Here is a 72,089-nt window from a genome sequence, read left to right as displayed (position 1 = left end):
CATTATATACGCAGTACTGATGGTGCTATGATCTAGCCTGACTCTGACTCTGTCTCATTCTTTGCAACTGTTTCCATTCTTTGAATGAGTCTGAGGTACCAGGAAGTGTGGCCCTACTTAGCATTGCAGAAAGCGTAGGAGGGGAAAAAATTAGCGGGTGCTTAGCACCCACTGGCAGCCAAGCTCCCTCCTCCCTCCAGCGCCTCTTGCCCACCAGCGATCCTGCTGATCAACTCTTCCCCCTTCCCTCCCAGTGCTTCCCATCCTCCATAATCAGCTGTTTCGTGGCATGCAGGAGGATCTGGGAGGGAGGGGGAGGAGCGGGGATGGGGCATGCTCTGGGGAGGGGGCAGAAAGAGGCAGGGACAGGGTGGAGTGGGGATGGGGATAGGGGCGGGGGGGGTGGGGAGGGTAGACAGGAAGTCGGTGCTTATGGCAGAAAGTATAGAGCTTTAACCTTCCTGAAGAAATTTAAGCCTGTGTAACACAAAAACCAGACGAGGTGGAGAAAATCACAATCATCATCATCATCATCATGATGTTCCCATTACGCCTCTGGCATTTAGGGCAGCGACGAAGCTCCCCCACTCCTGTCCGTTTCTGGCAAGTCTTTCAATGGTTCCCCAGCTGTGCCCCAGGTTTTTCAGCTTGGCTTCCACAGCTCTTCACCATGTTGTTTTCGGGCGGCCTCGTTTTCGCTTGCCTTGAGGTGTCCATCTTATTGCTAGTCTGGTGATGTAATCAGTTTCCATCCGAAGCACATGGCCAATCCATCTGCAATGCCTCCTGGCAATGATGGTGCTCAGATCCTCTTGGCTGCACTTTGTCAATAGATCTTGTTTTGAGATTGTTCTGGGCCCAAAGATACTGAGGGTTTTTCTGAGGCAGGTTATATGGAATGAAGACAGTCTGGACATGTCATACTTTCTCATTCCCCAGCATTCTGCACTATAAAGTAGTGTTGAAAGTACGCAGCTCTGATAAATTATGAGTTTGGTTTTGATGTTGTATTTTGATGATTTCCAGGCTGTATTTAAGCTCCTGAAGGTGTTCCTGGCTTTACTGATTTTGTTCCGGATGTCACAATCAGCTTGCACATATTCTGCAGACCACAAAAAAGGGTTCATTTCTCAAATTATTTGTATGGCTTTAGGTTTTCTGTGAGACAATGCTAATTTCCTTAAAGGCAACGGGGGAGGGAGGGTTCTTAGTGTCCCTCTCTTGACACCTGCAGTCACTTCTGTGCCCAATTCATCCAGCTTCCCAACCAATGAGAGAGATCTATTTCTCGGCTTTCTTTTTATTGTGTTAAAAAGGTGATTTTGACTTAGTGAAATCACTTAGGAAAGAGTAAATGATATATATGAATGAAGACATCCCACTCCAAAACACAGTGAGAATGCAGATCACACTTACTGTTCTAATGCATTATCTGTGTGCTAATAGACACACTAGTTAGACAATTTGACATAGTAAAAAGAAACCTTTTCAGAGATAGTGTCTAAAGCTGTGCTGTTGAAGTGCTTCAGCATAAGCTTGGCAGGGCCCACCAGCGGGCAGGAGGCACTGGGGGTAGGGGGAGGTGCTGATAGGGGGCTGCCGGTGGGTGCTCAAAACCCACCATTTTTTCCCAGTGGGTGCTCCAGCCCCGGAGCACCCACGGAGTCGACGCCTATGCCATCCCTCACCCGATTCCCTCCCCGCATGCCAGCAGCCCAACCACCCCTCAATCTTATCCACCTCCCTTCCCCCCTACACCACAAGCCCTCCACTTCTATCTCACACAATTTACAATATTTTTCAAGTGTAGTTTTCTTACATCTGACTCTTCTCAGAAATCTCATCATTGCAGTTATAAGATTTTTTGCATACGATCGTGTATACCCTCATCTTCTTAGTGAATGCGCAACATGCCTCAGTTGGCACATGACCAGGATTCATCACCGAATTTGATCCACTGGTTGGATCATTAGCTTTCCTGGCCCAGGCCAAGTACTGACGGGAACTGCGACATGAATGCTGATCCATGCCCCCATGTTTCCCCATGAATCCTGTAAAATGAATTCTGTGCCATCATAGTGCAAGGGAACCTTCCATAAAAAAAAACCAATAGCTCCCCCCACTTCAAGTCTTTCAAAGTGCCATGAAAACAAATGGACTAAAACTTCCATTTGCTATGGACTTGAACTTGATATTGCTATCTCACAGTTAGAAACAAAACTAAAATGACTCCTAGCAGTGCTGGGAAGTCAGAGAAATCATCTGACAAAGAGAATGGTTTCTCAGGAAAGTAAAAGTTTTAATTTATAGTAATTTAATCTCCTCTAGTGCTGGCTTGAATAATGTAATAAACTGATTTGCCTCCAAAAATGTGCTCTGTATGTAGGACAGAGAGAGCATATCAGCGCCTCCTTTTTCTTCCTGAGTCTGTCTTAGCTTTCCTGTCTGCTTCCATCTGTTCAAAAAAGACATCTGCTGATGAAAATAGCTAGGGAAAGCAACCCTTGGCTTGATAAAGTACATACTGTGTGGTATTACTTAAGCCAGACTGGTATAGAACCAGTCAAAAATATGTAAACCTAAAGTAATGAAATATTTGATATTCACAGGGCACTTTTCATTCCATAGTGTTATTTACGTGCCCAAAGTAGTAAGTATTAACAACCGTCAATTCACCCACCATCGAAACAGTCAAATTTTGAAAACGAACCAGCTACACACCCTAGCAGAATGAGGTCAGGAAGAATGTCATCTGATTCTACTGTGGAATTTGCTTAGGATGATGAAGTTAATACCTCATCTCCTGGAAATGTGCCAAGTGATCAGGTCTAGAGCTAGACAAAATATTTTCAATGAACAATTTAGTCAAGAAATTTAGCCCCTTTTTCAGTTTGTGAATAATCCATCCACAAACTGATTTCTAATTATTTGTTAAAATTATTCCACAAATGTTTTCTGCCAATATATTCAAGCTTATCAATTACTTGCAAACTATCCACCATGAATATTGCTCTGAGCATTCACTCTTTGAAATTCTTGCTGTGTAGTTGGTCATGATATTGTTTATACTCCTTAACGGGATCATTTTCAAATATTTTCAAAGTTTTTGAAGATGGTCACATTGCCAGAGTCATAGCTCTTTCACCTTCCATGAATATTTAAGTTGTCAGTAGAAATGATACTAAAAAGCCAACAATGAGGGGTTCAAATTGCATCAGAATTCATTTACAGGATTATTCAAACAAAATGTTTATTAATGTGTTTTGCAATTTTTACCCAGCTCCAGTTGGGGCCATGGTTTTATATATGCAAATCAGCACTTCTAGCAGCACAAGGACACTTCAAAGCATGCTGGGAGATTGGTTCAGTACTGATTCAAAGGCACGAACTCCACTAGATGAATGACCAACATCACTCCTAGGTGTGCCATGAAGAGCTTCCATCTAAGCCAGGCTAATCTGTTAAGGCTGTGAGATCTGATGATGGTAGAACAAAGTGGTATGACAGAAATTGTAACAGTTAAACAAAGAAGTGAAAACAAATTGGGATCTCTCACTACAAAAAAAAATGATTAAAGGCCTAGAAAACATGACCTATGAGGAAAGATTGAAAAAATTGGGTTTGTTTAGTCTGGAGAAGAGAAGACTGAGTGGGGCCATGATATCAGTTTTCAAGTACATGAAAGGTTATTACAAGGAGGAGTATGAAATTTTTTTCTCCTTAACCTCTGAGGATAGGACAAGAAGCAATGAGCTTTAACTGCAGCAAACAAGGTTTAGGTTGGACTTTAGGAAAAACTTCCTGTCAGGATAGTTAAGCACTGGAACAAATTACTTAGGGAGGTTGTGGAATCTCCATCATTGGAAGTTTTTAAGAACAGGTTGGTCTAATTATTACTTAGTCCTGCCTTGAGTGCTGGGGACTGGACTAGATGACCTATTGAGGTCCCTTCCAGTCCTACACTTCTATGATTCTATGATTATTCCAATAGCCAGACATGCTGGCAATGAGTGAGTAAATGTTATAAAATTCTCTCTCTCTCTCACTTTAAGGATCTTCATCATTTAAAGATCTCAAGGTCTATAAACTAGTTTGTTCCATCACCCATTGACTTCAATGGGGCCAGAAGTTCACCCAAAGATGCCTCACTTGCATGAATTAGGGCAGGTACTACACATCTCCCACACATAATTGACATATTTGCAATGCTAGGACGCATAAACAGAGGAATCTTGAGTAGGAACAGAAAGGTTATTTTACCTCTATGTTTAGTGACCACTTCTGGCATACTGTGTCCAGTTCTAGCTTCCACAAGTCAAGAAGGATGTTGGTAAATTGGAGAGGGTTCAGAGAAGAGGGTTCATTCAGAAGAATGATTAAAGAGTTAGAAAACATGCCTTAGAGTGATAGACTCAAAGAGCTCAGTCTATTTAGCTTAACAAAGAGGAGGTTATGGAGTGACTTTATTAGCGGTATCTGCATGAGGAAAAATATTTATTAATGGGCTCTTCAATCTATCAGAGAAAGGTATAACAGGATCCACTGGCTGGAAGTTGAAGCTAGACAAATTCAGACTGGAAATAAGGCATACATGTTTAACTGTGAGAACAATTATCATTGGAGCAATTTACCAAGGGTCATGGTGGATTCTTCATCACTGACAATTTTTAAATCAAGTTTGGATGTTTTTCTAAAAGATCTGATCTAGGAATTTTTTTTAACAGTTGCATGGCCTGTGTTATATAAGAGATCTGACTAGATGATCACAATGGTCCCTCTGGCACTGGAATCTAAGATTCTACATTTGGTCAGCACAATACCTGAAAATAAAGTGCAGCAAAACCATAATCTTCCACAATACAAGCAAATTCATTGCCAGTGTGCACAGTTTTTATACTAGATGAGCAGCGAAGAACTGCAGTTGTGAAGGTTGCAATGATGCTTCTAAGTCCATTAAGCATCCATCCTAAGGTGCATCTGTGCCTATGTCATATACATAGGCATTACTTTACTATCTGGCTTACATATATTTTAACTGAGCAAGGGAACATACAGTAAATATAGTAGATAAAGGCCCAAGTGAACACAGATGGTAGGTCCACAATCTTAATTAGCATTGTGGGCCCACCATCTGTGTGTACTTAGGCTTTATTTCTTCTCTGCATTATTGAAATAACAGTAATTTAAATAAACAAAAAGCATCAGGTTAGCGAATTCCTCAGACATTAGCTATGTAATAATGAACGTATATAAAAAACTTAGAAGGCCAGAAATGTTAATAAAGTGGATATGACATGTCAATCATATTCTTTATAGGTAAACCTGCGGATAAATAAAACAAATACTGGGATCTGAAATGGATGGGATGGCACCAGTAGATGGCTGAGAATGGAGGCAATGTATTCCCATTTCCATGTCTGGGTGAAAGGATGAGCTACTGCATTTTGGATAGCTTGAAGTACTGCCTTGGGAAGATCATGGAAAAGGAAATGACAGTGGAAAAGGAAGGCATGAAAAGTAGTTAGAATTGTGTATTAAGGAAACTGTTTCAATAGCAAATAACAAAAAGCAAGCAGGTTTACAAACCTGAGAGGTGTGGGAAAAGCAAACATGAAACAAATCAATGAGTGAGGTGGAGGTATCAGAATGCGGACAGAAGTATAAGATCAGTTTTAATGGATTGAGTTGAAGGCATTTACTGCAGGGTCATGAGTTGACTAGGCTGAGGAATCCTAAAAGATTGTAAGGAGAAAAGGAAGTAGAAATGTGGGTATAATCCACACAGAGTGATACTTAAGGTTGAATTAACAGAAGGTGGCCAAGAAGGAAGAGATAAATAAAAAGTAAGGTTGATCTCCTGAGGAACATTATGAAGCAGAATATTAGTGGTAGAGGAGTGTCCATTGCCAGGTACAAAAAAGGAAAAATAATATAGAAGGAAAAGAAGTAATCTATGCTGAATGAAAATCCAAGTAGTAGAGAAGGAGATCATGGTGCATATTATTAAATAGACCTGATTGATTAATATTAATCAAATTCTTTATACAACAAATACACATCTACACAGAAATTATTCTGGGTGAAATTCATGTGGGTTTGGACAATGGATATCTAGATGTATATGCCTTTATACAGTAGGATAAATCACAGTGGAAGACATATAAGCCCTCATACTTCAGAGCACAAGCCATCTTTTAACTAATGGAGTTTAGGAAGAAACGTTTTCTATGGAGAGGTTATTCCATAAATTCCGACTGCAAGATTTCTTGTAACTTTTGTTTGAAGCAACAGGCATGGGCTAGCCGGAAACAAATAGACTAGATGGGCCATTGGTGTGATCCATTATGGCTAAAATTTGGATATTTCCTCATTTTTTATTTGCATTTCTAGCTTTTATTTTATATAATGACAGCTATTTTAATAGCAGGTAATATAAAGATTGAGTGAACAGGTGAGTGAATAAGGAAAACACATGCAGACCTAGGGTATGTCTACACTGCACCTGGGAGGTGTGATACCTAGCACAGGTAGACAGACACACCATCTCAGCTTGAGCTAACATGCTAAAAATAGCAGTGTGGACATTGCAGCACAGGCAGCATTTCAGGCTAGTTGCCAGACTCCAAGTCTGCTCTGGTTCAAGTTCGGGTGGCTAATTTGTCTACCTGTGCTGGGAATCACACGTCCTAGCTGCAGTGTGGACATAAGCTAAATCTGCAACTTGGGGTTTCTTCCAATGTATGGCAAAATTTCCCAAATGATTGTTAATCTGACAACTAAACAGTACATGTGCAGGCTTTGCTGACTTCTCTCTCTCTCTCTGTGCTTGGCTATGCAAGCCTATTTTGTACATGTACACTTTTCCTCTGGTGGGATCTGGGTCAAGTCAAATTTGCTCAAATCTTTTCCACATGTTTCTCTAGCATGCCAGCTTTCCCAAGTGGATATCTGGACACACTTTAAAGTGTAGTCTCCAAGAAAAAAAATAGTTGCAGTGTTACTATTGGTTTTTCATTCAGACCAAATGAATACATGATGTGTGAGCTGCTTTTCAATCCTGCTGGGAAATTCACTGGGATAATGCAGTGCTGTGAATCTGCCACCACACGTCCCAATTCTGGGTCAATTCTTTCTTAGTGAACCAGAGCCCAGGTTGTAAAGGACAAAAGAGTACTCAAATAGTATCTACCCTTCCTCTAAACCCTTTCAAGGAAAATTCTAGTAGGAAATTTTAATACTAGGTTCCCTGATTCTCCAATACCTATGCATTATGAAGTAGTCTATTGCAGTCAGTGGAATTACTCATAGTGCATGGAGTGAAACATGCATAAATCTTTGCAGAATCAGGGCTTTAGATAGTAAAATAAAAGTTTCCAATTATGGTACATATCTGGGGTTATTAGCACCACTCATTATTAGGGTTGCCCGACATGTCTCATTGGACCCTGTTTTCAGTTACTTATAACTTTGCCAAACTTTAACCATTTGGGATGCAATTCCCCCTATCTGCCTCCAGCTGATTTTTCTGGAAATTTTCAGCCAAAATGAAACATTTCTGGCAACAAAAATATGTGTGTTTTTCAATATTAAAAAATTCTGGTGAACTTTTATTTGAGAAGGTGTAGCATCCTCATCCTTTGGAGTAGGTACTTGAAATTTGGCAGGGGGTGGCTTTTGAATCAGGCATGTACCTTTTGCTGTTCCTGTAAAAATCCACTCCAATTTGGCCAAGTAGTAAGCCTGAAAAGTCACAGTCTGCGCATGCTCAGACGTCTTAGATTTTAGCAGCTAAAAGCTCTGAAAATTCTAGATGGCGCATGCATAGAGTGGGAGCATGTAGGAGCATGCTGGAGCCTCTTATAGCTTCTAGTACTGACCAGGCTACATGTGCACAATCCCTACAGAGCAAATGAGCAAGCTACAGCTCAGGGCTCTTGGGGTGAAGCTGGATTTACCCTATAATGGCTGCTCCAGGTCAGGGTCCGGCTGGGCACTGGAACTGAGAGTAGGGAGCTTGTCTCTCCTCCACACTCAGTAGCCCCCCGATGGTGCCCACACAATGTAGAAGAGGAAACCCCCTGACTCAGATGGAGGGAGGGAGAGAGAAACTGGGACTGGAACTTGGACGGATGAAAGACTGGAACTGTCAAGGCAATGGGTTTGAATAGCCAAGCAGGGTTTGAATAGTGTGCAGTAAATAAGGCACAGGACCACACATTGAACAATGAGAAGAAAACAAAATACTGAATACTGCTCATGAAGTGAGCACAGTCCATCCTGTGCACTGAATGAGGCAAGGGTCCTGTGAAAAGAATAATATGTGATCACATAAGGAAAGATTGTATCCTAATGCATACACCCATGGTCCCCAAACTTTTCAGGGTCACACTCCCTCCTAAACCCCCGAAGCAGGGAGCGGGGCTGTGGCTCCCGTGACAGGGAGGAGGATGTGGACAGGGGTTAGGGGGGCCAAGGCTGGGACCAGGAGCGGGGCTGGGAATGGAGTCACACCTGGGCCCGCAACCAGGTGCGGCTCTGCTCCTGGCCCCACCCCAGCGTCGGCCCCGGGCCGGGAACAGAGCTGCAGCCAGGGACCGAAGCTGGGGTCAGGGGCAGGGATGGGAGCAAAGCTGCAGCCAGGGCCGGCTCCAGGCACCAGCCCACCAAGCTGGTGCTTGGGGCGGCACCTGGAGGGGGGCGGCGCGGCGCTCCGGCCCGAGAGCGGGGCCGCGACCGGGCTCGCCGCCCTCCCCCCGGCACTGCCTCTGGCCGCCGGGGAGAGCGGAGCCCCGGCGGGGCTCTCCGCCCTCCCCCCGGTGCAGCCTCTGATCCCCGGGGAGAGCGGAGCCCCGGCGGGGCTCGCCGCCCTCCCCCCGGCGCTCTGGCCACCGGGGCTCCGCTCTCCTCGGCGGGGCTCGCCGCCCTCCCCTGCCGGGGGGGGGGCGGCAGGAGGCTTTTTTGCCTGGGGCGGCAAAAAAGCCAGAGCTGGCCCTGGCTGCAGCCAGGCCACAGTTGGGGCTGGCAGCCAGGCCTGCAGCTGGGTACATAGCCACAGCTAGGCCAGGTGTAGGGCCAGGAGCTGGGGGGATGTGGCTGGGGCCAGAGCAGAACTGGGGGCACAGTGGAGCTGGGTGGTGCTCCGTCCCTGCCCCCCGTGCAAGCTGGCCCAGGCCCTACTGTGCCCCCCCCCAAAATGTTCCTCCGTGCCCCTGGGGTTTGGGGGAGTGAATTAACATTGCATCAGGTAACCTTAATTCTGTCATTTCCTAACTTTTGAGTGCTTGAATTTACAACCTGAATGTTCTTTTTAACATGTTTTTTATGTATAATATATGTTTTGGAAGGAATTTAGAAGGATTTTAGAAATACCTGACACTTTTAAAATATAGTATCTCCATTAACTGAAAAGAGCTATTGCCAAGAACCAGCAGGGCTAGTCTGGTTCCTACATACTAAGGTAATGGATGTATTAGAGAGCGACGGACATATAGCCAAATTGATTTTTCAAACTAAGTCTAAAAGGATAGATTTTCCTAGGGGAAAATGTAATAATTGCTGTAAATTCAATATAAGTATTTTAAACATTAGTTTGGTTCATTTACCATTTGTTACACCAGCTGTTCAATAGACCAAACAGATTTTTAAACAAAACAAAAAACAAACAAAACTATAGAACTTAATTGCAGTAACTTGGAAACAATCTGATTTCCAAAGATTTCAAATGGGGGAAAGCCAATTTTTTTAGTCCTGCAATATCAGGCTGTCAAGAGGTCAGTTTTCTGTTTGATTGTTAATCATTTCAATTATTATATTTAAGATATTTTAACAAAATCTTTTTAGTGACTCACTCTTCTTTGCAATTAGATCTGGTAGGCAAGACATCTCTTGTATTACACTTGACAATTCTATCTAGAAGGGAACATGAAGATCAAAGGATGCCTTATTAGAGAGACAGACAAATAACCACACGCATTTGCTTGATAAGAGCTGGAGTATTGGATCTCACCACAATGCTCTGCACAATCTATTGATTTCCTGGCAATCAAAGATAGTTCGTACAGTATATGGAAAGCTATTTTCCATCTTTCCATCAGATTTCTATAGTTTCAATGGCTAAAGTCTGGCTTTTTTTTTGCCTCGGTAGAAGAGTGTCCTTGCTGATTCTTTTAGAACTGTCAGCAGCCTTTGATACCTTTGAACATGAGATTTTGTGGATACACCTGCAGACTCTAGCTGGGGTAAATAGGATTGTTTTAAGTGATTCCACACATTCCTTCTAGTTAGATCTCAGTAGGTGGTATTGGTGAATTACACGCCTGCCTCCAGTGCCCTCTGGTACAGGATGTTCCACAGGGATCCTTTCCAGTTCAATGTGTATGTGAGGCTGTTGGAAGAGACAGTGAAGGAATTGGATCCTGATGCCATTAATAATGTCACACAGTTCTAAGTCTCTTATTTGGTAAACTCAGATGGTAGAGTGACTTTACTTTCCAAGTGCCTGACTGAGATCAGGATGTGGATGAGAGTGAGTTGGCCTATGAAGAACATGTTTTGGGGCTGGGGGAGCTTCTAGAGTAGTTGTTTTCAAACTGGGGTATGCATACCCTTACGGGTACACAAGCTCTCATCAGGGAGCACATGAGAAAAATCCTGTTATGTCAGACAATGCATTTTATTTAGTACCAAGGTTTTAAAATTGTGGGGTGCACCCCCATAGCAGGGGCTGCAGAGGAACATTCAAAGGGGCAAGCAGTGACACCAGGCGGCTTGGGCCAGCCCAGCATGGCGAGGCTCAAGGAGGGAGTGCCACCTCCACCCCCGACTCACCTCAATGGACCACCCACACCCCACAGTTTGAAAATCTCTAGAAGCTATTGCTGCCTAGAAATCTGGGGTGGGACCTGTGACCGTGCATGCCCTCCCCCCAGGCATCACCTCTGCCTATCTCAGATGGGGGTACATGGTAGACTACATTATTTGGAAAAGGTTATGCAGCCTAAGCAGTTTAAAAATCACTGATCTAGAAGATATGGAAGGGATGGTGTCTCTTTACTGAAAGGTTCCCTTTTTCCAAGAAGTCCATAGTCCAAAATAACTTGTGTTATGATCACTTCTACCTTGTTTTGAACCATTCTGTAAACATGTTTGTGGCATCTGAGGTATGTCAGAGAGTGGATCTTAGGCAATGGCTTACTTCACTGTTTCTGCTCCTTCCTTCTTTACCTTTTCCCCTTCTAAGCTTTTTATCCTCTGCTTATATCTGTGCCTCTCTGAAAGTAAGCTGGCCAGTGATAATCAAAGAACAATCCCTTTTAGAAAAAATATATGGGCTCAGATTATCTCCTGCACTGTGTTCCCCTTTGTGCAGGAGGGAATAGGGGGACTTCCAGGAGCATGTCACACTTTCCTGATATGCATGGTGAATAAGTGGTGGCGGTCTAGAATTTCTACAGGACGTACAGTGGGTGCCATTCAGAAATGGAATTTTACTGTACCCCACAATATTTGCCTTCAACATAGTGTTGTACTATTTTTCAGGCTTAGTATAAGAAATACTCCCAATATTGAGCTAAATGTAGCTACTGCAGATGGAAAAGGACATGTTTTGGAGGCACAATTCCCTCTCTGCTTCTCCTTTACTCCACAAGGTAGCAATTTGTTGCGGGTCTATACTTTGAGCCAATTCCTACCCTCCTGGCTGATGCTCAGCAATTTTGGCCAGTATTTGGGCAGAAGAAAGGGGAGCAGGAGAAAAGGCTTAGCCCAGTCCTCATTGTTCCCCACCCATGTCCTGCCCCCACTCAGACCCAAATTCCAACTAGCCTCCTCAGGGGTGGATGCAAGAAGGGCTCTCACTTCCCCATACTCCTCTGCACAATTCTTTAACGCAAGTTACAATCTAACCTTGTTAAAATCCTGTTCCTAAGCCTTGTTATTTTCAAATCCACTTTTCCCAGGCCCAAAGAGTGTTCCAAGCTTTACATGCATATTTAAGGCTGCCCACAGCAGTTTGGATAAAATACAAACTGATCCAGCATATTTCCCAAAGTCAGAACGAACCATTTATGGAGGTTTGAAATATCCAGATAGTGTTTGTGTCATTTGGGGGCACCTCTGAATTTCTTCATTCCAGCTGTGATTGAAAGCAGAACTGACAAAAATATCACAAACAAATAAAGAAACAAATAAGTCCATCTTGCAGTATTTCTGGCCTAGCTAGATGGAAGTCCTAGAAACGTCACAAGAAAAGTCTGTTCTCATGAGATTTCAGGCTGATTTGAACAAAAAAAGAGCATGGAATAGTTTGGGTTAGGTTTAGATAAGCATCTGAACTTCTGGGTGCTTAGCTCACCTGAACCACTGAACCTTTGAGGTTCATCCATGATTAGTTCTTTCCTGCCATGAGTTTTGTGGTTCTGCCATTTTTATTTGTGACTATTGTTCTACATGGTTTAAGCAGCAAGTATGCTTTAGGGATACAAATCCATTTATATCCCTCATCACCATACAATCTGAGTACTGTCCAAATGTTAAAGAAATAATAGCAAAAACCTTTCTCTCTCTTCCTTCCCACTTTGTGGGAGAATATAAAATAGCAGGCCAGTGAATGAAAGAATTATAGTACAACTTTCTTGAACAACATGCAGAGCACCTAAATCTTCTTATGAATGCTCATCCAACAACTGACTTTTCATGGTAGGTTGGGATATATGTTCCTTATCCAGCCGTTTGCAGATGGTTCTAATATGCATCAATTCAGAAGGCATCTTAAATTGTGAGACAATGCAGCCAGCTCATAGGAAGTTAAGATTATTTAAGCATAGAATTTATAAACATCTGACTTAGCCTTGAAGAGCTGGAATGTGATAAATGTGGTCTGATGCAGATAAATAGATGGGATAATAAGTCAGTGCAAAAAGCTCTAAAAGTCAGAGTGTGAAAGGCCGGGGAAGGTGTTGTATAAATGGGAAATGTATCAAATGCAGAGGCATAAACAAACAAACCAGAGATTAGAAAAATAAAAGATATAGATCTGATTATTAGGAAGGCTTTTTTAAAATTCCCTTAAAAAAGTTAGCTTAGCGCTTATACAAAATGCTGGATTGTCAGGCCGGGGGTATAAATTCCTTTATTCAGCCACTGCAGTCACAGTGGCAATGTGAGCTTCTGCCCAACAGCCTTAATCCTGTTCCAGTGGGTTTTCAGTCTCTATCCCAATTCATTCCATGCCTGTTTTATGAGAGTACCATAAATGTGCTAGTTGGTGGTGTGAACATCCAATCATTCAGAACTTGGTGATGATCTATGTGGTGAGACCTTTATTGATATAGTCACACAGGGATCATTTCTTTTTAGCCGGAGAAAAAATCACTTCCTATTTCCCGAAGATGACCTGGGAGCAGAATCCAGATAAAAAAAAATAATGTGTGTAAATACAGAGATCTGACAGATTACCCAGGGTTTTTTTTTGTAAAACAACACTTCACCCCCCAAAGAGGATACATTTATACTGAAAAAAATATTACAGTGCTTAACATCACTTGTGAGTGCCACAGTACTTTATATTTTTGGCAAGAAAAATCTGATGATTCCACTCTTGAAATTGACAAGTGTTTTCCTTCTGCCATAGTTGTATAATTATGTTTATATTTTGCTAGAGGAAAAACTACACTATTACTAGTTAGCAGCATTAATGCTATAACTCCCACATACAGATTAAACATGGAAAACTGAGCGTTTGAGCAGCCTGATTTTTGTTTCTTTGTCATATTTCTCTGTTCTCCTAATTCTCTTGTGCAGCTCTGATTTAAAAACCGGATTGGGATTTGTTCCCTTGTAATTAGCATAATTATATAGCCACACAACTTTGAGTAGACATTGTTTCCACCAAGTGATTAAATATATATGTATAAGTCTGCTTATATGGATCCAGTTGCAGTTTGTATTCTGCAACTATATGGGGGGAAGGTGAATCTTCCAACAGAAACTCCAACAAGGAAGGAAAAGTTGTAATTCAGTGGTTTATAAAGGAAATACACCAAGGAGAGAAGTAGAAGATACCTCTAATTGTGTGTGTGTGTGTGTTTGTGTATGTGTTATATTTTATGTTATCTACTGTACAACAAATCATCTGTGGCATTTCTAGTGTGTTCTGTACTATGGAACCTATTAGGGCCTTGATTGTGCAATGAGCTCTGTGCAGAGCGGCAGACCCCTGTGTATACACAAAGCCCGATTAAAGCAAAAAGAGCTCAGGGTGTACGTTATTTAAACATTATTATTTATGTGCATTACAGTAACCGCTAGAGGCCCCAGTCCTATTTGCTAGGCTCTGTGCAAACACATACAAAAAATAGTCTCTGCCCTAAAAAGCTTACAGTCTAAGATGAGACAACAGTGGATACAACTCTGACTCAAAGTTTTCAGATGTCCGGATTTGACCTAGTCTTGTTTTCTTGCCCTGAACTTTCTTCCCTGATTCTCCCAAAAGAGAATTCTTGTGTTGAAAACAATATCATGTTTGGCAGGTTTGCTTCTGCTCCCTCAACCATAAAAAGTATTGTTTGTTTGTCTGTTTTGTGTGTGTCTTTCCACATCACAGAACTCAAATCCAGGTACATACAAATTCTACCATACCATGTGTAGAATAGTGGGTTTTCTTTAATCAGTCCCAAAACTTTAGCCAAAAGTATTTCAAAATGTAACCAATCCAAGGATTCTTTCCCAGCCAGGACTCGAATTACCCTTGTGAGTGTGCATCTCATTTCTGAGAAGTTCCAGATGGCACTCTAAAATATTCCTTTTAAATGAAGCTGGGTGAATTTATTCATAACTTATTTAACAAATATTGCATCCTTTCTCTTTTATGAGTTATCTGAGAACAGATTGTGATTTTCTCAAATGTATTTGCTATTTGAAATACTCACCCAATAATTACTATAAATAATTCTTAGTTTGTATTTGCTCATGAGGAACTCATTGAGGATATTCAGCATTTTTAATTAGAGCTGTTTTAATTGGACATGTAAGTCATATGGCATGATTTTGTTCTGTGATTGGATGAGCAGATCTCTTAGAATCAAGTTGCAAAAGTAACCATGAATGGGGTACAAACACAGAAAATAATGCATTCAAATGTACATGGAAAAAATGGCTTGCTGTTTTCACCCAGCTTTGCTTACAACCCATACTGTCCTTATAGTTTTAGTGCACAGAAAAGTTAGCCAATAGTTAAGCACAGAACTTAATTTAAGCTCTAGTGGTGGAGTATCCACCAGATGTTACTGTCAGTATCTTTCGCTCACTCATTATAGTCACTCTTTTGGACAAAACACTTCAGTTTTTCCAGCAAAAAAAATGATGTAAATTGTATTTTGTCACAAGGATTTGCTTGGACGTATATTTGTTGTTTCATACACCTCCAAAACCTTCACTCCTAAAGTAAAGAAGCTGGCAATGGCAGCAGATTTGTCTGGAACTCTGTTCGCTAAAACTTTTAATTTTTTTTAAAAATCTGCTTTGAATTTTTTAGGCATTATGAAATTAACTTACTAGTGATTAATTCTGAGCATGTAAGTGACTTCAGTGAGACTACTCACAAACCTGATGTAAAGCAGGAGTGTAAATGTTTGCTGGATTGAATACAAAGTAGTATTGTTTTCTCATGCTTACAACTTTCTATTTTTTTTCTTTTTTGCTACCTCTTGATATTTTATATTTCAAGCCAAAAAATAAATTGTCAGAAGGTTACAAAAGGTAAAATGAAAAGTATATCCACCAGCTAAAATAAAACAATGTATTTTTAAAGGAAATAGTTCTATTCAAGGGCTTACACTTCTTTGGGGGGTGGGGGAGGGGGCTGAGTTGCTGCATTTTTGTCATTGTGTTTCCATCAGTGCTATTTTCTCTGGTAATTTACTTGTCAGAAAGATCAGAGGAAACTGGTAATTTATTTTGTGCAAAAGGCATTGTGCTGCTGCCTTTTCTTATAACTCTGTAATCTCTCATTTGTCTAAATGGAATGATGGATGAGCAGATATCATCACTTGGCATGCCTAGGCTGCTATTCATACAACGCCTCTTCTGACTTGCTTGGTACGTTATATCAAGAAAAGATAACACTCAACCATATTGTGATATTGACAAGACACACTCTAAAATGAGGAGCTCTTGAACAGGTTTAGGGCAAACATATTTTGATGCCAATTGCAGGAGACTTTTTGAAATCTCATTTCCAACCAAAAAACAAGTAGAGTCAGCCCCTGCCACCCACTCTCCAAAAACACATTATTCATGGTCCCATTGAACATTATACACAAACTCAGCAGTGGAGGGATAGCTCAGTGGTGTCAGCACTAGCTTACTAAAGCCAGGGTTGTGAGTTCAATCCTTGAGGGGGCCACTTAGGGATCTAGGGTAAAATTAGTAGTTGGTCCTGCTAGTGAAGGCAGGGGGCTGGACTCAATGACCTTTCAGGATCCCTTCCAGTGCACACACTCTCTATATATTTATTATTAAGAAATCAAATAATTCATTTTAGTAAAATGAAGTTGTTAGTTTGAGAGATTCATTAGTGATCAGTGTGCATGGTGCACTTGAAGACACAACTCTAATCCCAAGAACCTTACTGTCTGCAACAGCTGTATCCAGTACAATGGAATGCAAGTTCAAATGTGAAATGGTCTTTGGAGAGATCAACACTGAGAGGCTTTGAAAAAGAATTTTATTTTCAGAAGAGAATGAGTGAATCAAAGAGCTGTTGTTTGGGGCATGAGAAGAGTGAAGCAGTTCCAACTAAAGAAGGTGGGATGGAAGGTGGCTACAGAGTAAGGGCCTAAGGCCTTGATCTTGCAAGATGCTGTACACTCTGGTCCTAGTCCATACAAAGTACTTAAGCTAAAAGACAATCTAGGGACAGGGAGGGGTAGAAGTAGGAAAGCAAGCAGAGATATTGGAAAGGATGCAAAATACTGATGTAAATCAGAGCTCTTGCTCAATACATCTTCATCACTTAAACCAGACCTCATCACTAACTAACAACTGAGAATATTGCTGTAAACACTTTCCCATCTTCTATTAATCACAAACCACTGTGAGCGTCCATCCTTTTAATATAATATGGAGTCCTGATCCACGGCTGAGACTCTTAGACACTATGATGATGACAATACGTTAAAAATCACTTAGGAACTATTTAAATGTGTTGATCTATCTAGCAGGTAGCCTGAACATTTAGATACAGCTTGTAAAAAATAACTTTTCATTTCATCATCTATATTTTTCTTAATATAGTTTTGTGATTTTTAAAAGCACACTGATGCATTTACCATATTTTTTTCAAAGTATTAAATAGCATAATGAAGTAGTAAGCCAGTATTGCACTGGGAGAGCAATACTAGATTTATTCCACACAACATTTTACACATTTTCTTGAAGATTTTATTGCTTTATCATAGCTAAACTTGTAGAGAAAATGTTCTCTCAGTGTTCATTTTTCTTAACTAATTATGTCATAGTGCCATTTTCCTGAAATCCATGAAGTATAATCTTCACTCAACATGCATATGCAATTCTCATTACTATTAGTGAGAATTACTCTGTACACAAAAAATAAAACGATTTTTTTATATATACTGAATGTATCATGGTAGTACCTAGAGGCCTGAGCCATATTGCGTTAGTTAGGCACTGTACAAACATGAAATCATATTTTTAGGAATAAAAACTAAATACACTGAAAAATGAGACAATGTATCAGTCCAGTTCAAGACAAAACTCAACCCTGTGTTCCTTTTATCCTCCTCCCGACCTACAAATAAATAAATAAATAAATCCCATTTTTAGTTAAAAAAAATCAATGATAAATGAGCTTATCACATCATGTGCCATGATGGCGGGTATCATTTGGCAGCTGGTGTGAATGGTCAGGAAATGCAGGATCAGGCCTCAAATCTAAGCAGTTCATTTACTTTTTCTGTAATAATGTTTGTAGAGGAAATGGCACTAAAAGTGTCTGTCAAGTGTCAACTTTATTTCTTTTTAAATTGACTAATTTCAAGAAAAATCCATTTTCTGATACAAGACCCTTTAAACATTATGTCCTGATTTGGTTTTTCTTTAATTCCATAAAATTTTTTATAAGGGTTTTCTTTCTCCTCGTTGATGTTTTTAAGATGCTTTTAAATTAGTTCTTTCTTTGTTAATTGACTACCAACAATAACAACAAAAGTTGAGTTCAAGAGCTTCTTCATGATGCAGAGGCTAAGTGGCCACAGTTACATTGTTTCATTGTGTATACAGTGTGAAGTCAAGTACGCAAAGTAAATTAATGAAAACAACTTTTTTTTTCTGCTAACTCCTTTTATTCTCAAACAAGTAGGTACAACATTTTCAGATAAATCTCTCCATTTCAAATCAACAGTGTCCCTTTAGTGACCATTAATGCACCAAGGGTTATGGTGTTAGCTTTCAAACCAGTTTGCTTTGCTCAAGAAGGGTCCAGATTCTGTTAAGATATTGAACTCCCCCATTCTACCCTGTAGACCAAGAGAGTTGGGGTCACAGAAGTCCCAGTCCTGTCCCCACTGTAGTCGATGTTGCAGGATCAGACTCTATGGAGGCGCTGAGCCCTTCGACCCGGTGTGGGTAAAAGGAATGCAACTACATATGTGAATTTGAAGGTTGCTTTTAAAATCCCTGACAACTTTCTGCAGACCAAAATACCCTCATGGAGTGCATTGGACTTGGATTTTAGCTATTAAAGAATCTCTGGATGGTCTCAAACACCTTTTTTATCTCCAGCCTCTGGTAAGATGGGCTAGGCACTGCCACTAATCTTTTGTCAGAATAGACGCCCTAGATAAGTGAAGTTATTTCTCACAGATACACTGGGCAGACACTGTCATTAATCATTGTAACGTTGGAGGTGAGATTTGTGGATTGTGAAGAACTAAAATATTATAATTGATAGGCCTTTTCTAAGCAACAAAACCAAACATAAAAATGTTGTCTGAAAGCTATTAACTACTTACCTTTCCATTTGTAGGGGGGGATCAGAGTGTCATGCTTGTGAGGATGTACTTGAGGATGAGCTGCTGTTCCATTATTAGCCCCATATTTCATATTATTCTACAATGTGTTAAGCCAGTTGTCAGCCTCATCTATTCTTTGTAATTGTTTAAATGAGGGGAAATTTTTCTTTCTACATTGAAAATTTGCTGGGGATGTTTTGTGGTGACATGATGTAGCTAGAGCTGTTTCCAGAAAGTGTCCATTTATTGCTCGTACCTAATGTAGGGTGCTCCGATGCACAGCTTGGTGTCATTGTTTTCAAATCACTTTGTATCTTTGTTTTAAAATCAACTTCACCCATTTTACAAATAAATTAAGTGAGGGGTTGCGCAAAGTCACTTCAGCAAGAGGTGGGACTAGAAACCAGGTCTCTACTCTGGCAGGTCTCTACTCTGGCAGGTCTCTACTCTGGCAAGTCTCATACATTTAGCCACACTACTTTTCAGAGCAAATGTGCCCAGTTCATGTGCTTGGCTGGTCTGTCTTTAACTACTAGACCACACTCCACTCCAGCAGAGGTGACACATAACTATTCTTAGGGGGGCACAATTTAAAGGTTCAAGTCAGGGACATAACCGCCCCTCAGAGGTTTTCAAACTCTGGGGCGTCCCCCCCACAACCAGGAGGGTGCGGAGGGACATTTAGGAGGGTGAGCAGCGACACTAGGTGGCTTGGGCCAGCAATGTTGTGGGCCTTGGGGAGGGAGCGCCACCTCCACACCCTGACTAACCTCAGTGGGCCACCCAGCCTGTCTGGTTTGGGGGGTGCAACCAAAAACTCAGTGGGGGCACATGACCCCATGTGCCCCCCACCATGCCTTTGCCCCCCCAGAGCTAAGAAAAAAAAAGACATTTATGGAAAAAAAATGTTTGGTAATAAAAGGCAAATCATAAAGGACTCTAATGGTCAAGGAGGAGAGAATGTGATCTAGTATTAAAGCAAGAAACTGGTAGCCAGCCCAGGACCTTTATGCATCAGTTTACGTCTTTCCAAAAATATGTGTATGGTGATAGCAGCCTTTCACAAGCATGCTATAGGCTCAGATTAATTAATGTTTGAAAAAAGCACAGAGACGCTTGGGATGCAATATACTAAATGCAAAATAGAATTATGCCATATCCGTATCTGTTTGTGCAGATCTGTTTCTCTAGGCGTCTGTTTATGCATTTCAAGCATGCCATGCACAATAATGTCTTAGGCTCTGCGAAGACTTGAGCACACGCTTCTCTTTAAGCACATAAGTAGTTTTACTGGATTAATAGAACCACTCGTGTTAAAGTCAAACACATGCATAACTATTTTTTTAGCATTGGGCTCTAAGGGCTCATTCCTGCAAGGTGTTTAGCACTCTGGCCCTGATCCAGGCAGGCACTTCAGTCAGTGGGACTATTCCAGTGCTTAACTTTAAGCATGTGCTTCACTGGATCAGGGCCAGAGTGGATAAGTCCTATAGCAATTCTGTTTGACCTTGGGCAAGTTCCTTAGGGCTGAGTTGAGCATGTCTCACTGACATAGCGGGAATTGAGGGTGCTCAGCACCTCACAGGGGTGCTTAACAGCTTGCAGGATTGAGCACTTCACCACTCTATGACTCAGTTTCCTTGAATGGGGAAAATAATATTTGTCTAACTCACAAGGTGCTGAAAGACTTAAACAGTTCGGGGTTCACAAGATAAAGTTGAAACATGCGTGCACATCTTTACCATAGCAACCAGTAATAAAACAAAAATTTAGTGTCAATGATGTGTTTGAGCTATTGCCAAGTGTATAATCACTGATATGTCTTTCAAACCAGTCACTGGAATCCTGGCATCTACGTCAGTTTATATTGACTGAGGATCTGGCCCCCCATATCGAACGCATTACCGTAAAGTGCTTGGTGATACTTTCAGTGTGCACTGTGCTATATATAGTAAGACCAAACTCTATATTATCCTAAAATCTCTGTTCTCAGACAGTACCTTTTCACTGAGACTTAAGATATAGGAGAATATAATAAGTAATAGACAAGGGCTGTGAAACCTGTCTAGAAACTGACACTTATCCAGTCAATCAAATGATAGTGCTAAGCAATTTTTATAGAAGGGAGCAGGGCACTGTAATAAAACCAAAGGTGGATTCCCCCCCTCCCCTTTCCATGAGTATGTCTTAAACTGTCAGAGAGTAAAGTCATAATTATGTTTTTATTTAGCTGCTTCTTTGGGTACGTCTTCACTACCTGCCGTATCGGCGGGTAGCAATCGATTTATCCGGGATTGATATATCGCATCTCGTTAAGATGCGATATATCGATCCCCGAACGCGCTCACCGTCGACTCTGGAACTCCACCAGAGCGAGCGGCTGTAGCGCAGTCGACGGGGGAGCCGTGGCCATCGATCCCCGCCGTCTGGACCCCAGGTAATTCAATCCAAGATACTTCGACTTCAGCTACGCTATTCGCGTAGCTGAAGTGGCGTATCTTGGATCGATTCCCCCCCCCCCCCGAGTGTAGACCAGCCCTTTGAAACATTTAACACTATGAAACTGATATTATGTGAAAAAACCCAAGTTTCAACAAAAGAAATGCATGTATGTTTAGTCCATTATTTATTTTTCATATCTGCATGTATCCCATATGTCATTGTATGGATTTGTTTTCCATTCCATGTTTCCATAATTGACCACTTGGCTCTTGTTTCAACGTGTAGAATTATAACAGATCTCCCTGTTTGTCATTGTCTTCAAATTTTCCGCATTGTCCATGTCACAGTTCAGGGCAATTGCACCTGGGTTTCCCCTCCATGGTCCACCAAAGGCTCCCAGATCCTCAGCCACCACCTCACTTAGGTGGAGACCAGTGTCTCTCTCCCTCCTGACTGGGGTTTTTTCAGGCTGCACAGTTCCTGGCCTATACTGTGATGCTCCCAACAAACCAGACTGCTTTGTGCTTTGCTTGTTCTTCGAAGGCTATGAACAACATAATTGCCAGATGTTATGAGTTATCATGCAGCTCTTTATAAGAAAGTGCATTTATTCTAATGGTGTAAGCATTACAGAGAAAACATAAAAACAGCAAAAGTTCCTATATTCACGCTAAAAGCTTACAAGAGATCACCCATTGGTCTTATGAGGCCTCATTAGGCAAAGCCCTTCCAGCTCTTCCCAGTAAGAATTGAGGCCCCCTTGGATAAAAGGTCCTGTCCATTTGCTGGATGACAAAGAAGACCCTCAGTCAGTGTAAACTCAGGCTATTTATTCAGAAGACCTTTCTTGTCTTTTGATCTCTGGAGAATTCAGTTTGAACTAGAATATGCAAACCTCTCCAGGTGGTTGTACTTCTCTGGAGTACATTCTCTGAGTGAATATGCGTAATATCCCACACTGTTCTTAGTTCCTGGAGGAACTCTGGTCTTCCTCCCCCACAGAATTACATACAATTCCTGGCCCACAATGATACATAAACTTAATACAGTAAGCTCTCCCAAAGCTATTGCAAAAAATTGCCATATCTGTCACAGTTCAGAGCTAACATCAGATTGTTATGTGATTTTTAAAGTAATAAAAACTGATCCAAAACCTATTGAACATCAGTGGACAGAGTCCCATTCATGTCAAAGGACTTTGGAACATGTCCGTTATGTTCTGTTAATATAATGTAATTTTCTAGTAGTGGCACAAAGGTTAAAGCAAGTCTATATAAAATCTTGGAAGGGTGGTAGAGCCCTCCATATTAAAAAGCATGCCCCCTCAAATGGGGAGGAGCCCACAGAGCCAGGAATCAATTAAACACAAGGGATAACAAATGATAAAACCAGCACGGGAGTGCAGGTCATAGGTTGAAAACAAGATAATCTGATGAGGACGTCAAGCAGAGAACACTGGACAGTGCCCACTGCTCTGTGAAGGAGCCCAAGGAGTCAGCAGACACTGCCCAGGGGAACTCTGCCCAGATATGTCCGACATATAGGGACTGAAAATAGCCCCCTCCCCCTCCCCAGTTACAGAGAACCTCCTACTCCTGGATTAATGGATAGCCACCTGGCTAGTGCCAGGAAGAGGTTGATGAGGAGGTGCTGTGACTTTATGAGGCCATGGACAAGGCATGAATAAAGGAAAAAATGTGGGGAAAAGAGGTTCAGCCAGAGGTTCTGGAGGAGCTGAAAGAGGGACTGCAACCTGGCTCACTGGAGGTAGGCATTCACCAGGAACAACCTCTTGCTGAGGAAAGGGAAAACATCAGGAGCTTCCATTAACCACATCAGCCATTTTTCCAGTGGGCTTAGGGCCCTGGGTGGAATAAAGGGTGGCCCACTGTGATTCCTCACCTTTGCAAGGTGGTCGAACACACTGCCATATGGTGTCAAAGTAGAACAAAAGGACAAGGAAAGGCACCATACGGTGCATGAGCACATAGAGATGGTTTGGTGACAGACTGGCTGGATATCAATCAGCCTTGTCTGGTGGAATATTGGGGTGGTTGGGAAGGAGGGGCTTGCAGTACAGGGACCTGATTTTGATCTCTGAAGGGCTGAGGAAATAGGCAGATGGGGAGCAGGGGCAAGGCATCCTTCACCTCTTGGAGCCCATGCTGGAGGGATATAAGAGGTGGGCAGCCCCATGAACTGGGTGAGCACCAATCTCCATGTCTGTAGTCTATGAGGTCTGAGATTGGTGACACAAACCAGGACCAGCCTCTGGCACACTGAGGAGGATGGCTAAGGCTGTTATGACATAGGCAGGGTTTAAGTCTCCCCTCATTTCAACTTGGACTGGGTAGACATTTGATATGCAAGTTTCAATGCAGAGGTCCTTTGCTCAGAGGCAGGGAAAGTATACGTTTTTTCTGGGATGACATGCCTTCTCAGCACAGCTATTTCCTGTGGGAATATACCGTCCAAACACAGCATGAGTTTGACTTGGAAATTTTGCTTCATTTAGACGAACAGACTTCTGAATTAAAAGGTGACTCCATTTTTTTTCTTGTGAGGACTGCAAAACTCTCACAGAGGGGATTGGTTATTCTAAAATATTAAATAAATAAATAACACCCCTTCCTCTGTGCTGGTTGTTGAACATGAATGTTATAGGACAGCCAATGCTTGTTCTCCTATCCTAAACGGGCCTATGGACATGGTGCCCCTCCCCCTCAAGCCTGTGCAGCGGCCCAGGCATGTAATCGTGGTAAAACTAATACGGAGAGGTTACACTCTCTGTGCCTCAGTTTTACCAGCAGAAACCATCTCACATCAATACTTCAATGCTTCCAAAGAGCTTTGAGTTCCTCAGATGGCAGAGCTGAGTGGAGAGTATTTTGATCTGCTGTACAAAGTTGAAGCCAGAAATGATCGTGTCAGAATACCAGATGGAAAGGAAGTTCCCACTAATTTGTAGAGGGGTTGTTTAAACAAATTACTTTCACAAAATTATATGCAGTATAGTGAATGGGATTTGACTTTAATTATTTCCTTATGTGACCAGCTAGAGTTAAGTTCAACCTGTCACCCTGCTTTTGAAAACATTTAATGTTCAGATAAGAATGTGAAGTAGATCATAGTAGTAAAGGGTGCTTTTAAGCTTTTTCAGTATGCACAAGTGGATAAGAGTTTCCATGTGTAAAAAAAAAATCTTATTTTTGTATTTACACTATCCAAAGTTTATCCAAATTGTTTATACAGTCCAGCCATGGGGGAATCCTTTTACACCACACATTAAATCATTCAAATAATAAGATGCGAACTCATTAAATAATGACTCATTCAATAAACATTTCTGTTGGTGACTATTGGGTTTTATAATCGTGCTAGTAAGGAAATGAAAAGAAAGAACTGATTCCCCCCCCCCTTGATATTATCCTTAAAAACTGGGTGCTGTGAATGAGTTTTCTTCATAACCTGACCTAATGGCTTAAAGACAACACCTTAAACTGAGGAAGACCTGGTGGGAGTAACCTTTATTACCTTGTACTCTAAGCTAGTGACAAACAAGCCTTTAACAGAGGTGATGCACTTTGACTGTGGTCATGTATCCTTCCCATATCCTCCTGCAGCCTACCACAGAATAGTCTTGAAAGAGGCCTCTTTGATGGGAGAAGATGTGATGTGACTATTTAACCTCCTCCGATCTACACTGAGCTAAAAAAAACCTTCCTCGTCGTTGCACTAGCACAACTGCAGCTTCCGTTAGTCCTAAGCAATAGTGGAAGTGAGAATAGTTTTATCATCTTCTGGCAAATGCTGTTCAGAGCAGGTCTAGACAATACACCAGTAAAATTGCAGTTTGCCAGTCTAGCGCAAGCACTACTCCTACATACAACACAGTGAGATACTTTAAAGAAAAGCTCAGTGTAGATATGGTCAGACAGAAGAGATTATTCATAGAGAAAAAATAAGGAGGAGTCCTTGTGGTACCTTAGAGACTAACACATTTATTTGGGCATAAGCTTTCATGGGCTAAAACCCACTTCATCAGATGCATGGAGTGAAACATACAGTAAGAAGAATATACATTATAGCACATGAAAAGATGGGAATTGCCTTACCAAGTGGGGGGTCACTGCTAACAAGCCAATTAAATTAAGGTAGAAGTGGCCTATTCTCAACAGTTGACAAGAAAGGGTGAATACCAAGGGAGGGGAAATTACTTTTGTAGTGCTAACGAGGCCAATGCAATCCAGGTAGCCCATTTCCAGCAGTTGACAAGAAGGTGTGAGTATCTTTTTAAGTAATTTTCCCTCTGCTGATACTCAGACCTTCTTGTCAACTGCTGGAAATGGGCCACCTGGATTGCATTGGCCTCATTAGCACTACAAAAGTAAGGTAGGTGATTTTACCTACATTGATAGCAGGGCCGGCTTTAGGCCAATTCAACCAATTCCCCTGAATTGGGCCCCGTGCCCAAGCCCCGGTATGGCGTACCAGCAAGAGCCGGTGCGCCGTACCGGGGTGGCCCGGCTTCCCCAGGGGGCAATTTAAAGGGCCCAAGCCCTTTAAATTGCCACCAGAGCCCCACGGCTGGAGCCCTGGGGTAGGGCTGTGGGGCTCTGGAGGCTATTTAAAAATAGCTTCCCAGGGCTCCCGTGGCTATTTAAAGGGCCGGGGCGGTAGAAGCAGGGGAGCCCCGTGCCCTTTAAAGCCCCCAGAGCCCTGGGATAGTGGGGGGTTCAGGGGCTATTTAAAGGGCTGGGGCTCCAGGTGCCTCTGCTGCACCCCCTGCCCGCACCAGCCCCACACCCCCTGCCCTGCCTGCAGCCAGCCCCTGCTGCACCCCCGCTCTATCTCCAGCCCTGCACCCCCTGTCCTGCCCCCCCTGCCCTGCCTGCAGCCAACCCCGCACCCCCTGCCCTGTCTCCAGCCAACCCCTGCCACACACCCCTGCCTGAAGCCAGCCAGTCCTGCACTCCTCTGTCTCCAGCCCGGCCAACCCCTGCCACACACCCCTGCGGCCCTGCCTGAAGCCAGCCAGCCCACCTCACACACCCCGTCTCCAGCCAGCCCCGCACCCCTTGCCCTCCCTGCAGCCAGACCCTACCTCCAGTCAGCCCCTGCCCTGCCTCCAGCCAGCCCCATGTCCACTGGTGCCCTGCAGTTCCCAGGGCAGTAACCCTGCACACCTGCTTCAATGAGGGGGGCAGGGAACAGCTGGGACCCACACATGTGCACACACACACCCAGGGAGTGGCGGGGACCCGCACATGTGAAACGGAGCTCATTAATAACCGATCAACAGCATATATGACACAATGTACATAATATATAATTTTATTATTTATATAGTTATGGAAAGTAAATAATACATGGAAGAAATGAAAGGGCTTTTTTTACAGGGTTTTTTTTTTTTTGGTTAGTCATCCCTGCCGGGGCCCTGCCGAAAATGTTCGAATTGGGCCCCGCACTTCCTAAAGCCGGCCCTGATTGATAGATGGGAAACTGAAGCACGGAAAGATCAAGTGACTTGCTCAAGGTTCTCCAAAAAGTCTGAGGTGAAGCCAGGAACTGAACACAGAACCTCTGAGTCCCAGACCACTATTCCTCTTCTACCAGTGCCCCCACGCCACATATTTGAATTAGGCAGTTTAATATGCCAGAGATGGGAGCAATCTTATTTTAGAAGCACATGGGTATTCAGGTAGATAGCTTTGTGCAGTTAGTACTATTCTTTTCAGGATTAACTTCTACTCTACACCTGCCTCTCCCCTCTAATGGAGAGGGTATTGGGCACTCCTCAAAGATGCTGGTTTCCTGCTGGAGACACTGCCTCTCACAGCTCAAGCTGGAGTCAATTTTGGGCATTGCCTAAAAGGTCATAATTGAGCCAATAGTGTTTCTGGTACATCAGTATTATCTATCCTTTAAAAAGATCCACACTGCTCCATTATCACAGCTGTTTTTTGTTTGTTTGTTTTTTCCATTTTTACGATTTATATTGTTTCCTCCACTGATTAGTTTAACCAAATCAACCTAAGTGTTTTTTTTCTGCCAACATTTGCATATGTTCCTTTGAGATACAATTATTAAAATACCCACCAGGGTTTTCATTTTTTTTCTTCTTCTTTTCACTTGTAAGTGGTATATCAGGGAGTGCCACAGGATGTGATCAGGTATCAGTGCTATATTCAGATTTTAAAAAATCATTTCTAAAATGAACCATGTCCAAACCCAACATGGTCTAGCTGCATCCATCACTAACCCAACTAGATGCATATTAGATTATTTTCCTGATCTGAAAATCAATTAATTGTGAAGGGCAGTCTGGACACAGAGGAGATTAACGATGGCAAGGAAAACAATGGAAGGCATTAGAGAAAGAGAGATCTCTTCCACCAGAGTAAATGGATGGTGAACGGATGGCTAATCTCACTCAGATGGCCTCTCTTGAAAAAGCAATTGATAAAATTCAGGGCAGGAGAGGTTTATTTGGAAATGAATGGAAAACATTTATTTATGGATTACATTGATGGGTGTGGGATTAATATACAAGGATATAGATATTATTGCCATGTTTGTTGGAAGTTTGCTTTATAGTAAAAGTTTAATCTTTAAAGCCTGTTCTTCCAATGTACTGAGCAGCCCCTGAGAAGTTTTGGGCAGCCCCAGCTTTTATTAATTCCAGGAGCTATTGAGAGAATTCAGTACCTTGCAAGATTGGATGCTGAATTCCACATAGTTTAGTTTGTTTTGTCTTTTTTTTAATTTACTCATTTGCGGAAGGTTGTTTTGTTTGGTTCTTTGGGTGGCTACAGTGGTTAGTTAATAACTGGGCTGTGAACATGTTTTTATGGCTAATGCTTATCTTCCATGTAGACAACATGAGTAGGCTACAGTCTCATAGTAGAGTACTCACCTTTAAAAAATGTCAGTCATCTCATCTCTACTCATGATCCCTGATCATCAACATGACTGACCATGGCCCAAAATGTCAGTCCAGATGGGGTACTGAGGTTGTCCACTAATCTTTATTATCCCTCCACCTCCAAAGTTATCGCCCTACAGGAGATGCCTGCCACTACTCTTTTCATCCATCAATGTTACAGTTTGCTCTACTAGACTGCAGATTGGGCTGAAGTCAGGAAGGAACTTGAGTTCTATCCTCAGCTCCCATACTGTGTGGACTTCAGCAACTCACTTAACCCTTTTTGTATGTCAGTGTGTCCAGTTATATATAGAAACCTACCTCAAAGGGGTATTGTGAGGATGAGTTAGCTAAAGATTGTACAACACTTTTATGATGAAGGTTGAGATTTTTAAAACCACCAAAGGGATCTGGATGCCCAAATCCCTTAGGCAGCTTGAGCTGAATCTCAGTCATTAAGTGCTAAGTATTATTATCATTATTAAAAATACTTTTGGGAAGAGTATGAAATGTCTCCTCCATGATAGAATACAGTACTGCTACACGAAGAGACCAAGAGAAAGGCTGTATTGATTTTATCCCTATTAAATTCTTTAGGGTTTCTTATTAAGGGAATATTAATAAGATAATAGCAACCCATGTCGGCAGTAAGCCAATCAGACCTTTGATTACTTTGATGTCACAATTTATTTGAGTGAATTGTATCTGTGTTTTTATGGATTAGGCTCATGATCTATCCTCCTCTGTAGCAAAGTTAAAGCCATTAAAAATTAGATGAAAAGTAATTAAATAATACACTTTTCTGTAGATAGATTACTTCTTTATGTCATGCCATTTTAAAAACTCTTTGTTTAAAATCCTCTGCCGATGACTTTGGCATTTCCCCATGAATCATCTTCTGAAAGATTAAATATTAGCTGCTAGAAGGTACAGTTCAAACACAAACAGATGCAAAGACAAGTCATTGTTTAATGTTCCTGACACAGGACATTACATCATAAGTTTCAGTTTAAAAGAAGAACTGTAACAAAGGGGGAAAAGAGTGATTGGATAAAGTTTGTTATTATAATTGCATGGTGCAGTATGTTGCATTCGTGTTCTGAGTTGAAACAGATTTTATTGGGACCCTTTTGCACTATAATTGCAATGAGCTGTACCTTAAATATTTTAAAAAAATATTCTGTACAGATTAGAGCTGTGCAAGTGTTATACTCTGATGGAAAGTTTATGAAACAAGTCATATAGGTCCTGATCCAAAACCCATTGAGAAGACAATGGGAGCATTTCCACTAACTTCAATGGACTTTGGATCAGCCCCATAATCCTCTAAGTAGATATATGTGTCTAAAATTATTGGTCTTCTGTTTCATTTCCTTCTGTACAAACACTACAGAGAATTTGAGTGAGTTGGGCCTCTTTATACATATACATCCTGAGGCTGAGAAATGAGAAATTCCCAGTTACACTCAGAGGAAAACAGGTACAGTGAATAATGAAAGTGGGTGTTTTCTGTAGGGATAAAAAGGTATGGACGCCAGACAAATATTGGGTCAGATCCTCAGCTGGTAGCTCCATTGAATTCACAAGAGCTAAAGATCTGGCCTATTTTCTTCAGTTCATTTTAAAATCAACCTGTGGTATTTTTTTCCCCATTAGAGCCTGATTCTGCAGCAGCCCTTGCTCATGTGAGTAGCCCCCACTAGTGCGTGTAGTCCCAGTAAGGTCAACTGGTCACCCAAGTATCCATGTGAGTTTGAAGGATGAAGACCTTAGTGAGTCATGTTCTATATGACTTGCAAAGACTGGTGAAAGTAATATTGCCATAGTGTTGTGTGGACAATTTTTTATGCAATCAAGTTGCAGGGATCTGCCTTCTAAAAAAGTATGCTTTGCTTAGTTTGATTGAAATAGAAAATAGGCTGCTAGCAGATGGAAGGAAATTAGAACAATTTGGCTGACATGCCTGTTGAGGCTGTCATAATACATAAACCAAGAAATGGGAGGGGAATGGAGTTCCAAGCCCAGCAGCTGTTATCTGAAAATTCTTTATCCCCAGGAAATGTTGGAACTGGGCACAATAAACTGAAATTTGCATATATTTAGCATTCCTGAGGGCCAGCCTAAGCCCTGACATATTCTTTATTCTGTCCTTAGGCATTTAACTTCATTGGCAGCTATACCTGAGTGAATCCTCAAATTAGCAACTAATACTTAAGCATATGCTTGACTTTAAGCGTGTGAATAGGCGCACTGCAATTAAGCCCATGGTATTTTAATATGTCATTGAGATCCAATGGGTCTATCATGGGAAAGCACAGTACAAAGCCAGTAGTGAAAAGCCAGGACTTTGCCTCTTGGGCAAGAGGTAGAGTACAAGAATTTTAAATGCCTGGCTTCACATGCAAAAAAATGAAATATGACAGTGTATTTTAACAGACATTTGAGCTATAGTAGTTACATAATGAAAAATAATATAATAATGAAAACACTTCTCTAAAAAGTCCCTCTTATTGGTGAAAGCTATAGATGTCCAAGTTGATCTGCAACAGGCTTTGTTGACTTGTATGACACAGACATCTTAAAACTGAGTCAGAGATACCAGTTAGACTCTAGTACATCATTTGGTTTGTAAAGAATCCTTGAAGGACTTTGGGCCAATGAACCAATAACTGGATTCTATTGCATTATTCATGCAGGATTTCCATTTGTGGATTATACCTTTCATCTTGATTTTATTCTGTTCACTTTCCATCCATTCCGAAGAACCCAATGCATGAAGACCACATCAGAATGGAAATTGCTTATAGAATATGTTGCAATAAATACATGCCAAGTGTAGCACATAGCTGGAGTATATTTAATATTCTATTGCATTTCACAGTGATATATACGTTAGCTCCCATTTCGGTCCTGGAAGTGAAATGTTATTTGAAAGGGCAGTTATTTCTACCACCAGTAGCATTGCCTTTCTTACAAACTATGAATAGCATTATCCAATGAATAATCAATGGCTGTATGAAACTCGGTGGTCTCGACACCTTATCGTAAATCATACATTATTTGACAGAGACTGATGGACTAGATTTACATGACCTTTGAACACATCCTTCTGGCATATTAATATAGAAATGGCTTCTTAATCATTTCTTTCCCTGCAGTAGCAATGATAACCTTACTAATGTTAATTACATTATCTGAAGAATAATCAGTTTTCAGCTGATTCTCTTGGGGTCAGATTCCACGCTCAGTTACACCAGCTGATGGGTTATTCTGGATTTACACCAGTGTAACAGAGCCACTAGATCTCAAAAACAAACTGTAAATAATAGTAATCTATGGAGAATTCCAAACAATAGTTAGAACAAATGCCACATTGTTTTCAAAACCAGATGTAGTTCCTTGTTTCCTCTCCCTTTACATTCCCTCTGCCTCCCTTTATTTGAACCTCACTAGTTTCCTGATCTCTCAATTTTCTCATTCCTGATCCCAAATAGGGCCTCTGATCCCCATCTCCCTCTCCTCAACTATTACCAGGCTTCTGATTCCCCAGTAAATCCTCCCTACACCCAACCTAATAGTCCTTTGCTATACGTTTGGTAATATGAGTCGATTGTGTGAGTGGGCAAGAGGGAGGGTTGTGGCTTTCAGGCATGGTCCTCTTTCTCCTGAGCTAATTCCTTGTTGTCCTAGGTCAGAGGTATCCCAGAATGCCCCCCACTCCCCACAATCTGACTCTGGAAAAGTTTTTACTTTTATAAATAATAATACTTAACATTTATACAACATTTACAAGCATTAACCTATCTTCACTACACTTCTGTAGGATAGGTAAGTATTACTATTCCCAGAGTACACAGGTGGCAGAGAAGTTAAGTGACTAAACTAAGCAGTAGAAAATAGAATCCTTTAAAGGAAAACTTGGCTTTTGTCCACCTTATTCTTGTCTTGTATGCCTAGATAATTGTGGATGCAAGGGATAGGTAGATAGATAGATAGATAGTCTATGCAAACAGCTTTGTAGTCGATTTTAGTAAGCCAGTGGCTACAAATGCAGATGCAAAGTCAGAGATTCAGCTTGGCTCTACAACTCTAAACACAAGCCAAGACATTGGATTTGAAAGCATACACATGAAAGAGGAAATACGCAAGTTGATATAAAATGTCACTGTCAGCATGGCTAGAATTTTCACACTGGCTTGGATTTTCCATGGTTAAATCTCATCCTTGGACCCAGCGCAAGAATTCTCATTTTAAATAAACTTTTAATCTTAACGGGATTGCCAGTATCCTCCTCTGGATTTTACATCCCCTGTCTACTGGCCTGGTGTTTATCGGCCCTGCTTGGTTTCTGTGTTTAAAAAAGGTAGGATGGTACGAATGCAGAGTGAGAGTCAGAGTGGGAACGTGACCTGTTATTTGGGAAACTTAAGGTCAGATGTTATACATCTTATAGAAATAATAAATTATTATTAGGAGTTGTAGCTGAGGCATTTACTACACAACTTTTCATCAGTAGATATCATAGAGATTAAGGCCAGAAAGGACCACCAGATCATCTAATTTTACCTTTTTTATACCACAGGCCACTAGACACCATCCAGCCACCTCCACAACAAGCCATCAACCAAAATTAGACCAAAGCATTACAGCCCTCAGGAGACTAGACTCTTACTAAGTACAAAGTCTTTTATAAATGGACAGCAGCTGGCTGAGGTTTTGGAAAATGATTGATCCTTAGGAGGTAGAAAAGCTCGATGTCCAACTGTTAAAAGATTGCTCTGTGGACATGGCTGAGATTACTTCATATGAGCATTGTATTTATAAGATGACAAAATGGAAACATGTCACATAATATGGGAGGAATTCCTCTCTTATGTAAATGAAAGCACAGATGTGCAAGTGAGAAGCACATGAGATGGCCAGGGACTAGCTGTGGTGCAGAAATCCAGAGCTTTGTGTTTGGGAAGTGTCCTCTCCAGGTTGCCCAGAGTTTGTTATTCTTGTACCTAGTTTTTGCTGTTGCTTTAAAATCTGTAAAGAAACATTTTTTTTAAAAAATGTACCCCATGGGATCACTCAGGGGAATAAAACTTATATACAGCTTTTCACATCTAGGTGGTTAGTTCAAATTCATCCCAGTCATCATCAGCCTAATTATTGTGGGGACCTGTCAATCTTCAACTAGTGAGGGGCATAGACAACACAGTCTCTCTGCCACTGACACCTGGATGTTCTTTGTTTTACATTCTCAATGGCTTCTTCCTATCAACCGTGATTGGTCTCATGCCCTTGCTGGGCCAGCCATAGATTAGTCCGGTGGCACCTTAAAGACTAACAGATTTATTTAGGCATAAGCTTTCGTGGGTAAAAAACCCTTAGAACACTTAGAAGAAGTGGGTTTTTTACCCACGAAAGTTTATGCCCAAATAAATCTGTTAGTCTTTAAGGTGCCACCGGACTCCTCATTATTTCTGTGGATACAGACTAACACGGCTACGCCTTTGATACTCTGCCCTCTTGGCACTAAGCAGGCTCCCTTGTTAGTCATGCCCCCACCTCCTTCCCTTATTGCAGAACTGAAGCAGACATAGGAGAAGGGATGGGCAGGGAAGGAGCTGAGCTGTTTGGGGAAGCCACTAGCCCAGCAACAGCCATCCCAGCCCCATCCCAGTCAGAGCCTTAGGGAAAGAGGGGTGGGGAATGAAGAGTAATAGCAAGTAAAAAGATGAACCTTTGGGGAAGGGGACACAGGAGGAGGATGCCAAAGAGAGTGGGGTAGAAGTATCATTGAGGAAGGGGGATCTAGAACGAATAATGGGATACCAGGAGAAAGAAAGGATGGGAGCCGTGGGAGGTGGGGCAAAATAAGGGACATGTCCAGAGGGAGGGGACCAGAAATTCATGGAAATGGCAGGGACAAGTGAAGTACAGGAACTCCAGGGAAAGGGATTAGCCAATGGAGTATGACATGGGACACTGGGGGTAGAGAGGAATGGAGAGCTACAAGAGGATCCCAAGCAAAGATTGAGCTGTTTGCAAGCTCACTAGACATTAGGAATGAGGCATACCAGTAATGCATGAAGGGAAGCTTCCACTGATGCTTCCCCTGTTTTATTTGTTTTGTGGATAAAGCTGTCAGTCTGGCACATTTCATGTGCATATTTACAGAAAAAAACAGATAAAAGAAAAATCAAAAAGGTAAATAAACAATAAGGTATAAACACATGGTTTGCATCTCCTGAGACATGGAGATCTCTGGATGACTGAATATAAAAGACTTGAATCAAAAGAGTTTACAGAAAGCGAAATAGCATTTGTTGTTATTTTTAAGCATGTTTTGTAAGACTTCATTGAGGTTCTTTCTGATTGTTGTTTTACATCAGGCTGTGATGGCTGGAATGTCTTTTTCACTGGTGCTTTGCCAATTATGGTGGTTTCAGAGCTGGCGTACATCTGCCTTTTAAAAAGTGCATAGCAAAACTAGCTGCTGGTAGATTGTGGTGTGTAGCAATTGAAGAGGCACTGAAGTGAAAGAAAAAAAATCTCATTGCTTTTTATATACCTTTAAAGAAACGGGTAACCAAAGTAGAGATCTATCACTGATGCATGCACAACAAGAAACTGCAGACCATCTGCACACAAGTATTCCATGTTTATTGGGAAACAGAGTCATCATAAAACTCCTTCTGAATGTGGGACTCTCCCTCATAGGGACTCTACCCACTCTAGGCAAAGCTTCTATCTCCTGGGCAGAAGTTCTCAGGTTGTAAGCAGGAGACCTGTGTCTACTGCAACACTTTTGGGGATCCTCTCTAGGAAGATAAACTCATATGATAAAACAGTCTGCACACCTTGGGTTCAGGTTTTAGAAAAACCTCACAATACAAGAGGAATACATGTACACTAAGGAACTGATAAATCACACAAGAGGACAGTAAAAACATAGAAATTGGGCAATCTACCCCAAATGGCTCTATTTACTCTTACTAGGGGTAAGAAAGTGAAAAGTTTGAATCAATAACTCTATTGCAGATAGACTAATATTAAATACCACAATCCAAACTTGTCCCCAAGCACTTTCACCAAACGGATCCCCCTTATGCAAAGATGTAGTATGTGTTAGCAAGAGCTAACTCATTTAACTGTGAAGAAACTCAGTCATAAAGGCAGACAAGCTGACCAGAGGGTAGACAGTGGGACATATTTTCACAGGTAAGGGACTGTAATCTTGGGATAGGAGAAAGAGTACACTAAACCATAAGAGAGTAGAGTTAGGGCAGAGGCATAGCTCAGTGGTTTGAGCATTGGCCTACTAAACCCAGAGTTGTGAGTTCAATCCTTGAGGGGGCCACTTAGGGATCTGAGGCAAAATCAGTACTTGGTCCTGCTAGTGAAGGCAGGGGGCTGGATTTGATGACTTTTCAAGGTCCCTTCCAGTTCTAGGAGATATAAATTAATGGAGATATCCTATTTTATTTATTTTCTCTAAAACCTCAGTGACCCTCTGTCGGTAAGGGTAAAGCTGTTCTTGGACATTGTTCAGATTGACTCATTGTTTTCTTCCTCTGGGCCTTGGCAGGAGATAAGGTGCCTCTCAGGAGGGCAGAATCAGGTAGCTCCTCTGTCCCGCAAGTCTCATCTTTTGGGTCAGCCAACCCTGTTCAGTTAGCTCTGTTCAGCTACACCTGCACTGGCAGTGGGGCTTAAAAAGAGGACAGCCCAACAGTGGAAGGCTGAGGCTAGCTGCGCACCTGGGGAAAGAAATGAAATCCTCAATAACGTGTAAAGTGGTTTTAGGAGGGGATGATGCACAATTGATCATACTGTAAGATTAGAAACAGAAATACAAAAAAGTATGAGGAACAAAGAGTATATGATAACTGTTGTTTTGGACATTGAAAAAGCAGATGATATATTATGGAGGGAGGGTTTGCTCACAAACAGGGAAGAATTGGTAGGGGAAGTAGAAGTGGCTGGCCACCTGGGCAGCAGTGACCGTGAGATGGTTAAGTTCAGGATCCTGACAAAAGGAAGAAAGGAGAGCAGCAGAATACGGACCCTAGACTTCAGAAAAGCAGACTTTGACTCCCTCAGGGAACTGATGGGCAGGATCCTCTGGGAGGCTAATATGAGGGGGAAAGGAGTCCAGGAGAGCTGGCTGTATTTTAAAGAAGTATTATTGAGGGCACAGGAACAAACCATCCCGATGTGCAGAAAGAATAGGAAATATGGCAGGTGACCAGCTTGGCTTAACCGAGAAATCTTCTGTGAGCTTAAACACAAAAAGGAAGCTTACAAGAAGTGGAAACTTGGACAGATGACTAGGGAGGAGTACAAAAATATTGCTCGAGCATGCAGGGATGTAATCAGGATGGCCAAAGCACAACTGGGGGTGCAGCTAACAGGGGATGTGAAGGGTAACAAGAAGGGTTTCTACAGGTATGTTAGCAACAAGAAGGTGGTCAGGGAAGGTGTGGGACCCTTACTGAATGGGGGAGGCAACCTAGTGACAGATGATGTGGAAAAAGCTGAAGTACTCAATACTTTTTTTGCCTCGATCTTCACAGACAAGGTCAGCTCCCAGACTGCTGCACTGGGCAGCAGAGTATGGGGAGGAGGTGAGCAGCCCTCAGTGGTAAATGAACAGGTTAAGGACTATTTAGAAAAGCTAGATATGCACAAGTCTATGGGTCCAGATCTAATGCATCTGAGGGTGCTGAGGGAGTTGGCTGCTGTGATTGCAGAGCCATTGGCCATTATCTTTGAAAACACGTGGTGATCGGGGGAGGTCCCAGACGATTGGAAAAAGGCAAATATAGTGCTCATCTTTAAAAAAGGGAAGAAGGAGAATCTGGGGAACTACAGATTGGTCAGCCTCACCTCAGTCCCTTGAAAAATCATGGAGCAGGTCCTCAAGGAATCCATTTTGAAGCACTTGGAGGAGAGGAAGGTGATCAGGAACGGTCAACATGGATTCACCAAGGGCAAGTCATGCCTTTCCAACCTGATTGCCTTCTATGATGAGATAATTGGCTCTGCAGATATGGGGAAAGTGGTGGATGTGATATATCTTGACTTTAGCAACGCTAAATAGGTGCAGAACAGGTGTATGCAGTTAACAGTTTTACATTTCTGGGTATACTGCTTGATAATAAACTTACTTGGAAGGACCATATAGAAAGTATTACAAACAAATGTAAAGGTGGGATTAATCTATTTAAAAGTACTGCTGGGATTAACTGGGAAGCAGATAAAGTGCTTATGATGCTATATAGAGCATTAATAAAATCAGTCATAGATTATGGGTGTCAAGCTTTTAGTTCTGCATCTGGACTGGAGCTTAAAAAGATAGAGTCAGTTCAAGTTGAAATGCTACAAACTGCATGTGGTGCATTTCTTCTAACACCACAGTGTGTAATGCTACTGAAGAAATGCCTATCAATTTAAGAATGAATATGCTAGATCTGACATTTTGGGCTAAAGTCAAGGGAGGTAGCACAGATAAGAATACTGAACCTATATACAAGGAATGTTGGGAATTAAGGGGATGAAATGTAGCCCGACACAGTAAACTCACTCATGGTCTTAAGGTTAAAAGGTTGGTAAAAGAGTTAAGTGAAAAAGAAGAAGGACTAGAAGAGATTAAAATCTATAGTTGTGTGGCAGTAAATTATACCTGCAAAATTGTATCTCTGGGTGTGGATTTAGAATAATATAATAAAACAAAGGGAAAGTAAGAGACGTCCTATATGACAGATAACGTTTATGAGTTTATATATGGTAAATGGAGTCAACATTGCTGAGTATATGCTGACAGATCTAAAGCTGAAAGAACAGGTAGTGTGGGAGCTGCCTTTTGCATCCCTGAGACTGGAGTTCAGAGGACTGAAAGCATATCTAATTTTGTAGCCATTATGATAGATGAATTGGTGGAAATAATGTTAACATTAAACTGGATAAGGTATGTACGGCTGTTATCTTTTCAGTTTCATTATTAGATATACTGGCAATTAAAAGGGGTACATCAGAAAGCAGGAGTTGAACTAATAAACGAAATATTGCTTTTGACAATGCAATTAGTATGTTTGAGTGTGAACATAGTAGCAGCATGGATTCCATCATGTAGCAATGCAATGAAATGGCTAATAAATATGTGAAAAATGCTTTAAAACATAGAGAAATCGATATAAAGACTCCTTTGAATAAACAAGAATTTAAAAGTTTAGTTAAAAAAGGATTTTAAAAGGAATGGCAAAACTTGTGGACCGAGGAGAAAAGAGGAAGAAGATCCTATGGAGTATGCTCCAAAGTAGAGGATAATGCTCTACTCCAAAGTTATGAAAGGATCAGGGAAGTACTCATATTAAGACTGTTGGTTTGAATAATAATGTATAGTTATTGGATAGACACCAAGATGGATTATGTAACACACGTGAGGTTAAAGAAACAGTTGATCACCTGATATGGGAATGCAGGGAGTGTTCCCAGGAAAGAAAAGTTCTTGATTAAAATTTTTGATGCTTTAAAGTGACAGAATGTACTATCAGGCTATTGGGAAAGTGGGTTTAACATTTAAAACAGATCTACTATGTTTTTTAAGGCTAAAGAGCAGGCTAAGAGAGTATAGTGGAATGAATGTACAAGGAATATAGTAGGTGGCAGCTACTACTGACTCAGTAGATGAGCATGCTTCACCATAAAGCAGAAGAAGAAAAAGAAGAAGAAGAAGAAGAAGAAGGTGAAGGTTGGCTGGGGAAGACAGTCCCTGAGACACAGGGAAGAGGAGAAGAGGTCCTTCCCAAGCTTGAGATCTCAGGTAGGAGGTCCTGGGAATTGCTGCTTGACAGAAAGCAAGAGGGCAGCTGCAAGAGAGTAGCAGTGAACAGGAGGCACCTGCAGGAGACCTTAAGACATCAGGCGATGAAAAGACTCCAGGCAGGTGGGATTAGGAGTGTCCTGCCAAAGCAGGAAAGACTCCAGACAGAAAGGCCTGGGAATGAGTTGAAGACTAGCCCAAGTGGGGTGGAAGAACTTTTGTTACCCAAAAAAGGTGAATGAACACTGAGAGTGACCCAGCTGGAGGGCTGAGCCATGTGAATGCCCAGGAGAGATAAAAACCTCTGGTGAAGAGAAACTGAGGTAGAGTACTGCAGAATGACCCCGGCTATGAGGCAGCAGTGCGTGGTGACGGTTACAGACTGTATACGGGATCTGAGCTCCCTTTTATCAGCAGCAGGGAGAGGATTTTGCAGAGAATAAGGTAAACGTTTTGTTTGTTTGTTTTTTCAGATTTCTAAGCCAGAAGGGAACACTGTAGTAATTTAGTCTGACCCCCTGCATAGCACAGGTCAAAGAACTGCACCAAAATAATTCCTAGAGCACATCTCTTTGGAAAACATCCAGTCTTGATTTAAAAATTGCCAGTGATGGAGAATTGAGCCCTCCCTTTCTGTTGGAGCACCCCATTAACTTCAGGCTTGCTTTTTCCTCAGCCTTTTAGTCCTGAGTCCTGTTCCTTAGATCGAAAGGTCACTGGGGACTTTCCCCACCTCTACTGGATACTTTTTGAAGAAGTGAGTTCTTATTGCTATGACAATTGGAGCCAAAAACCACAGCTCTAATCAGAAAACTTTGAGAGCAGTCTGCTCCTGGAGTCATTGTTGCAGGTGGGACTACATGTACAGGAAGTGCTGCTTCTTCCTTTTCTTACTGCTATTATATACATAATCATACTGCTGCCCTGTTCTTCTACAGTCTAAAAGAAAGACACATAGAATACAGGTTGCACTGGGAAATCCAGAGGTAGGTGGGGAGAATGTAGGAGTGAGGGTGAATCTGTATTTACTTGTTAATTATAAGGTGCCTCACAGAATACGAGAATGGGATTTTTTTAAGAAGAACTTGAAATGAAGAGAGGATAGTGGCTTGGTAACCTGGGGCAGTGTGGGCATCCCACGCATAGGGCAAACATGGTAAGAGGATACACATGGGCAATACAACTATCATCACTGACAGAGCAGAAAGGTCATAGTGAAACCTATTTGAATAATCTGACCATTGTAAATAGGATTCTATTCATCTTGATTTTGCAGCTGTCATGTACCATGTCTGGGTTCATTACAGTGCACAGGAATGTAGATTCATAGATTCATAGATTCTAGGACTGGAAGGGACCTCGAGAGGTCATAGAGTCCAGTCCCCTGCCCGCATGGCAGGACCAAATACTGTCTAGACCATCCCTGATAGACATTTATCTAACCTACTCTTAAATATCTCCAGAGATGGAGATTCCACAACCTCCCTAGGCAATTTATTCCAGTGTTTAACCACCCTGACAGTTAGGAACTTTTTCCTAATGTCCAACCTAGACCTCCCTTGCTGCAGTTTAAGCCCATTGCTTCTTGTTCTATCCTCAGAGGCTAAGGTGAACAAGTTTTCTCCCTCCTCCTTATGACACCCTTTTAGATACCTGAAAACTGCTATCATGTCCCCTCTCAGTCTTCTCTTTTCCAAACTAAACAAATCCAATTCTTTCAGTCTTCCTTCATAGGTCATGTTCTCAAGACCTTTAATCATTCTTGTTGCTCTTCTCTGGACCCTTTCCAATTTCTCCACATCTTTCTTGAAATGCGATGCCCAGAACTGGACACAATACTCCAGCTGAGGCCTAACCAGAGCAGAGTAGAGCGGAAGAATGACTTCTCGAGTCTTGCTCACAACACACCTGTTAATACATCCCAGAATCATGTTTGCTTTTTTTGCAACAGCATCACACTGTTGACTCATATTTAGCTTGTGGTCCACTATAACCCCTAGATCCCTTTCTGCCGTACTCCTTCCTAGACAGTCTCTTCCCATTCTGTATGTGTGAAACTGATTTTTTCTTCCTAAGTAGAGCACTTTGCATTTGTCTTTGTTAAACTTCATCCTGTTTAACTCAGACCATTTCTCCAATTTGTCCAGATCATTTTGAATTAAGACCCTTTCCTCGAAAGTAGTTGCAATCCCTCCCAGTTTGGTATCATCTGCAAACTTAATAATCGTACTTTCTATGCCAATATCTAAGTCGTTAATGAAGATATTGAACAGAGCCGGTCCCAAAACAGACCCCTGCGGAACCCCACTCGTTATGCCTTTCCAGCAGGATTGGGAACCATTAATAACAACTCTCTGAGTACGGTTATCCAGCCAGTTATGCACCCACCTTATAGTAGCACCATCTAAATTGTATTTGCCTAGTTTGTACAAATACTTAAATTAATATCATTGGATTTTTTAAAAATCCATTATAGAACTGTTTTCCCAGAAGTTATATGGGAACATTTCCATTCACACTGAGTTAGGTAAAGCCTCCTTCCCCATTCATTTTTTACCTACAAAAATGAACTACACGAGGTAGGGGAAACAAGTAGTTGACAGTGTCTCTTTAAGAAATCCTCTAACTATGATATTATCAAATATTTCCATTCTGTTTTCTCCATGGAAATATGTCTAGCCAGCCCAGCTTTTTGTCAGCAAAGCTCTATTTACCCTGAGAAGGTGGAAAGGATTAAATATGTTTACAGAATTAAAATACCTGAGGAAGATTTGAGAGCCAATGAACCGGAGAGGAGATTTTAATAATTCACAAATAGGAGCTAATCTCCTCTTTTCACTGTAGTAAAAAATAAATAAAAGCTTTCAATGTTCCTTGGTAGTGAAGTTTTAGACTTGAAGTGCCTTTCCATTGATGCACCAATTCCTGTTTTCTTGTCACCTGTTCTCCTGCTGCCTTCAGGTAGAAGCAGGGGATATTTGAATATTTACATATAGTAGCAGCCTTTGCACAAAGAGTGCTATTTTGCTGTAGGTTATATTCACTGCTTTATAAGACTTTTCCAATTACGGTGCTGTCCCAACAGATTGTCTTCTAGACAAAACAAGCGTAAAAACTTCTCAAATCTGTAATTAACAGACCATCTGTGAGAACAACACATCACTGAACTTGTAAGGAATTGTGGGTAATATTTTGAAAATCTGCTGCTGCCTGGAACTAGCAAAGCTATTCCCTTAGCTTTGTGTGATTGAGCATTTGTCTGAGATGCATAGAGGCTTTGGGCCAAGTTCTATTGTCAGTTAATGGGGCTACACAAGTATAACTAATAGCCAAATTTAATTCCCTCCCCTCCCAGTTTGTGGTTCCACCAGCAGCTTTAATTCCAGTGACAATTGCTATGTACTGTATTCCTATTTATTTATGTAAGTGCATAATGACCTCTGGTGACAGGGTTTACCAAAGTACATATTGCAAAGCAAAATTTAGTCATGACCTAAATGATACTAGCCTTGCTTCCTCTAAAGCACAAGTGCAGTCTGTAACTGGCTTTCTCAGATGTTTTGTTTTCAGGTTGTGGTGTTTCTTCCTGGATCCATCAACTATGCCTATACTAATTACCTGGTTCTGACTGTTAGGGCCCCATTGAGCAATCTGTGCTCACATTGAGTAGCACTTACTCAGGTAGGCAAGACCAAGTGTACCATCCTCTGTGTATATGCCTTACTAAGTAACCATGTGATTTATTTATTAATTACTATTATTATTCTCATCCTTCCACTCCCTTCCTCCTTTTTGTCTGTTTAATGAGCCTCACTTATGTCATGTTGAATTTAGGTTGTGAGCACTTCAGATTATCATGCATTGACAATTCCCAGGCAGTATGTGATCCATCCATCCCGTGCTTCTAGAATTGTTGTTCAGGGATGCAGGAGGGGAGTTCATCTTGCGCAGAAGCTGCCATGATGATATCAGCAATAGTCATGAAGCAGCTGTATAGGCAAACAAATAGCAGCCAGTTCAGTCCCGCTCTGAGGGAGGGCTGAGAACTTTCTCACGCAGAACAGGCCTTAGCTTTACTCATCAAGTCTGTGAAGCACTTTTTTGCCACCCCAAATATTCCTGTCCATTGTCTAACGTTATCTCACTACTGCGCACAGGGTCAACATGAGGTTGTTTTGAGGAAGGAAGGAGCCACCTAACTTTTTGGGATATACCCCAATTTAAATGAATCATAAAATTGTGTGCCTATCTGTAGGTTCTTTCTAGCATCTCATTGCAGAAGTGGAACCAAGCTGCTTATCTAGCATTTAGTCTACATAGTTTTATGCTTTCAAGGCTATGTTTGCAAGAAAAAGGATGAGCATCTTACTTTTTATGTTATATGAAAATTGAGATTCTCCTTCATGGAGTCCAAAAGACAGCTGTGTTCACAATGGTGTCATGCAAGCCCCCTCTGGCCAGTCGTTGTGACTAAGGCAGGCCTCAGCAGTGCCTTCCTTTAAACTCTGGTTTACATTTCATTAATTTTTTTTCCCAGAGAATTTCAAGCCAGTCTGACAGCTCTGGATACTGATATCCTGTGCTTATTCACAAATATCTGTTTGCCAGAAGCTGGGAATGAGTGACAGGGGATGGATCACTTGATGATTACCTGTTCTGTTCATTCCCCCTGGGGCACCTGGCACTGGCCACTGTAGAAAGACCGGATACTGGGCTAGATGGACCTTCGGTCTGACCCAGTAGGGCCATTCTTATATTCTTATATAAACACGAAGAGCAAAGGCAGCATACAGTTTCCACACTGCTCTTCCAATGGGCTGGAAGCAGGCTGCTACAGAAATGAGAAGACTGTTTGTTTTCCATGCAATTGAATCTTTAAGCTTCTCTGTAGAGACAGCCAAACAGGGTGTCAAGTGTGGTGTGGGTCTTGTGATGTGGACACCTGCCCACGAGGAACTGGACTGAGACCACTAGCTCCTTTAATCTAGTCATGAGATTTCCAAACTTTTTCATAGCAGAGACCATGTTGAAAACATGAATTCTCTTACGCCTTACCCCTTTCACATTCACAATTACATGGATTATCTCCCCTCTGATTCACAAACTCATGACGTTGTGGTGACAACTGTAGCAATTGATTAGCTGGAAAAGTAATATTGGGCAAGGATTTAATATATTTTAGCTGTCTTTTTAATGCAATTTAACAGCTAGGAACAGGGGAATTCGGCTCTATAGGACTCTATTGGCCATACCTATAGGAACTTCTGATTTAGACATCAAAAGTCATTAGATGGTAATTTTATGTTTACATATTTCAGCCATAGAAAGGTGTGAACAGTAACATAAAGGTATGTATTTCTATGTAGTCACCATGCTCTCCTCACTTTGCACTTCCTTCTCCATACACTCAATAAGGAATATGTTCAGGTTTGACTTATATGATGAAATGTTACAAATAAATTCACGTTTTACATATAAAATAAATTACATTTGTTTGATTTGATACAACATTCCTTATTTCTTTTATTTATCCTATCTGCTGAGGAGCAAGAGTAATAAGTTTCTAATTTGCTTATAGGATATTAGAATATTGCTCTGAGACAAATGCAGAGACATCAAATCAAGTTTCCCCTTTCAAGATTTTTGGTAAAGACTGAAGTGACAGGTCAGGGGTTCAGGGGAAATGTCAATTAGTTAAAACTGAATCTTTATGTTGAAAGGGTCAGTTTAGACTAGGGTGACCAGATGAGGGAAAGAAAAAATTGGGACACATGGGGGAGGGGGGAGCAAAAAAAAAAGCCAAGTCAGTCCCTGCCGGCGGAGCAAAAAAATAAAAGCGAATCGGTCAGGACGCGGGACACACCCCGAAATATCGGGACGGTCCCAATTTTATTGGGACGTCTGGTCACCCTAGTTTAGACTAATTTTTCAACTTGAAAAAAAAAAGAAATTGTTGAAACATTTCATTTCAACATCTTCTGAACAAAAAAAAAAATCCAATTTGCCTGTTTGAAATGACTGTGACACTCTGTACCCAAGAGCAACACCCTAGCACCCCCACATCTACATGGCAATGTATTTTGTACAAAGTATGCCTTGTGAGGTATCATTTTAAGTCTTGATCTGTTGAGCATTAATATCCTGTTGAATTATATGCGAAGTTATGACGTTTGATATATATGTGTTGCTAAATGTGTTCTGAGGTTGGGAACACTCACAAGCAGCCTCTCAGGTACAACAATGAAGAAGCCAGATGGTGTTGATGGCTCATTAAGGGGAATCCACTCTACCAAGGATCATCATAGGATCTATGTACAATGAAAACTTCTCAGAAGGGCACATCAAAAATGGACATTGTTTGACACATGTCACAGCGAAAGATCTTTTCAGTAAACTGGAGGAATCTATAAAAGGGGGAAGTGACATCATTGCTTTCTCCTCACATCCCCCACAGCTCATCACCCGGACACATATCTAGAGAACAAAGACTGAACGGGGGAGTTGGTCCCAGGCTGAAGGGGATTTGCAGCCTGTGTATGGGAGATCTGTGATCTGCTTGTATTGTCTATCAGGGTTAGACACTGCTTGATTCAAATCCTGTCTAGTCTATAGAACTCAGATTGCGTTTTTCCTTTTATTTCTTAGGTAATCAACTTTGCTCTGTATGCTCATTGCTTATAATCACTTAAAATCTTTCTTTTGGTAGTTAGTAAATCTGTTTTATATTTTTTATCTAAAACAGTGTGTTGTTTGAAGTTTAAAGGGAAATCTGCTAAGGGATAGGGGCTGGTGCATGTCCACTCCACATTGAGGGGGGCGGACTGGGTAATAAACTTACCCTGGTCAGAGCTGTATCATCTTGCCCCAGTCAGAAGCCTGGAGTCCTAGACTGGGGAGCTGGGAGGAATTGGCTGGAGCCTCTCTATTGTTGGTTTATAAGTGGCTGGACAAAGCATTCGTGTAACTCAGCTGCCTGTGGGTGGCTGTGTGAGAACAGGACCTGGAGGGGTCTGCAGCTTGTCACAGCATCACAGTGTGAGAGAGAGCCCAGGTTGGTAAGACAGAGGGCTCAGCAGTACCCCAGTTCCTGGTTGTACCCTGGGGAACTCATCACAATGATGTTTAGTTTAGAAATTTAAGCTTAAAAAATAAATGGTCAAAATCAAAATGGAATGTTTTGATTAACTGGAACTGAAACTTTTTCCAGATTCTTGTGGTGATTGAAAAATTTCATGGGGTGGCAAAATAGTCAGTCTAAAGCTGTGTGAGAAACTATCTGCAAGGCCAGTCAGACTGGATGGTGAACTGGGTTACAGAGGACTGAAGGGCTAATATGCCCTTTCCTTCTGCAGAACCATTGGCAAATTATTTGGCTCTGTTTCTGAATTGCCCATCTGAATTGTTAGTTTTATTTTGTATTACCCTTTGTTGTCAATCACTGCTTATGGTTTCTGATCCTTTAATTTGGTATGTATTTATTGTGCAAGCTAGATCAATTTACTCTCCTGTATATCTATGATGCATTACAACTTTCAGGACAAACTTATCCTACCTGAGAACTAAACACGTATGAAATCCTTCCTTCTGCTTTCAATTGCATTTCATTAACTAACATCCATGTGTGATAACCGCACCACTTCTATATTTCTCCTTACCAACAGGTATTTTTAATGGATATGCCGAGGACTATAAACAAGGGAGAGTCATTCTTAGCTTTGAACTGTTTCTAGAGAAATGTATCTTTATGCTCCCATTTGTCTTTTAACTATACCAGATTTAATGTGGGGTTTTTCCTCCCTGTGTATATTGGATGGATTCCAGAAAATCCTGTTCTGCTTAGATTTCAACCCCAGACTCACCTACACAATATATTTGCAGCTTTTCCTTGGGTGTCTCTATGCATTGATGTTATTAGATGACTCAGCTCTAAAATAGTGAGTCACCAATGTCTATTGTAAGTAGGGGTGGGGGGAAAATTACAATCTGGTAAATTCAAATAAATGCACTGACATCTTGATTGCTGGAATATATTAATGCGGTGTTTTTCACCCCTCCTACTATTTCAGATTATTTTTAGCCTTCATAGTCACAATGTTAACATTTTTCTATAGGGATGCGGCATGTCAAAAAACTAAAATAACTCCCTGTTGAACCTTCCAAGTCCTTTGGGGGGGGGGGGGGGGAATGACTAAACTCTAAATGAGAACTAGATAGCTCTGGTGAATGGTAATAAGATCTACATCTTTTTATCATTCAGTTACTAGATCAAAACCAGTTCCTAATAATAAGCATGGTAACATAAAGCATTATTCTACAGCATATTAGTACCAGAACTGGTAGTAGTGACAATGATACATTACTTGTTACAGTTCAAGTGATGCAAAATAAAGGACCGAGCATGGCCGGTAATAGAGCCCATCTCTTGGCTGTTTGTTGAATAAAATGAAATGGCTGGTCTTAGCTTTAGTAGTCATAAAAGTAATCATCAGAATTAGCCTCTGTTGTGGTACTCTCAGCAAAGGGGCCACATGGCAAGGTCAGAAGTCTGAACTACCCAATAACTTCTGTGCATTCTCCCTCCATATCCGAATTCAGTTACATTGGCAGGTGGTGTGGAGAATTTTATATTCACCTAATCCCTGTTATCTGTGTTCTGAGGTTATATGGAGGGTTCTAGTCTTCAAGGTTAATAAAATGTAACTATAACCCCCACTTACAGTTTGCCATTTACTGGAACTCTGGACTAAGCCTCTGGGGGGTCCTACCCAAGGGATTTCAACAATAATGGCTACCAAAGTCATCTGACACCATTTCTCTAGCTTGGAGTAAGGGATGAGTACAGAATGGACTAGAAACTCCAGCTAAGGCCAATAGGGAGACTTCTGAAGGGGATGATATGGAAAAGCAGTTTGCTGGGCCAATGATGCCAATGCTACTCAAGGGACAGCCTGATGCAGAGACAAGAAGACTGAGTTTAGTTTCTGTTTTGAGCTTGGGTTGGGGGCTGAGAGAGAAGCAGTACAGCTTAGGGAGTCTCTGATTAACTCCCACTGCCTGCAAATGGAGGCTTTGAACTGCTGTGGGATCTAGTGCATGGGTGAGGCAGTTCCTTCCCTGAGGAAAACAATGTCCAGAGTGGCAGAGATCTGACCTGGCACCTGCTACAGAGAGCCAGGCAAGACCCCCACAGGGCCTCAGACTAGGGAATCAACAAGTCTGCTAAGAGGTAGGAGAGGATCCTGCCCCACCCAGGAGTGATGACACAGTAAGGAGTCTGTGAGTCAGCAAATGTTCACAGCACTGTAGCACTTTTCTCAGGACTCAATCTGGGTGTACCATCTGCCTAGGAAGCTGCCAGGAAGGGAGCCAGTGGTTGGGAAGAGCTATAAATTTTCAGAGGTGGGAAACTGGTTTCCTTCCCTAGCTCCAATTTTCCTGTTCCCAGTAAAGTCACCCTTTATTATATTGTTGTTTGGGGGTGCATTTTTGCTGAGGTTTGTGTTGATATACATTTATTGTTTCTTGTGTACTGGGTTTTATACTCCTTGCCTGTTGATAGCATTCATTTCCCCAGGGACAGCACTCTTTCTGTCTTGGGCACAGTGAGGAGTCACCTTGGGTGGAGACACAAGGCATTAAAAAGAGAACCCAGACCCCAACCTATGGGAGAAGTGGAGAGAAGCCACTCCAAGTAGCAAGCACCAGGGAGGAGGCTTGAGCCACATCCTGGGGGAGGGGTTATATAGCATTTCATAACCCCTATAGCCCTGTTACAAATTTCACTGAAGCCAATGGAAATGCTCTCATAGATTTTGGGTAAGTACTTACAGAAGTCTAAAAGAGAATTACTAACTATAATTTTCCTGTAAGCAAGTACCATGTGGTACTGATAATGAATGATCAGTGCTGGCAAACATGCAGCTACTTTAATGTATCTGCCTCAGATTACGTGAAACTTTAAATATCCGTTTAACACTAATAAATTAGTTGGCTCACTGTAGCATGATATTGGTTAATTTTAAAATTACATTATAGATTCCTAAATTTAAAAGGTGACTGTGCTACGGAGCTTTACATCCACTACAATGAATTCTACATTACAGCCCCTTCAGACGCTTCACCAGATTGAAGGTCATTATCAATCGCTGTTTAATCAACCAAGTCATGCATATAGACAAAGGTTAACTGAGCATGAACCAATTTGACTTTCTTTGTCAACTCAAGACAATTTGCAGCATAATAAAGCTTCTCTGATTGCACTTAACAACACCTGCTTTAAAATCCAGCCTCATTAATATTGTGTTAATGAGCTAGAAATCTTCTAGCAAGGGCAGGATCAAAGACAAATGATTTGCCTTCAATCAAATGACCTCCATTGCATATAACCTACCCCACACAAGCTTCTGTTACGTTTATTCAGACAAGCTGGTTTGGAAATAACTTGTTCACAGTCTTAACGTTTTAGGAATGAGCTAAAACATTATGATTACTCCTAAGTGCACTAAGATTTATAGATGTGGTGGTTCTTAAGGTTTTTTTCTCCCAATATTAGGATTCAGTTTTAGTTTTAATGCCAGTATTTTGGTGGTTCAAAACAACTATTAATGGGTAAAATCAGAGAATTTTCCTATTTATCAGATTTTCTCTCTTTTCATGATATTAAAAGTCAGTCAATCTGAGAATTGTTCTTCATCAAGCATTCTAATTAAAAAAATGAAATACAGGCACTTGAAAATGTTAACATTTTCAGTTTACATTTGTTAGCTGTGAGATTTGCTCGGTTGTTTTCAGGTAAAGCCTCTGGGCATATTTAGATATTATAATCACTCTAACAAATATGGTCAACTTATATGTTTTATATCCAAATTGTGATCTTTCTTGTTGATTTCCTCTTGTCTAGCTTGCTAATTGCAAACACCCAGCCAAGCAAGCATGAACCAAGAAAAATTGTCACTGGGAGACTAGCTTAGCAAAGCTTATTCAGGCTTGGTGAGAGGATGGAGAATCTCTTGCTTCACCTGTTGTAACAGCTGCTTATGGACCACAAGCAATAAATATGTGCAAGATGCATCAAGTCAAAATGTTTTAAAATATTCAAAGGCTTAGTTACATTACACAAAAGTTCTGGTATAGAAATTACAACGTGTTGAAGATCCTGCAGCCGTACATGTGTAGCTCTCCTTTAAATCACTGGAAAACTTTGTATGTTTAAGACATAAAATATTGAAGACTTATTTTGTCACTTTCCTCCCCACAGAGATTCCTTGTCTTTATTCTTCATTCTGCTTCTTTTGACTAAATGCAGAAATCCTTTCCAGAGAGACATTAAGCCATCTTTGTCATGGATGTTTCAACATTAACCAGAAAGGTGAATGAGCTATGTCAAAGCTCAGGCAAATCCTCATCACTTGAGAGTTTTAAAACTAGAGTAGACAAAATGCTGGAGGATTGTAAGGAAAAATCCTGCACTGCTCCAGTGAAACAGTCCAGATGACCTAATAGGTTTTTTTCCCCCTTCATTTTCAATGTTTCCATGAAGTCCTTTTTCTCCTCTTCTTTTTAAAACTCTGCCTAATACTACTTTTTTCCATTCATCATTCCTTTAAAACTCTTTTTCCCAAAAGGAACTATACACTTTGCTCCTCCTCCTCCCACCAAAAAAAAAAAAAATCAGAAAGATTTTCCCTGATACAGTTACCATCAGAGATGATCAGTTAGAAAGACAGGAAAACTTCTTTCACGGACATTAGGAGTGTATTTATTATCCAGAGGAAAACTATAGTAAAAGACATAAGGAAAAAAAAAAAACCTAATAAGTACATACTGAAGTTGTTGCATCTGGTCAATTGGCAGGAATTGGGCATCCACCTTCTGGATCAGATTATCACACAATTGTTTCCATTACAAAAGTGGGCAGAAGAGAAATATAAATCTCATAGGGAAAACAAAGTCTAGTGGTAAGAGCTGGGGACTGGAGTCAGGAATTTGTGGTTTATTTTCAACTCACCATTTTCCTGGGTATGTAATCTGTGGGTGGGTGCTCAGCACCTAGGAAAATCAGCTACTAGGTGTCTCAAGATGGGTACTCCAAAACGAAGGCATCCAAAATTAATGGCCCCTTTTGAAATTGTTATCATTACCCTCTCATACAATGATGCTGTGGGAAGAATTAATTCATTAAAATGTTTAGAAAGTGTTCTGAGCTCCTTGGGAAAATATACTGTAGAGGAATGAATTATTATCATCATCATCATTATTCTTATAAAGGAGCAAGGAACTGTTCCAATTGTAGACATACTGATTTCACACACTGAAACTAGAGCAAACCCTGAAGATTTCTGTTTTTCCAGAAGTTTCTGCTTTTATAAACCTAGGCAAAATTCTAATTCCGAGTTTTCATAGGCGTGACTGAGAGCAGAATTTTGTCCTAAAATTCTACATCCCTCTGAAATAAGCGAGGTGGATTATCCACCTGCAGAATTTATCATCTTGCCTTTTAAACGGCTTCTCACTGAGAGGCAACTGACAGAATGTTTGCTCAAAGAGTACTAGTTTCCAGTGGATTTTTATGTTTAAAGGGCCAGATTCATATCTGGTGTGAGCAGGCTATACTCCAGTGACTCTAATGGATTTGCACCCACTTACAAGTGCATGCCCAAATGTCTGAAACAGCAGCTCATTTTTCCTTGTAAAATGTAATTATATTGGGGTTTGTAAAAGCCTTTTCTTCTGACCGCAGTAACATTCAGTAATAATATTGTGCTGCCAAAGAACAAAAAAGGTGAACAATTGCTTAATCTCTCTTCTGGATGCTGAACTCAAATTGAAAGTGGGGAGTTCTATGCTCCTTGGTCCTTATTCATAAAGGGAATTGAACATGTAAATCATCTGGCACCACAATAAAAAGGTTGGCCCCTGATGTCAATGAAGGAGGCTTTCTTATCCTTCTCACTAATCATCTGTGATGCACAGATGGCAATTGTATCTGGGAAATTCTTCCTGTAATGTTCCAACAGCAGAATACATTGTTAGTAAATGGTATGGTTGAACACTTCACAGATCAGCCATCGATTGTGTGCTAGCACTCTGGGCAATCACAGCCAGATTGCAGCCTTAAACCAGAGCCTGCATTGTGTGCTGCAGTAAACGTTCATAAAATAAATCCTAGCTGGCTCTGGCAGAATTCTTCTTGGGGCTATGGATACAGACCCCCCACACACACTTGTTCCCCCCACATGGCTAGGGCACAATCTATGCCTTAATTTACAGTAACATAGGAGCTTTTGGGACAACCTCAAAAATGAAGAGCCTGCTTCTGAGCTATATTACATTGGTTTTACACCATTTTAGCTCCATTAACATCTATGGAGCTGATTTACCTTGCTCTGAGATAAAAATCAAGCTGAAAATATTTAATCTCTGTGGTTTTATTCTAGTTGTAGGAGAGAAACAAGGATATTGATTACTGTACCTTAAGGATTCCTATAATTTTATCTATTTGAATACTTAACTACCCACTCCCACTTGGAAGTCACCCCATGGTGCTCTTACAAGTCCTGTTTAAGTGAATTTGTAGGCAACTGGATCTTGAAGAAATACTTATTGTTAGTTGTGCTGCAGTTCTTCATAGAAGCTGTGCATATCAGTAAAGTCTATTTACTGCCTTCGTTTCTCACTATCTAAAATTCATTTCTAAGTTGAAGCTGTTGCTTATTAGATATGCTCATCCAAACAAATAAAAATATTATATGGTGTCAAAACATAACAAACACTCTTCTCAAGAGTTTATGTTTTAGAGTCCTAGCGTCTATCATACCATACTCTTCAATTAGCCAGAGAAACCACTATTGAATACATTCTGCTATTTAAAACAATAGATTTAAAAAACAAAAAAGGCTACATGCTTGATCCTTCTCCCACTTACGTTGAGGGCAGAACTTCTTTTGACATTAACTGTTCAGGAGCAGGCCCTTAAATCGTATACTGTACACCAGCCAGCTGGTAGTCAACTACTTGAAATTGTTCTTTATGAAGAGAGTGGATAGTATGTTCCTATCTCACTGTAGACCGTAATACAATACATTACGCTGAATTTTCCTATATTATTCTTACTTTCTAACAACATAAGGTGCAGCCCTAATTTTCATAAGTCGCCTCTAATTTTGAGTACAGCTGTCAAAACCATTGGCCACTTTGTACATTTGGAGTGAATGTCTTTCTTGCAGAGGCAGGATGTGGGTTTTGTCCTTTGATTGATCAGCTGACTTTTTGCTGACTTGTTCAGATTATAAATTGAACAGGCTATAAAAACCAGAGGAATGTACTTAGAGGTTGGATAATCACATTGCCTAAGGGATTTAATAGGTAAGGACAAACCCAGTACACATTAGATATCAAGGAGCAACACTTTTATTGCACAACTACATGCACTGTAGGGATTTCCTTCCTCTTCTGGAGCATCTAGCATTTGATACTGTTGGAGACAGGACACCAAATTGATTACTGGCCTGTTCCAGGATGGCAATACCAATATGTTCCTAAGCAAAACTTGGAGACACAATGCAGCAGCCTACATGTTAAAGGCCAATATTTCAGACACTGGCCTCTGTTTTTGACCTCAGAATTTGCCACTATAAATAATTGCGGGAACAATTTTGCATGGGTGCAGGTTAGCTCATTTAGATGTCTAACTACCTTATTCTGTCCACAGATCAGATACTATGAAGTCCCCAAATGACCTCAGTTGCAGCCAGACATAACTGCAACCACACTTATGTGCACCCACAACATTATTCTCTCAAATGGGCCCATTTTTCAAGTACTTCCAAATTTAATACATCTCCAATTCAGTATGGACCTTCAATCATTTGTATGGGAATCAGCAACATCTCTGCTTCTGAATGTTATAATTTCTTTATTTTTTTCCCTAGCTGTTGCCTTTCTACAGCAGCTGAATCCAAGGACACATAAGGATTGTTGTCATACGTGCTATTTTGGTTGACTATTAAGGCTGTTTTAAGACAATGCCTACTGCATAAGCAGAAATAATTTCTAACATTAAACCTTTTTAGTTAACCGTTAGGGTTGTTTGAGTTTGTGTGGCATGAAGGTTCTTGAGCCTTCTCTACAGAGGACAGTAATTGCTAATTCAAAATATTAAACAAAAGAATTAAATTACATGAAAGAAACTAAAAATCCTGCACAAGATCTGTCATTTCACATCCAACTGCTTAGATTGGCCCAACCTAAGAACTTTCTATTCACTGAAATGTGTACTTGCATGGAATCTTCACAGTAAGGTGCTCTCATGTGACTTCGCAGTAGGACTTTGTTCTATGTACACTACTACATATGGAATACATCAATTTAATATGATCTTTTTATAGCAAATTGTGTCTTATATAATTAACGTAAGGATTGCCATGCTAGATTCATAGATTCTAGGACTGGAAGGGACCTCGAGAGGTCATCGAGTCCAGTCCCCTGCCCTCATGGCAGGACCAAATACTGTCTAGACCATCCCAGATAAACATTTATCTAACCTACTCTTAAATATCTCCAGAGATGGAGATTCCACAACCTCCCCAGGCAGTTTATTCCAGTGTTTAACCACCCTGACAGTTAGGAACTTTTTCCTAATGTCCAACCTAAACCTCCCTTGCTGCAGTTTAAGCCCATTGCTTCTTGTTCTATCCATAGAAGGTAAGGTGAACAAGTTTTCTCCCTCCTCCTTATGACACCCTTTTAGATACCTGAAAACTGCTATCATGTCCCCTCTCAGTCTTCTCTTTTCCAAACTAAACAAACCCAATTCTTTCAGCCTTCCTTCATAGGTCATGTTCTCAAGACCTTTAATCATTCTTGTTGCTCTTCTCTGGACCCTCTCCAATTTCTCCACATCTTTCTTGATGAGATGGTTCATCTCTGATAGTCCACTACCCTGACCTCTGGCTGTGGCTAATTTACTTATGTTAATACTTAGATTTAATACTTAAGATATATGCTTTAGATGAAGGCAAATCAACTTCTCCAATAATTTTATTGTTTCAATGACATATAAAGTGTCCATCTACTACTCTGGTCAGCTTTACCATTGTTTTAAATAAATGTTACTACCAAAGCAAAGTCAGCAGCAGGCCCCCAGAAAAATCCCACCCAGTAGGAGGGACTTTCCTCACCAAAACTGCGCTCCCTTTCCCACTCACAGCATAACGCACATGCTCAATTGAGCACCACTGTACTGAGGATAGGGAGATTATTCCAGAGCCCCACAGGTGTTCAGTTTTGGCTCTGAAGCATGAATCTATTCTTAGCTTGATTGACTACATATGAAATTCTTAAGCCCTTACTGAAGTTTTGACGTGAGATTTGGATGAACCATTGATTTCTAAGGAGAACTCTCCCCACTTTAAAAAAATTAAAAAAAAAAAAAAAAGATTTCTTCATAAAAGTCAATGGCACAATGTGGCCGTTGATATGTGCTGTAAGGATCTCCTCCTGGAGAGAGCCTAGAATGAGGAGTTTCCATTTGCAAGGGATTTGCAAGCAGCAGGAATATAAGCATTTCATGAATTCCTGTTCTCTACTGAAGGTTTGGAATATCACTTCAGAAAGCATTCCATGCTTAAGCATATTCCATTTACATTTCATTATTTCCATCTGTTTTGTTAAAGTTGGAGTCGTAGGATGAAATTAATGGACATAAAATGGTATAATGAAAAAAAAGAAAGAAACTTGAAACATACTTCTTTTTGGCTCAAAATACTGATTTCAGTTCAGATACTGTGGTGTCATGCCAAAATAAATAAAAGTGGCACATATTGTGGGTCTGATTCTCATTCCTCTTACGCTGGTGTAAGTCAGGTATAACTCCATTGAAGCCTATGGAATTACACTGGTGTACAACTGGCATCTGATCAGAATCAGGCCCTTGGTTATTAATGAGCTAGAAAACCAGCAAAAAGTGGCTGATATCCAAATTACAAGGGAACCCTTTAGCACATTTGAATTTGTATTAAACTGTAAAGTGTTACATAACTCTGAACATATTTCTTAAGTAAGACAATTAGCACCTCACAGTAAGATGTAATATAATACTAAATTAAAATGCACTGTAAACATATTCCTAGCCTGAATAGAGTGACTTAAAATGATAAAGTGACTAACTCAGGGCTAGACTGTACCTAGTCATTGCACACAGGATTGCAGGGAGGAAGTGGAGGATGAATGAGGCAAGCAGAGTTGCAGTGTTTGTGCTTTAGAGGGCCTGATCCTGCACTACTGATTTCAATGCTCAAGGCTAGTGTCCATAGTTATATATTAGCCTCTTTAGAGGGGAAAGGGTGTGAATGGGACCATGGCACAGCTCCTCTTTCACATGAGCTCTAGGGGACAAACTCAGTGCACCCACGTTCACAGATAGCACAGCAGCTAATCTTCTCCATTAGGAGTCCTGAAGGTGTTGTGCCAGACAATGCTTCCATAAGCTACTGTGGGGTTAGTGTGTGACTCTTAGCTACCTGCTGTTCATTTTGATCATTGGGTTTAGTGCTGTGCAGTGTTTAGTGGCCTGACAAGATGGTCTGGTGCTCCTTTCTGGCCTTAAACTCTATGTCTCTCTTCAGGTTTCTTTTACAGTCTCATCACCATAGTATCTGAGTGCCTTCCAGCAGTGCATTAAACAACTTGATTACACAATCTATCATGTGTCGTTCATTATCTCTCTCATCCTCTCCTCCCACAAGGTGAGAACTGTGTGTGCAGTGTAGTGTTTTGTTTTGGCAAGGTTTATATACATGCACACTGCGGCGTTACACCCCATATTCTTCATAGAAATATGGTTATTATATGAATATGGCCTAAGATATATTTTATGCAAGATGGCTCATGTAAGATATCATTGGAAAAGTTATGATTTACTGAATGTGATTATCCAATTTGTATGCCTGTATCATTTCTGTATCTGAAGTTACGAATATTGACCATGTATCTGTATTTCAAATGTGCTACTTTGGGTAACACTCACAACCAGCCCTTCAGGTACAACAATGAAAAAGCCAAGCAGGGTTGATGGCCCATCAGCAGAGACAATGGACTGTGCAAGAGCTTAGTCTTCCTGTGGACATGCCAAACAGCCTGCAAGTAATGGCTGCTATGACCCTGCAGAGACATGTGACTGAGTCACCTGGTATAGGACCCAACCTTGGAATGCCAGTGTTTTTCCACTGGAAGACAAAGGGTTCCGGCCATACACAAAAGCTATATAAGGCAGGGGAGTGACATCATCATGGTTCTCCCTGCCTCCCCGCCCAAAGAGACACCTGGAAAACACCTGGAAGCAAGAACTGAACTAGCGGGAGAAGAGTTGAGCCCAGGCTGGAAAGGTGTCTAGCCTGTGAGTAATAATACCTGAAATTTCAAGCTACAGGCCAGTGCAGCTGGCATTCAAGAATCTTTGCAATCTGCCTGAAACAACAGTTAGGGTGAGAAATTACTATTTCTAGCCAATTTCTTTAGTGTATTAACTTCAGTCTGCATGTTTTGCTTTATTTGTTCAGTAATTTGCTTTGTTCTGTTTGCTATCTCTTATAATCACTTAAAATCTATCCTTTCTAGTTAATAAACTTGTTTTTGTTTATTCTGAAACCCAGTTTGTGCAATTCATAATGGGGGGGGGAGGTACCGTCCTCCACATTGAGGGAGGGGGCAGATTTCACAATATACCTTTGGGTCTGCACTCCAAGGGAGGTGGGCACCTGAGTGCTGGGGGTAGTCCCTTAAACTGAGTCTTCCCAGAGCTGATCTCAGTGTCTGTGTCTTTCTGCAGCTGGGTGTGGCCCTCCCTATGTGTGCGCTAGTGGAGGCTTAAGAGCCTGGCTCAGCTAGATTGATTAAAGGGGACCCAGGCTGGGAGAACAGGCAGGCTCAGTGGTATCTCAGTACATCAGGTAGCACCTTAAAGGGGGGCAACCCATCACACACACTTAGATTCTAAGCTCTTTGGGGAAGACACCATCTTTTTGTTCTGTGTTTGCACAGTGCCTAGCATAATGAAGTCTTGGTCTGTGACTAGGGCTCCTAGGTACTATGGCAATACAAAGAAATAATTATATATGTGTATACACACACACACACACACACACACACACACAGATAACAGTTTGTGTTAGAGAAGGCAGGGCTGAAGAAATGTACTTTGCACTTGGAGCAGAAAGTGGTAAGTAGAGCTGAACAGAAAATGAGGGTTTTTTCTGCAGAAAATTTTCGAACAGCCCCAGTGATGAAGTTTTTGATGGTCTTTAGCTCTTGTGAAAGTTCACCCGACAGACTCAGACCAGCCCCTTTGCACAGACAAGCCCACTCTCACAGGTTCACTTCAAATGCTGCAACCGAGCCCTTGGCGGGTACAATTGTTTGGAGTTTCACTTGGGATAGAGGGTACTTTTGTAATGGACTATAATGTCAGTATAATATTTGCTTGAAGAGTTCTTCCACCATGGTAATAGTCTCTAAAATAAAAAAAAAATAAAAAGCCAGATTTCATTTTGATTTGTAGATCTTGCAGGTGATGTGCATAAAAATAAGGGAGTACGCAGGACTGCAGATCTCAAAGGAGCCACAGCTGTCTTTGGAAGAAAACGGCGAGCAGATGTGTACTCAACAATGACATTGAAGCAGGAAGCTTTTCATACTTGACAAATGAAAACATCTTCTCAATCTAAATATCAGTGTATTAGGAGGATTCTAAATCCAAAAGAGCTGATGATAAGGTAATGAAATCATCTCGGGGTGCATTTGGTGAAAAGATAAATACATGCAAAGCGGATAAGATATTCTGGCAGAAGCATACACTTATCATTAAACCCTGTTGGAGGACCCCGAGTGTTCAAAGCAAAGAAGTTTAATTTCTGTTTAGGCAGGCAGCTGTTCTGAATAAGGAAGAACATTTCCTTAACTCAGCCAGTGTTTGTTACACACTTGCTGACAGTTGTAATAAGAAAGCTAAAGCAAGCCTCGCATCTGGAGAGGTGTTATTGTGCTATCAGCATCACTGATATGCAGGGCCGGTGCTACCATTTAGGCCAACTAGGCGGTTGCCTAGGGCGCCAAGATTTGGGGGTGCCAAAAAGCGGCGCCCCCATTTAAAAAAAATTTTTTTTTTACAGCGGCCGCTGCGCTGGGAGGGAGAGGGAGTCTGAGCCGCCGGCAGGCAGCCCAGGGGTTCCCCTGGGTCAGTGCGCTGCCGGCAGCCCAGGGGTTCCCCGGGTCAGCGTGCCGCTGGCAGCCCAGGGGAACCCCTGGGTCAGAGCTGCCGCACAAATCCCCGGGCTGGGGGGTGGGGAGCTGCCGCGGGGGGGTGCCTCAGGACGGGGGGGAAGCTGCTGCATGGCTCCCCGGGCCGGGGGGGGGACTGCCACAGGGGGTTGCACCTCAGGGTGGAGGTGGGGCGGGGAGCTGCCGCAGGGCTGGGGGGGGGGACGCGCAAGGTGGAAGTTTGGCCTAGGGCGCGAAACTTCCTTACACCGGCCCTGCTGATATGGCTAAATCTTGTAGTTAGAAGCCTGAGCTAACCGTCTCACACCTCGGGGGCTGATTCTCCTCTCACACAGATGCCAATCCATTGAAATCAATGAAGTTACACTGGTGTAAAACCAACATGAGTTGAGAATCAAGCACTTCAGTTGTTTATAAGACTAAATAATTTACAAAGATAGTGACTTTTATTCAAGGAGATCAGAGAAAGCAATCATTTATTAAAACATAGGGAAAAAGTCTTCATTTTTAAAACCTGTGATTTTTAAATCTAGTTCTGGATCCTGTTTCTCAGTGGCTAGTACCAATAACTCCAGAGAAAGATGAAGAAACCCCACAGAACCCAATTATGGCCCAATCTGCCTAGAGAAGATTCTTCCTAAAGCCCTTCAGTTAGTGCTTGACTTTGGCCCTGAAACAAGAAGATTTAGTCCCTGATATTTTTATATCTTATCTAGTATAACGGGATGTGTTCTGATTGTCCATAAAAAAACGCCTAGTTCTTTTCTGAACACTTTTTAGCTGTTGATGTGTTGTGGCAGTGAGTTCCATGGACTAATAAAGTAGGTCTGACTTTGCAAAGATTTACACAAGTATTTAATTTTATGTGATGTGAGTAATCCCATTGACTTCATTGAACATGCCTTTCCATAATGATAAAGGGCAACAAGGGCATCCAATTTCCCTTCTCCAGCTGATTGGTTTGTATTCTTTTTAACAAATCCCTTCTGATTTGTACCCTCTCCAAACTAAAAAGCCCCAGTATTGTCAGTCTTTCCATATATGGAAATCTTCATCTATTACAAGGCCAGAAGGGACTTCTGTGATCATCTAGTTGGCCCTCCTGCCTAACACAGTCCCTAGGACTTCCCTGAATTAATTTCTTTCATTTAGACTCAGCAGATCTTTTAGAAAAAAATTCCAATCTCGATTTAATAATTGATCGTGATGAAGAATCCACCACAATCCTTGGTAAATTGTTTCAATGGTTAATTACCCTTACCATGAAAAATGTGCATCTTATTTCCAGTCTGAATTAGTCTAGTTTCTCAAAGTCTTTCTTTGTTTCTAATCAATTTCTTCACCTGTCTCTGAACCCCTTCTGTTTCTTTCATGTCCTTTTTTGAGATAGGCTGATCTGAACAGAACACATTAGTCAAGGTAAATGTGTATGGCATTTTAATTTTTTCAGTATTATTTTTATCTCATTATGAGTCTTATAAGCCACTCAGCTTGTTGCAAAGGGAGAGAGAGAATAAAAGGGACATAAAGTGCTGTATTAAGGTACTGGAAGACAGCTGGCATGACTTGTTCTGTGATATCATTTAATGAAAAGCAGGATAATTCAGCCAAAAGTCAGTATTTTGGCATACGTAGAACTGAGGGTCATGCTCTTGAGCTATCACAAATAGGTGGAGATAGTTTTGTTTATGACTCAGTCATGACTCAGAAATGGCTGAGATACTGATTTTATATATCTTTAAAACAAAAATAGAGAAAAGAAGTTTGAATATTAAATAAGGACAAATGATACTGTCAAAATATATATTAATACAGAGCAAGACAGTACGTACTGAGAAAATTTGAAGGCATAAATGATATTCACCTAAAGTGTTAAAGGAATTAGCTAACAAATTTATTATATCACTAACAACTCAATGAGATGTTTAAAACAAACCAAGTTTGAGCAAAACTGAAAATGTGGGGAAATGTGTGGTTTTTAAATATACAGAACTTGATAACTAAACAGATGCTTTCCAAGCCAACTCACCTCTGGGCTATGACCAAGCATAGACAATTTTAGCCAAAATAAATTTGTTTCAGAAAGTTAATTATCAACTAAAATGATATTACAATGGTACTTGAAACTTAAACCTTAACTCACATTCTCTGATCAAATTATATGTACTTTGCTGACAAATATTTTTTTAAAAAGATATTGCAGATCAAGTTTGAGACTACAAAAGATGCAGAATGTCCCATTTAGTTTGCATTTTATGAGATTAAATTAGAGTCTGACTGTATCGTTGGCACTGTAATTCTGCTTATTCAAATGAAGTTATCAATGTGGCATTTGCCACTCATGAATTCTTTTCATGCTGCATAAGAGGTGGTGGAATAAGTTAGAGTTCTGTGGAAGTGAAAAGTCATATATATTTCTATAAATTATCCTCTGTAAAATGTTCTTAATAACATTTAGGCTTCCTAAATTTCACCTTATTGCCTGGCCTGTATACAAATTCCACTAACAAAGGCACTCAATAGTCCACTGGCCCCTTCACTTGCCAACCTTAGGAATTCCATACCTTTCCAAGATCTCCATATCCCCCAAATATAATTTCCCCCAGGTACTACTTGCAGTGACCCATTAAGCTGAGAGGGCAAGGGATAGAATTACACTATGTTCTTTAGTATGATTCCCCATAGGAATTCAAAGATAATATAACACATGTCGGGACTGGCAATATTTTATAATAGTACTTCAGCCCTTGAGTCCTTTCAATTGGACTTCCTCTTGAGAGCATACAAAAGGTACAAAACTCTAACAATTTACCAGATGACCTGTCAGAAGCAACAAAAAGAGAAGCAGATCCTTCCAATAATATTATTTTGTTTCCTCCCTGAGGTACTGTGAATGTTCAGAAATTTTAAAATTTAAATGTTTACATAGAAAGTCTTTTTACATTGCCCAGAACACCAGCAGGACTTCCTTATATGCTCAAAAAGCTGAATGTACGGTTTTCTTCATAAATCTATATAATCACCTTTAACCCACTGCACAGGCTAAGGTATGAGTTCCTCACATCCTTTATGAGGATGTGTTTGGTTATTGTTTTTAACCCAGCATTATATTTCTCAGCTCTGACATAGCTATCAAGAGACTATGCTCATACAAATCATGAAAAAAATGACAAAATGAAGAGCAAGAAAATCTATGGAAAAAAGGGAAATAATAATTTTAGCAATTAATCTTTTGATGTATATTCAGAAAATTTTATTTCAATTTAAATGTGTGTGCGTGTGTGTGTGTGTGTGTGTGTGTGTTTGTTTTAAAGGGGGAAGAACAAACGTGATTCAACATAGTACAGTGATTACTAGCAGACATAGTGTTTACTCCCTTGAATATTCCTACTGAAGTCAGTAAGGCTACTCATTGTAGTAAGTATTATATCTGGTGAGACTGCAAGTGTGGGATTTTAAAGTGCTTAGTGTTGGCCTAACTCTGCTCACCTTGTCACCACTAGTAAAACTCACATTTATTTAGGCTTAGCAGAATTCAATTTTTATTTTTTAAAATAATGTTGATAATATTGATGTTTATGTTTGAGGTTTTGTTATTTTTATTGATTTAAAATTTGATAGTTGCACAAAATTATGGGCTTTAAAATTTTTTTAAACGATAGTAGATATTGAGATTCAAAAAGTTAAAGTTTATAACCATTAAGACAAATTGTTGACATCACACGTCAAAATATACAAAATAAATATCCCTAAATTAAACTAACACATTCTCAGGTAGCATTTTTCTTACTTCGCCTATCTGTAAATTTAGATTATTATTGATGGAAATATTTTTTTGGGTTGATTTGTGTGTGTACAATGAAATTAACATTTACTGATAAAACTCTAATCCTTCCAAGCCTACATTTCTTTTAGTGGGAGCTGAGTTAGCCCAAGATTGAACGCTTTCAAGAATCCCATCCTAAGTGTCTACAGGATGGGGCTCTTACTTTGGGGCATCTTTAAGACAAACTGTATCCTCAAATAAAGTTAAATAGGTGAAACTGTGGGGAGGAAACCAGAGGGTGGAAAGAAATAAAGGGTATAGGCAAGTGAGAAAACAATTTTTAGGTGAAATTTGGGATCAGATGGAGAGCTGTTGAGGGATACTGTGTAAGGAAGGGACAAAATACAGACACACAGAAATAGAAATCAGTTCATCAAATTTGTGTCTGGGTATGTATATATTTGACCCTATCATGCAAAGACTGATACATGTGCTTAACATTGTGCACAAATCTTTGCATGATTGGGGACAAATACATTCATTAGACACAAATGAATTGCAAAAAGCATTAGGATGATAGGGGACAAAGCTACAGTGAATACATATCACAAATAGAATATGTGTTGTACCTCATGACAGTCCCTTGCACATTCTTTTTGGTATGCTAGTTACTGGCATAAAATGAGTCAAAAGGTGTGAATCACTGCTTTGCATGTTTGTCTAAATTACCATCTTTTTGGCAGCAAATTTTTCAAGCTTAACCTCTAGATTAACCATCACCAGCTGGGACTCTCATTGAAATTCAGTGCGAGTATTCAAAGTGAGTAGGGTCCCTCACACCAAATCCACAGTCTGTCTAAGAGATCTGGAAGCAGATTCTCTGACAGCTCTTGCCTTTCCAGAATTACTAACCATTTTGCAGTTGCGGTGTAATGGGTTCAGAACGTTATGATGTTGCTCTCTCAGCTGCATGTTATCTGCTGTCAGCCATGATTTGATATTATAGTGCATGGAATATCTTACATAGTAACTCTGTTTTGCTCAAGGGTTGCACTTGCTAAATGGTTTTGACATGGAATCAAGCTGTATTGAAAGTTAAAACCCAATAAGAAGAGACAAGGGGGAAATAAAGACATAAAACTGTACTAGTAGGTGGTTTTGGGACTGAAAAATAGTTTAAAAGAAATCTGAACTGTTACATAGATAAATTACATTTTCTCCTTTCAAATTCCCTTTCAACAGATAACAGACAATTTTAGATGCTAAACCCAGAAATATGTTGAGAAGAAAGATCTCAATTTTGATGAAAAGGTTTATTAATAATTATTATACATTAATTTTTATAATTAAGTAAATACAAACTTGCCTTCACCTTTACTGAATTTTAGGAAATACACCTCTACCCTAATATAACGCTGTCCTCAGGAGCCAAAAAACCTTAATGCGTTATAGGTGAAACCGCGTTATATCGAACTTGCTTTGATCTGCCGGAGTGTGCAGCCCCTCCCCCCCCAGAGCACTGCTTTACCGCGTTATATCTGAATTTGTGTTATATTGGGTCACGTTATATTGGGGTAGAGGTGTACTGACAGTTATGTTCAAGACAACTATGCTAATCTTTTTGGATGCTCACATTGTGAAATAAAAATGTATAAGCTAATATAAGGACTCACTAGGCAATGCTGCTTTCTGCCAACAAGTGACAGAAATCAAAGTGTTACAGAGGATGACACTGACACCTCTTTAGCTATAAAACCATATTTATTACCTCCAAATCTGTTTACAAAGACCCTGGAATGCAACTTTATAACTTCTATTTTGCCTTAGCCATCTATATATATTTTTTTATAGTTTGAAAGACACATGCTTTTATATATATTATTATGATTTATGCCTTGCATGAGTATTTGAGAGGAGTTTAATTATAAATTGTAAGACTATTTGGTCAAAAGACAAACAAACCAAAGAGTGTCTTCTTAATGAGCAGGATACCTTCCCTTTTCTCTTATTCAAGACACTAGTCTGGTATAGCCTGGATCTACAGTTCAATGAGTGAGATATTCATGTTCTTTCAAAGAGGTCTAAAGAATGTAAAGATACTCTTTATTTTAAAAAATGCCAGAAGGAGTGTTTAGAAGCTGATGTTATCCAGGCCATAAAAACCCAAGCTAAAAGGCCTTTATTGTTTCCTATAAACCCCTTCCTCTCATACACCTTCTCTTTTCAAAGAGACAGACTTCAGATTTAAACCCAAACGAAGAATTCTAGAAATAGTCTTATGGAAACAGACATTTTATAAATACAAGAATTACAAGAATGAAGACTTTAAGGAGAACACTTATGGCTGGGAAACATTTTATAGAAGTGCTTGGTTGCTTCATAACTCACATTCCACTTGATAATTCCTGATATTACTATAATGTGAATAGTGAAATGTTTTATTTACAAATATGGAATTAAATGACCTTGCAATAACGGGTTACTAATATAAAAAGGCATTTGAATATAAATGCTGTATAGTATTATTAACTGGGGAATAAGTTAATTATCTGGCATGCTTGTGAAAATTCACAGAGACAAGAAGGATCTCTCACAGGATTAAAAATAAACCAATAACTTCTCTGATAATAACTTCTGTTTAAGAAACTATTTTAAAAGTTGAAAGACATTTATATATAAAATAGAAGCATTTGGACCCATTCAAAACAGAATTTCAAGTCCTATTGAACAACATCTCTGCTACATATGAACTAACAAATTGCCTGTTTGTGAGATGAAGATGCTACCAAAACAATCCCCATGAGGGTGCTGAGCCAATGAAAGGTGACCATAGCTGATATATAAATCCAGTCAAGACCCTGAAATAGGTGTTTTTCACCATCAGTGAGACTATGGAAAGAGAAGAAATAAAAGCCGGGGAAGCTGGTGATCCCCCAGCTCTCAGCGGCTACTTCTCTCAGCTTCAGTGTTTCTAGCCTACCTCATTTCACACCTTCAAGTCAATACCTCCATTAGCAAGGAGAAGAAGCAACAAGACAGCATCAGCATGAGCGGAATCCAAAAGAAGCCACAATACTGCTTCTAAAGAATCCAACCTCCCAGCCTAGCACTGCTTCCGCAGCATGACTCCACTATGGCTTCAACACTGTTGGTGAGCTGATGTTTACCGAGCATTACAAAAGGCTTTGATTGAAATTATTCTTCAAATAATTTTAATAGATATGGAAATGGAATTGTAACTTCAGATGCTAAAAGCAGAACATCAGATTGATTAGATTATGCACTAAGTCCTGGAGAGGAGACATAAGATAACCTTGTAAGATAGTGAAAAATAGGGAATTTAACTTGAATGTGAGATTTTTAATTTTCATGAAATTGCCAGTCTCAAGACTATGCCATAAACTGAGTTGGTTTGTTTATGAGAAATATTGATGTTTTAAATGAATAATTTATTGAATTACATCTCTTAACTAACTGCAATAAACACTTTGTTCAGTTTCATAGGACTTATTAACATTACTTATCTCTCCCCATTTATTAACTGTTTGGATTACCTATAATAAACCAAACAGGATTCACTGACCATTAAACAAAATTCTTTTGTCCATTTATAAACTGTTATCTATGATATACAAAGCAGTATTCACTACTGATTTAGGTGAATAATAGACTTTGATTTTAACTTATCTCAAAAGGGACCCCACCAGCAGTGGACTCCCTCTTAAAGGTGTTCTCTCTGTATAAAGGTTGAGATATTTCGTGTGGAAACAAAACATATAAACATATAATTTCATCAAAACCAAAATTTTTCATGGCCAAATGTCAATTTCAACCTAACATTTCAATTTTCTCACATGAAATGTCAAAACAACAATTTTCATTTTGTTTCCACTTAAAATGTCATTTTGCTTTGGTTTCTTGAAACTAGGATTTAAGGATAACTAAGTTATGAGGTGTGCAATCATCTGAAACAGAACACTATATTCTCAGTTGCTTGAATTTGTTCAAGGTTCTATAATCTCTACATTGATGTTTTTTGTTAGTTTTGTTTTGATGATCACACATCACAGAAATGTTATGCAATGTTATCCAATTGTTATAATGGGATAGCCAGAAGTGTGGCTTTTCAGTGCTGGCATTTTTCTAGCTGTAGCTTACCTACTCTGAGACAAACAAGGGGAAAGAGAAAACAAAAAGAGCCATTAGCTACAAAATTATCAGGAGTTTGAGGTTTGCATAAATTTACCAGCCTAATTCCTCCAGGATTGCACTATATAAAAATTGATTGAACTAACAGTTGGGGTTTCTTGATTTTTTTTTAATTTAAATGTGCAGCATTCTGCTCCTCCCACTGATTACAACATTCACAAGGGTGTTTTTAGCTCAGCCAGTTTGTGACCTCCAACCCTGACCTTATGAAAACTTAATATAAAAATTAAAATTGTCTGCAGGGAAATTGAATTAATTCCATCTGTGCTAAAAAATCTATTTATTTTAAGCAGCTAGGCAATTAGGAGAGTACATTTGTTTCGCTTTAATAATTTTACTGGGGAGAGGAGAACTAAAGAAGAACAGTTGTCACTAACAAAGAATTGAGTGGCTGAATATTAATTCACTGTACATTTTTCTTACTATACTCAATCTTTCCTCATTATCAGCAGAGAAATTTTAAAAATACCTTTTTAAGGTAACAGTTTGAATTAATAGGGGAAGATACAAATAACAATTGTATATGATGAGTAGCTTAGAATCTCATGTTCATTAAGGCACCAATTCAGGAAGATACCTAAGCATATGCTTAACTTTAAGCACATGTGTAGTCCCAATGACTTCAAAGAGACTTGCTAAAACACAACCTAAAGCATGTACGGTACTTAATTTTAAACACGTGCTTAAGTATTTTGCTGAATGAGGATGGGATTACTTTTGTGGTTAATGTTATTCATTACTGTTAAATGGTTTGCTGAACTGGGACCTATTTTGTTCCATATTACTGGAGAAATATTTTGGTCAAGCCTATGAGACTCAATAGTGAAGCATATAAACTATGAGCATTAATAATCATATTTTCCCTGCATGAGTATTCACAACAGCACTGAACTTGATTCTTCCTTGTGTCTAAGGTCCATTCAGCCCAGAGTAGCAGGAGGTGGACATGGCTTCCGATTCTGAAGGGCTGTCTGTGATGTCTTTGCCCTGTCATAAATCAAAGTTGTCATAGGAACTGATAGGGGACTTAACCCATTGGAGGATCAGTTTAGCTTTGTTATGCTTACTATGCCAGACAGAGCTGAGACTGGCTCAGGAGCTGGCATTCTACTGGTTTACACTGGTAGAGAGTTTCCCTCTTCCCAGGGAATTCTCTGCTGGCCATCTGCAGCCATAATCCAGCCCCCTGAATACTGAACCATTATGGGTTGGGCTTAGATGGATTCCTTGGAGGAAGCTGCTTCTTTGGCTATTCTAAAGATCTGATAAGGTATCTGGATGCACTATCCCGAGGATATTACACCAAAACAGCTGTTCCTGAAGATTGCTGAGCACCCTCTGCTCTCATTGAAATGTGTTTTAAAAAGGGATTTGAATGAAGAAATAGTAGCCAACTGGTGCACGAGAGTATGGAGAGATGTCCAAGTCTGAGCATGAATTGATTATATCTCTATCTTACAAGTACCATGTAATATTTGCAAATCCTGAAAGTATATATTGAGATGTGTCATAATCTAATTCACACATTAATACCCAGAACAATTTTCAGGTGATGACAGTGTTGTAGAAATCCAAACCTGACAAATACCTTGTATTAGCAATGAGTTCTTTTCGTCAGCATTTATTGCAAAGGAAAGTGGTGGAAGAATATTGCTTATTTTAGTTTCAATATCTTATATCTATTTTAAAAATAAAATATCTATAAACTAATATGTAGCACAATCAAAGATTTTTATGCTCTAAAGCTATCTCTTTACATATACAGCCAGAGGATACACCTTTCTGTGCTCTTCTACCAATTCAAAGGAAAAAGTCCACCAAATGAGAAATTAAGACATTATTGCAGACTTGCAAAGTTCCACTTGTCCCATCAGCGGCAGCAAGTTATGTTTTTGATGGATGAATGAAATATGGCTATGTTTAGCTTTTTTAAAATGATTAAATGATAAAGGTCAGGCAAGTAGGTTTTATGTCTGGTCTGGTAAATGTATATGGCAAGTCTGCCAATCTGTATTGTTGTATTATCTTGAAATATAGCATCCTAATGTGCTACACAGACTTTAATGCTTGTTGTTATTCACCTAAACTATTGTTTTAACTAAACTTACATTAACTGAATTCTAAGAGTCTCATTCTCCTAGTGGAGAAAAAAAAAGGGCGATGGAAGGAATCAAGGGAAGGCTGGTATATCTGTCAGAGAAGTGGGAGCACATGTTGGACTACATATGGCAAGGTGGTGGCTGTCCCATGATATCTCAAGTGGGGGATGCATATTGTAAGGAGGAGGATGCATGTATAGGGAGTGGGTCTCTATTGACGGTTGTATCTCAAGTGGGAGGGATCTCTCGGGGGAATGGGTCACTTGTGGTCTTTGCAAATCCTTGAGGAGATACTGCTGCCTTCAGAGAGGTGAATCTAATTACCAGGAGTCTTCTCACAAAGGAGTTGGATGCTACATGCAACATCATGTGTACCTTGTTGATACTAATGTTGGTCTTTAAAGACTTGAACAATTTTGGACCCAATAATCAGAGAGACTGTCTTTAGCTTTTTACCCCAAAAGGCAGGTAAGATCAGCTGTGGCACATCTCAAGTTTCCAGGACAGAGGCACAGCACAAAAAGCAGAGCCCTGGAAAAAAGGGTACAAAGGTGGCCTTACACCAACTTCACACAGCCCAGATTGTGCACTGCTGCAGGGACTAGTACGGTAGAGCAACCTGGGAGCTGCTCTAACTTACAGCAGCCTCCCAGGGCCGTCTATGGGCTGTGAAGCTGCCAGAATTTCTGTAGTGCCATGTGACACATTCCTGCTGACTGCTCTTTGGGGGGGTTGCAAGGGTGAATTGTGCAGGGCCACATATGTCAGCCATAGACAGGTCATGTCCTGGGGAATTTCCCAAGCTACTTCAAGTGTTCTATAAGGGCTGGAGCTGGGAGCAGAGGTAGCCCCTCCCTAACCAGCAGTAGTGCTCTCTCCATTTAGAGAGCTCTTCTTTAGAAACTGCTCCTTTTGGGAATCTGTCAGGGCCCAAATCTAGAGACTTTCAGGACAAGGGGGATTATAATTTATTTAGCATTTAATTAGCTATTTTTTATTTGTGTTTTCATTCTTTTTCATTAAGCACCCATCTGCCAAAATGTTATTCACTATTGAAATTAGCTGAATAAACAAATATTGACAGGGACCAGCCTCAAAGTAGTTCTGTGAGGTCTTACAAGACCTCACATACAAATGATTCCCACAGCCTCCAAATATTCTTTTTACGTTAAAAAAATGGGAGCGATTACCCAGTTTTTACTCAGACAAAAGAGAGTTTAGCTTAAGTAAATACTGACTCAGGACTTTAGAATTTGACCCATCAAAAGAATAATTCTCATAGATCTATACATTCCTGCTAGAAGGAATAGGATGGATAGACTATTTGAAACCAAACTCTGAGCGTGTGATTTTCAAAAGCAATGAACATTGACCTAACTCTGTTCCCACTGAAGTCATTTACTGAATGCATTTGGAAATCTCATACTCGGTTTGTAAGTCAAATATCTGAAATTCTTTAATACCTTTCAATTATATCTAACTTGTATCCTTAGACACTTTCTATTATCAATATTCCATATCAATAAGGTGGTAAAATCCAATTTAAAGTCTCTTTTGAAGTTTTAAGTGATTTGACATGGCTGCTTTATTTTATAGAGCTACCATATATTTGATATAGTGTTTTTGCATAGTTTGTAGCAATTCTATACATCTCTGACTTTTTAAAAAAAACCAAATCATTGCTAATATTAAACTTCAAAAAAAACTCACATGTGAGAAGAACCAACCATTGTAAATCCTGAGAGATTTCCATCATTTTCCTGTATTCCATTATATCTTAAAATGAAATGCTTTACAATCCACTTTCTTTATATAAAGCTTATTCTGGACTCATTTGCTCTGTGCATCTACAGGATATACAAATGCGAGTCACATCTACCTATGAGAGGAATTGTTAGTAATGAGAAAGGAAGCTATTGTTGCAATAGATACAAAGTAAGCAGAGGTTTGGGGGGGAAAAAAACCAATTTCAACCTAACAATGCATTTTCTCAGCTAATATATATTTTATAAGCATTCCTACTGCATAGATTTCTCATACGGAATAGGGACCAAACAAACTTAATGTTTACAAAGATTGGTGTTGTATAGCATAGATATTTACAACAAAGAATTAATTCCAAATGTAGGGGATTCATTCCACCAAATTTCTGAAACACATGGAAATATGATACTATCCCCATCTTTACGAGATTATAGGACATGTTGACTTTTGTGTTATATTTTGCCAGTGCTTTCCATCATGTCAAAAATCTTTGATGCAGAAAGAACCAATTTACAAAACATGCCTATCATAATTATTTTTAATTACAGCCATATGGAAATATTCCAGTTTTAGGGACTTTTTGATGAGATCATTTTTGATGATTACAGTGATTGCAATTTCTGGGATATGGGCACTCATTGCGACAAAAAGAGCAAATCATTCAAGAGAATGCTAACTTCTTAGGGCCAAAATTTAGCTGGATCTTATGGAGTAAGAGGTGAGGGATGTCCAAGAAACCTCCATCTCTCTCCCTTCCCTAGTG

This window comes from Terrapene carolina, unplaced genomic scaffold, assembly GCF_002925995.2.
Source record: "Terrapene carolina triunguis isolate 2854851 unplaced genomic scaffold, T_m_triunguis-2.0 Scaffold62, whole genome shotgun sequence".
Lineage (NCBI taxonomy): Eukaryota > Metazoa > Chordata > Testudines > Emydidae > Terrapene > Terrapene triunguis.
The sequence above is the reverse complement of the archived record's forward strand: the minus strand, read 5'-3'. Positions refer to the sequence as shown.